The sequence below is a fragment of the Scyliorhinus canicula genome, chromosome 9 (genome assembly GCF_902713615.1).
Source record: "Scyliorhinus canicula chromosome 9, sScyCan1.1, whole genome shotgun sequence".
Taxonomy (NCBI): domain Eukaryota; kingdom Metazoa; phylum Chordata; class Chondrichthyes; order Carcharhiniformes; family Scyliorhinidae; genus Scyliorhinus; species Scyliorhinus canicula.
Genome location: NC_052154.1, coordinates 194,797,564 through 194,869,652, shown reverse-complemented (window position 1 = coordinate 194,869,652; position 72,089 = coordinate 194,797,564). Strand labels below are relative to the sequence as shown.

The window sequence follows — 72,089 nt, the reverse complement described above, 5'->3', positions numbered from 1 at the left end:
GGGCTGTTTAGCATACTGGGCTAAATCACTGGCTTTGAAAGCAGATCAAGCATGCCAGCAGCAAGTATCGATTCCCGTAACAGCCTCCCCGAACAGGCGCTGGAATGTGGCGACTAGGGGCTTTTCACAGTAACTTCATTGAAGATTACTCGTGACAATAAGCGATTTTCATTTTCATTTTTCATTTCATCTGTTCTTTGAACAAGTTCCACATTTCAATTGTGTCCTTCCCTGACAGCCTATGTTTCCAACATATGCACTCCAGTTCTTGTCGGACAGCATCGTATTTGCCCTTCCCCCAATTGTAAACCTTGCCCTGTTGCACACACCTATCCCTCTCCATTACTAAAGTGAAAGTCACAGAATTGTGGTCACTATCTCCAAAATGCTCCCCCAAAATGTTCTCTTGGGAGGCGGGGGAGGGGTTAGGGAGCCACTCCGGATGGTCTGGCACCATCCTATAATAATAATCTTTATTGTCACAAGTAGGTTTGCATTAACACTGCAATGAAGTTACTGTGAAAAGCCCCTAGTCGCCACATTCCAGCACCTGTTCAGGTACACAGATTGAGAATTCAGAATGTCCAAATCGCCTAACGCCATGGCCAGGATTCTCTGCCGGAGTTCTGCTGGCTCCCGGGGGGTTTCCCGACAGCGTGGGGCTGCCCCATAATGTGAAACCCCATTGACCGGCTGGCATAATGCAGAATTCCACCGGCCAGTAGGGCAGAAAAGTGGCGTGGCGGGGCAGAGAAACCCGCCCCACGTTTTTTGGGACTTGTGGGAGGAAACAGGAGCACCCGGAGGAAACCCACGCAGACATGGTGAGAATGTGCAGACTTCACACAGATCCAAGGTGGGAATCGAACCTGGGACCCTGGTGCTGTGAAGCCATAGACCTAACCACTATGCTACAGTCCTGCCACTCTGCTACCATCCTGATCCTATGGTGATACTGAAGGAAAATGGACATGTGGGCCGGGATTCTCCCCTACCCGGCGGGGCGGGGGGTCGCGGCGTAGCAGAGTGGCGCCAAACACTACAGCGTCAGGCCTCCCCAAAGGTGCGGAGGGGCTGGGCCCGCGCCGGAGTGGTTTCCGCTCTGCCGGCTGGCGCCAAAACCGGCGCCAACGGCCTTTGGTGCCTGCCGCCCGGCGTCGGGGCTGGCCGAAAGACCTTCACCGGTCCGCGCATGCGCCGGTGAATCAGCGGCCGCTGACGTCACCACCGGCGCATGCGCGGTAGGGGGGTCTCTTCCGCCTCCGCCATGGTGGAGGCTGTGGCGGCGGTGGAAGAAAAAAGTGCCCCCACAGCACTGGCCCGCCCGCCGATCGGTGGGCTAAGATCGCGGGCCGTGCCACCGTGGGGGCATCCCCCAGGGTCCGATCGCCCCGCGCCCCCCCCCAGGACCCCGGGGGCCCGCTCGCGCCGCCAACCCCGCCGGCACCAGAGGAGCTCCAATTCACGTCGGCGGGAGAGGCCTGTCAGCGGCGGGAATTCGGCCCATCGTGGGCCGGAGGATCGCCACGGGGGGCCCGCCGATCGGCAGGGCGTGATTCCCGCTCCCGCCAATTCCCGGGTGGCGGAGTATTCCGGCCACGGCGGGGGCGGGATTTATGCCGGCCCCGGGCGATTCCCTGACCCCTGCGGGGGGTCAGGGAATTCCGCCCGTGATCAGTGAGAGGTGAGGATTATTATGTCTGACGTAAATAAGTCACTTGCGATAGGTCATCTAAGTGCGAGATGGCGAATCCTCACCTCCAGGGCGCAGGCAGACTTTGCTGTCAGTGACTGCTCTCTCCTCAGTCACCCCTGCCATCCCCAGGGCCCATTCCTCATCGCGGGTGAAGACTGATGTCCAGCAGCCTGCCACCCACCTGGGCCATTTCCCGCCTGTTGTACGCCAGCTGGGCTTGGGTGGGTTGCGCTGGTGGGTGCCTGGGTGTACTAGGGTGCAGGTGTGGCATTAGGCTGGGGTGGGGAGGAGTCATGTAAGGTGCCAGCCGCCGGCTCATTGAGGAGGCGGGTGGGGAGTCCAGGGTTGTCATGCGGGTCTGGCGCCAGGGGGCCGATGGCAACTCAACCGTGCGGCTCATTGGAGGCTGTTGAGCTTCTTACGGCACTAGACTATGGTCCTCCTGGTGACCCTCCGCGAGCGGACGGGCGCTGCCACTGCCTCCCAGGCGGCACTGGCTGACCTTTGGCTAACATTCCGACGCCCTCGGGGGAACAGGATGACCCGTCTGGACTCCACCGTGTCCAACCGTGAGGCCAGTTCGGCATTTCCGAAACGTTGAGCCGGTGGCATAGCTGAGTGCTGCCTGGTGTTTGATCACAGGGAACGCTTTAGGAGCTGCTCCCCCTCGTCAGCGAGGAGCTGCCTGGCACAGCCCAGGCGAATCAGCCATTGCCACCATGAAACCTGTGGGGGGTCATTACCGACCCTAATTGACGTTGATATCGGTCGCAGTCTCGCCAAGTCGGCCTGTCGATTCGCTACCACGCTTCTCCCGTTAGATTGCGCCTCCTGCCTCCGATATACTAGTGATCAACTGGTCATTAAATACCCCAGTCGCCAGTGTTTCCCTTGGCATGAACTCTTCAACCAGGGACCCAGGGAATCAGTTATCTCACATAATTCAGCTCTCAGTTTGTTGTGGTCAATTTGCAGTTAGTCCATCTGCTTCTGGCAAAACACATCCTCCCAGATCCATGCCCTATTAAAGAACCGGGTCTTACTCTGATAATTAAAGCACCCAGGCGTAGCACACTCATCTCCTGGAACTTAGTCAAATTTCAGTGAGACACTGAACAGGACCTTAAATACTCCTCTGTAAGAAAATATCACAAATTTTACATATTATGGGGCATTATTGCACAATGACAGTGTTCTGATAAACTGCTCGAGAATTGCAGCCTCATGATTCACGACATAACCACCAGCTAAAAATATAAAGGAAAATCGGGAATAAACATACAATTTTAAAATACTGCCCTTTGGATTGATAGCACTTGCGGTGCAGCACTGAATTCTATTTTGGTGGATCCTGCCTGCAGCCCCGGCAATCTGATGGGCGGCACGGTGGCACAGTGGTTAGCGCTGCTGCCTCACACCTTCAGGGTCCTGGGTTCAATTCCGGCCTTGGGTCACTGTCTGTGCAGAGACTGCATTTTCTCCCCGTGTGTGCGTGGGTTTCCTCCGGGTGCTCCGGTTTTCCCCACAGTCCAAAGATGTGCAGGTTAGGTGGATTGGCCATAATAAATTGTCCATTAGTGTCCAGTCGAAAAAGGTGGGGTTACTGGTTTGTGGGGAATGGTGGAGGCACGGGCTTAAGTCAGGTGCTCTTTCCAAGGGCCGGTGGATACTCTTTTTTTAAATTTAGAGTACTCCATTAATTTTTTCCAATTAAGGGGCAATTTAGCATGGCCAGTCCACCTACCCTGTTGTGGGGGTGAAACCCACGCAGACACGGGGAGAATGTGCACACTCCACACAGACAGTGACCCAGAGCTGGGATCGAACCTGGGACTTCAGCACCGTGCGGCACCAGTGCTAACCACTGTGCCACTGTGCTGCCCTGGGCCGATGGATACTTGATGGGCTAAATGGCCTCCTTCTGCTCTCCAAATTCTATGATTGTCTGATAATATTTAAGTTGCCTGTCATTTATGAGAGGGTTTTACAGGTTGGAAGGGGTGACCTAATTGTCACGTTTCAAATAGTTACGGATTTGACAGTGTAGAAATAGATAAAATATATTGACAGTGGGAGAATCCCATACTACGTGCGCAATTTAACGGAAACATTTTAAAGTGTCATTTTAGATTAGATTGGCAGGGAGTTTCTGGATGGCCGCATTGGTGAAATGCCGCACGGTTCCTCGCTCGAGCCCTGGAATGAACTGGCTGAATTAAACCTCAGGACTGCGGAGACTCGCACGGGCAATGGGAGCGAGTATTCTCTCCGCTATGGGAGGGCCAAGTCCCGTGGACATGACACAGGTGCTGCATTGTCTCATTGTTGAATTGGAGTCTCCTGCAGCACATGCTGTCCGCCATCTTATCAAAAAACCAACAACGCCTGTACACCATGTGTCATCACTGGTGTCCCCCTTTGGGTTCCTCCTCGGCCCGGTGGGTGGCCGGGCCTTCAAGGTGTGTGGAGGCCCCCTGCACATCGGGCCGCTTCCAGACTACATCATTGCTGTTGCCTTCCCCGGCCTCTGGCTCCCTGGGCTTCCAGTAACAAACGCGATAGCAGCCACTGCAGGACCAACACCATCATCTATTTTGGTATCTGTAAGGAATTGGAGAAGAAGATAGATCAACAATCAGGATGTCTATCCCTTATGTGTCCTTCCTTCTCTCAGAGTGCCATCCAGTGGGCCAGTTGTGTCGGAAAACCTTGCTCTGCCCACTCACCCCGCCCACATCAGGAGCTCCCTGACTCCAAACCCCAGACTTCTACCAGGAATATTGCGGAGAGCGTGCTCAGCTGTCCTCCCCTCATCCACACACTCACCCTTTGGTCGCACGGATATCTCCAATGCTGAAGCTCAAATCTTTAGTGTCTGATTATTGGCTGCTGCCTCTAAGGTGATGATGCTCCGAGAGTTCAGGCAAACTGTTCAGTCATCAAAGTTTGATTGGAATGGTCTGCACTAATTACCCTCAGAGACATGGCAACTGGTCCCTGGAGAAGGCACTTGAGAGATGAGAATATTTTGCTTATTAAACGGTCAACGGTAACAAAGATTTGAAAATCAACTACATAACATTCCACGTGTCACACTAACCATTAAACAACAAGGAAACATCACCGTTCCATATTGGTACCAATGCAAAGCTAATTCAGCTCACTTCTACACCCACAGGTTCCTCAACAGAAATAGAGGATAAGCCTGAGAATGTGTTATCATGTCCAGAACTTGGTCTTGAAATGGTCTGTCCATCAATGTGTTACTTGTTCCAGCCATCAGTGTCATTCTCCAGGAGCCGCAGCTGTGCAGGACCCTCCCACGTGGCCCAATCTCACCGGGATCAAATCCTGGCGTTCACATATTCCACTGGCCCTCAAGGTGCAGTTAAACATCCTTGACTTCCAGCGTGTTTAACCCGCGGTGATGTGCCAGTTACACGCAGCACTCACCATACCAGCAACAAAAGCAGCAGCAATCAGAGAAAGAATTTCTTCAGCAGCCTTATCAGGTGGCCCATTTGGATCAATATCGCGCACCAGGTCCCGCAGCGTCTTCTTGCTTCAAACCGGATTGCCTTCTGGACTCATACATCCCACTGAGCCCGGCGTTCCAGGGCTCAGAAACAAATTGTCCCTCTTTCCAGCTACAGAAAAGGAGAGAAACAGCAATAGCAGCCTCCAGGCATCAGCAGCCACCAACAGGAGCAAGCAGCAAACACAACCTGTCGCTGTGAAGTGCTCTCGCAACTAACAAGGCTAATTTGTCACTTTCAATAACCTTCAGCTGTGAAGCTGGAGGCTGCTCACAGTCCAAGGGAGTGAGATTAGCTTCCAGCACAGAACCAAGCGCAGGGCTCTGTCTGGAAGTGTTTGGTGGGACAAACAGGCGGCAGCTGTGGCTGCCCTGTTATGGGTCTCCGCAATATTTAAACGTGGCTTGAATGCCTCACAGAAGCAAAGATCCCCCACCTCACCCCTGTCCCAGGGGTGACCCCCGGCCAGGAACATCCCCCCCCCCCCCCCCCAGCACTAGGCCAGCAGCTAAGTGCCCTTGATCCTGCATGCCGGAAAATGGAAATGGCTGCTCACCCCCTCAGACCCCCTCAGCAGCCATTGCACCAGCTTCATGTTTTTAAAAAGGAGTAATAAACAAACACCCGCGTGATTTCTGACTGGGGAGCTGGTTCATTCTCGGGAGGCCGCCGAATTCAACTTCAATCTCGCTAATGAGATTGAAACAAGATCAAATAAGGGTTAATGATATGCTCGGCAATTTTGGGCGAGCTGCTGACTGTTATAGGCTATTAGTATTCCACCCCTCAATAACTTCCCAGTCCAACCTATTCTCCTTCATTACTCACAATATCGCATTGAGAAACCGGAATATGACTGGGACCTCAAAAGCTGCTGATTGATTTTGAAGAGATGCTCCGAGCGAACACAGATTCACCTTCACAGCAGATTAATAAATTGCAGAATACCTTCCTTATCGGCAATCTATTCTCCAACTCAAGCAATTGCCATGGGAAACCCATTGATCTATTATAAAGAATCCAGTGTACAAAAGGTTACGTGTTCCGTGGCATCATTTCGTTCATACACTTTTATGATCTCCCCATCCTTCAAAAAAAATGAAATTACATTAATGTTATTCAGTTTTATAGTTGGTAATGTTTGAGTTACATGCATTTCATTCCTGTTGTCAAACACAAATCCATTTATTGCTATGGGAGAGAGGGGCCAAGTGAAAGAAACCATTGTTTTCTACAATTGCTATATTATAAAACAGACACTCAGTTAAATGGTGCCAGACCCTCGATTGTAGGAATATTGATGTCGGACGACTGGCATCTAAATAACACCAAATGGGATGCGACAGATTCATTAAACAAGTTTTCTCAAAATACAAGCTTTAAGTGACTGTAAAGCTTAGTTTGTTAAAGACCAAAGTCCTTCTAGATATAGAACAGTTTAAATTAACTGGATATATTTTAACCAACTGTGGATAGCATACAACAATGCATTATAGTAATTCTTCTGTCATGAATTTAAGTTCCAGTCAGTAAATGGTTTGTCAAAGTCCTCTGATAGAGAAAATTACATGTATTTTGAGTCCGTTAAATTAAAGAGCCCTTCAATGGTACCCCTCAGGGAATTCGTTACAAAGCTTTTAAAGATACATTTTGCACACTAACTGCCTTAGGAGGGGGAAACATTTAACCTCATTCTGAGAGTATACTGCACTCCGTAAATAATGAGTATCTGCTTCATATTGTATCTCAGAATAGCTGGAGCTGAACCTTCACTCAGAACATGTCCAGCCCGCTCGGCAGATGCACAATGACGTTCCTTCCAGAATATCTTCAATGCTGAAGGAATTTGTACGAGGAAACGGCCGGGCAGCCCCCCTTCCTTTGTCTGGAAATTCTTCGCAGCAGGCAATCAAAGCCATCACATCGAGGCACAGCTTCGGGCAGCACGGTAGCACAGTGGTTAGCACTGTGGCTTCACAGCTCCAGGATCCCAGGTTCAATTCCCCGCTCCGGTTCCCTCCCACAGTCCAGGTGGATTGGCCATGATAAATTTCTCTTAGTGACTAAAAAGGTTAGGAGAGGTTACTGGGTTACAGGGATAGTGTGGAAGTGCGGGCTTAAGTGTGTTGGTGCAGACTCGATGGGTCGAATGGCCTCCTTCTGCACTGTATGTTCTAAGCTTTCAGCTTTCCCCCAAATCCTGCCCCATCTCACCCCGTCCCACCTCCCACAAGATGAAACACTTCAGCGTTGAGAGTTAATGGAAGTTTGTGAACATTTCCTCTCAGGCTAAAACAGACTTCATTAAGTTTGGAAATAAATCATTTCATTTACACATTAATTCAAGCTGCTTTTTAAATGTAACCTTGAAAATTAATTTGGAACAGGATTTGACGACCAAATCTCTGGATTTATATGTTTTTTTCCCTAAGTTTAACTTGCGTACACAGCTGTTTGTCGACCGCAATATTTCATTCTTTTTTGAAAAGAAATGAAACATCAAAAATCAGAAAATTCTTCGATCCACTGCAGAATAATTTACGATTGTCTCGCCGTCACTGGAAGGAATTGTAGCTGGTCAGTTCTCATCTGGTGAATTTTGCGGTGAAAAACATTGGAAATAAACGTCCACACGCTCACTGAGATCTTATGAGTGTGTTGTCTGTTTGCTCAAATTTGCCTGTAGTCAGTTGTTTGTCTATTTTACTGGAGAGCTGTAAGGTAAATAGATCAGGCAGCACAGTGATTAGCACTGTTGCTTCACAGCTCCAGTGTCCCAGGTTCAATTCCCAGCTTGGGTCACTGTCTGTGTGGAGTCTGCACGTTCTCCCCGTGTCTGCGTGGGTTTCCTCCGCGTGCTCTTGTTTTCTCCCACAGTCCAAAGATGTGTGGGTTAGGTGGATTGACCGTGCTAAATTGCCCTTAGTGTCCAAAAAAGGTTGAGTGGAGGTTACGGGGATTGGGTAGATATGTGGGCTTGAGTAGGGTGCTCTTTGTAAGGGCCGTGCAGACTCAATGGGCCAAATGGCCTCCTTCTGCATTGTAATTCTATGACTATGACTCTATATCTGATGGTGGGGTGGTGGGGTGGTGGGGGGGGGGGTAATGAAAAACTAGAATCAAGGTCAGTGGGGGTAATTTCAACCAAAATCCCCAACTACAAAGTCAGGATCAGGTGGACTGCTGAGTTTACACTCCTCTCATTATTGCTTGTTGATTTCAATGGAGACAGGCCAGGTGTGAAATCAACATTGCTCCAAATTCCACCAGCTTCCTGATTGATGGGATCATTTACATTTTCCCCCATTGGTTGGGGTTTAAAATCAGTGTTCCTGATCCAGTGGGGTTCCCACCCAGTGAGTTAGATTTAAATTGTTACCAGTGTATCCAATTTGAACTCAGCCATACCCTCCTATCATGCCCAGGCTCCATTTTCTCCCCAGGAGTCAAGTACTGACTCCACCGACCCCTCTTTGTGAGCATGTTCAACTGAACATTTACCCCTCCCCCCCCCCCCCCCAACTTTAAGATGTGCACATTTCCCTCACCCCTGGTGGCCCATCAGTACCCCCTTGCTGCCTTCCATACCACAGCACGAGGATCCCATCCTCTGTGGCAAAGTCCCTGAAAGAAGTTCTATCCCACATCACATGGCAAAGTCCCTGGATGATAGTCCAAGGCCTTAGTGAAGTCCCTGTTGGATGGAGACTGTGGTGAATGTATTACGGCAACCATTCACCACTGTATTACATTACATTACATTGCACTATGTTGATGCCCTTGTCGGCTCCACCTATGGACCACTGTATTACATTACACCGCATTGTATCATGTTGGTGCCCTTGTGGGCTCCGCCCCTGGCTCCACCCCCTCGGGAGAGGTATATAGATCTGCTGCCCTGTAGGTGGCTCTCAGTGCAGAGCAGTCGCAGGTAGGCACAGTTCTAGCTGATTAAAACCACTGTTCACTTCAACTCTCCGTCTCGTGTGAATTGATGGTCGCATCAGAGACTTCCCACCTTCTGACAGCCATGTGGATGATGTTCTACCCATCATGCGATACGCGCGTTCCTCCAGAATCCAATTGCTCTAGGCTTCCATCATCTTCTTCTTGTCAAATGTCCGCCAGCTGACCCAGGCCCGAAAAATAAGACCTGACAGGGCAGCACGGTGACACAGTGCTTAACACTGCTGCCTCACGGCACTGAAGTCCCAGTTCGATCCTGGTTCTGGATCACTGTCCGTGTGGAGTTTGCACATTCTTCCCGTGTTTCCGTGGGTTTCGTCCCCACAACCCAAAGATGTGCAGGGTAGGTGGATTGAACACGCTAAATTGCCTCTTAATTGGAAACATTGAATTGGGTACTCTAAATTTATAAAAAAACAAATAAATAAATAAATAAGGCCTGACCTTTGCATGGCCTGCTGGTCCAGATGTGGTCCAGAGTGATGTGCTTTCCCACTGGCCTCACAGAAAACAGGGCACAGGAGGAAGATTCAGGTCAGGCCTTTGTCTGCAACCTATTAACGGGATGCAGGTCAGTTTGCAGCCAGCCTCTGGCTGGATTCCCAATCTACCATGGTGGACAGCATCGGAAGATCCTGCTGTCATTTCACACCACCATCAAACCTCCAGCTGAACTCAACCCCCTCCCACCTCGCCATTGGTGGGCGGCACAATAGCACAGTGGTTAGAATGTTGCTTTGCAGCTCCAGGGTCCCAGGTTCGATTCCCGGCTGGGGTCACTGTCTGTGCGGAGTCTGCACGTTCTCCCCGTGTCTGCGTGGGTTTCCTCCGGGTGCTCCGGTTTCCTCCCACAAGTCCCGAAAGACGTGCTGTTAGGTGAATTGGTCATTCTGAATTCTCCCTCTGTGTACCCGAACAGATGCCGGAATGTGGCGACTAATGGTTTTTCACAGTAACTCCATTGCAGCGTGAATGTAAGCCTACTTGTGACAATAATAAAGATAATGTTTGTGATATCCCCAGTGGTGGCATGGGAGGATGCCACTCATCGTACCTACTGAGATAAAGGTTATTGAAAGTCAACAAAAAATGTTTTTTTTAACTTGTTGAAAAATATCATTGGCATTTAATGCTGAGGAAAATACAACTTTAGCATCCAGGGCATTGGGAGAATTAAATCCACAACTTCAATGGCTCAATTTGCCTCTGTGAACAAGAAGCATACTCCACCTTCCCCATTGCTGGTCTGTTTGCCTGATGGCTGATAGGTACCAGGCACTCCATGGCCTCCCACTTTCCCAAAGCATTTTATGGGCCACACCACAACTCAGTACTTCCCTGGGCCTGATAAGATTCAGCCCAATGATATGAAGAATCAATGATGGTTAACAGGAGGTGGCAATGGGGAAGGATCAGAGAAGGTTTTGCAGATTGTATCAATGTGCTGAGTCGTGTTTCAGAGGGGCCTGTATTGGAGCTGTGCATATTTATAATGCGCATAAATCATCTGGATTTACAAATCAAAAAAATAATGACTTGCGGTTGACACCAGCCTCAGGTGGGGTGGGGGGGGGGGGGGGGGGGGGGATGGAAGGGAAGGTGGCAGAGCAGGAAATTGTGAGTATGATTATTGGGCTAAACTTTACGCCCATTGTGCACGTGCACTGCGCAGACGTGAAACACACTTCCAGCCCCAATCAACCCTGGAGATTGGATTGGAATTTGGATTTGTTTATTGTCACGTGTGTCGAGGTACAGTGAAAAGTATTTTTTTGCGTGCAGCGCAAACAGATCATTCCGTACATGAAAAGAAAATACACAATAGGGCAAACATAAAATACACAATGTAAATACATAGACACCGGCTTTGGGTGAAGCACACAGGAGTGTAGTATTACTCATTACAGAAGATGTGTGGAGAGATCAGTTCAGTCCATTGGAGGGCCGTTTAGGAGTCTGGTAACAGTGGGGAAGAAGCTGTTTTTGAATCTGTTCGTGCGTGTTCTCAGACTTTTGTATCTCCTGCCCGATGGAAGAAGTTGGGAGAGTGAGTAGGCCAGGTGGGTAGGATCTTTGATTATGCTGCCCGCTTTCCCCAGGCAGCGAGAGGTGTAGATGGAGTCAATGGATGGGAGGCAGGTTTATATGATGGACTTGTACCTTGCGGTCCTGGGCCGAGCAGTTGCCATACCAGGCTGTGATGCAGCCCGATAGGATGCTTTCTATGGTGCATCTGTAAAAGTTGGTAAGAGTTAATGTGGACATGCCAAATTTCCTTAGTTTCCTGAGGAAGTATAGACCCTGTTGTGCTTTCTTGGTGGTAGTGTCGACGTGGGTGGACCAGGACAGATTTTTGGTGATGTGTACCCCTAGGAATTTGAAACTGCTAACCATCTCCACCTTGGCCCCGTTGATGCTGACAGGGGTGTGTACAGTACTTTGCTTCCTAAAGTCAATGATCAGCTCTTTAGTTTTGCTGACATTGAGGGATAGATTGTTGTTGTTACACCACTCCACTAGGTTTGCTATCTCCCTCCTGTACTCTGACTCATCATTGTTCGAGATTTCACACTGACTGGCCAATTAATGGAGGGCTGCTGGGGGGGCAGGAAGCGGGCAGGTGCCATGAAAAGGAAGGGTTTGGGCTGGCGTTACCTCTGTGTTCCCACGGGAGGATGGCCGCTGTGGAACTGTCTCAGAGAGCTGTTGGCCCGTCAAAAAATACGTTACAATGTTCAACTTATCTAGCCACAATTGTCTAGACAGCACAATCACACACTGGCCTCAGTCCCCAGACACCTTTGTTGATTTTATTTGAGCCTTGACCTTTCATCCTGCCCTGGGCAATGATGCAGCTTAAACATAAAGGCCGCTTAGCCAATCGGCACGCTCATCAACCATGAAGTCAGATGATGGGCAGCAAAGAATCCCAGTCAATTGCTGTTAAATTAATTTAAACTGGCTTCTTGATTATCAGCGGACATGTTTCCGGCTGCTGCGTAGACCTGCCGACCTAAGTGTGGCCTGAGTGCGTGATGGCGATTTCACAGGTTTCTGGCCATGGAAGACTTCAGGAGAACATCATAGTCTGACAGAATGGCTAGATAAGTGTTAAATGCAGTTCAATATAGGAAAAGCTGAAGAAATATATTCTGAAAGTTTTAACATGGAATGAAAGCAACACCTTGTACAGCTTTGGAAGCCTGGTATCGGAATAATAGAAATGATGCAACGTAAATTCACTCAAACATTTATTCGGGCTGAGGATCTTTTGACATGAAGATACACTTATGTTTACGGGATGACCTGATACAAGTCTTCAAATTTTGTGAATTATAAGTCAAATAGCAATCCATTGTTTCCAGGGTCTGCCAGATAACAACATATTGAACACAATTATTGAAAAAGAGGAGGCTGGACAGAAGATTTCCACTACAGGTGTTAACCTGCTCCAAACTGTTCTTGAAGTAGAATTCATGATTTCTTTTAGTTGGTTGCCTGGAAAAGAGGAATATTAAAAGCTATGCCGAAAGAGTGAGAGTGATATTAGAATCGCTGATGTGAATAGACACCAATTAATATTTAATGAGTTGAATGGCTGGTAACTATGCTGGAAGTCGATATATCTGATCATTTTTGCACATGTATCAGAGTAGGAATTTCAACCAATCCACACACAAAGAAGAAAGGTTTTGAATAACAAAATACAACTTTGCTACTTTAATAACAGGACACTTGGACCTACCCAGTTTATGGAACTGGAACAGTCCGTAGCCTCCTATACCATGTCATGCAATGCTGTCTTTCCCTTCAGAGCCACACTAAATATGTACAGATAAAGTCCAGTTATGAAAACAGTCCTTTTATCAGTTTCTCCTGAAGCAAAGTTTCTGTCTAATGAAAACAATGGTTAAAATAGACCCTAGAGGAATGGTGACTAAACTGTGGAGTGGCTGCTGATTAGGTATCTTCCTACTGGACAGTCTGATCATTGGTAAATAGTTAGTGACTAACCCCGGCTTACGTTTGGGGATTTGCACTGTTGAGCCTTGAGCACATATTGAAGACATTAGGTATTAAGGCGACCACATTAAATGAACAGTCAACATATTGACATTTATGCCAGAAGAGGATGTGGATACAGATTACAACAATAATCACTAAGTATAACCTTAGCTTACAAGGACTTGATCAGGGCATCGTAGAAATATGTTGGGGCAAAGGTTGACCATTAGAGTACTACCCACTGCACTGAATCAGAATGTAGAGTTAATAGTGAAGCAACAAATTGAATTTGTTATTCAGTGAAAGCTAAGTGATTATTGTTTACAGTTTTTGACCTGTAACATGTTCTCTTAGCTGAAATCTGCTGTCAGTGTGAACTGTGATGAGCACACTCACTCCAGATTTATCAAGCCGCTCTCAAAAAACCTGCGTTGGCCCCTACTGCTCTCCAACAACCTAGGCTCACACTCCAGTGCATGTTGATGGAGTGCTGCATTGTCTGAGCTAAGCATGGGAATTCTCCCCAGTATTACGGCTATATTTATCCCCCAAACAACAAAGTAAAAGCAATGGCTATGTGGTCATCTCTGTTTGTGGGACCACGCCATGCACAAATTGGTTGTTGTGTCTCCTACAATGGACCAATCCCCACACTATTAAAGAACTTCATTAGATGCATAGTACTGTGGAACATCCTGAGAGCATAAACACTGCTATGGAAATGCAAATCTTTCCTTTGCTCTTTAAAAACCTGGAATGGGAGCTCTTTGGTTTCCAAAGCACTTGACAGTAATCATTTACAAATACTTGTTAATGCAGTCCGAAAACTCACTTGCACATACCTGTTGATTCAACTGTGCCATTGAAGCCAATATATATGCATTTATACAATCCCTTTAATACAATTTTTAAAAATACACCCAGCATTTTGCAGCTGTGACTAGGGGAGTTCGGGAAGGTTCCCAAAAACATTAATATAAAAGCAAAATAATGGAAATCTCAAAATAAAAATTGAAAATGTTGGGAAAAGGCAGCAGATCTGGCAGCATCTATGGAGGGAGTAACAGAGTTAACGTTTCGAGACCCTATCACTCTAATTCAGAGCTCTAAAGAAGAGGCATACAAACTCAAAATGTTAACTCACCACTGATACTGCCAGACTTGCTGAGGCTTTCCAGCAATCACAATGCAGGCAAAGTTTAATGTGAAAATAAAACCTATAACATGTGTTTATCATGAAGCTAACATTTTAACCCATTCTTAACACCCAAATACAGAAATACAAATTAAGCTGAAAGAGCCTAAGGTGGTAGAGCAGAAGTAAGTCAATCGGTCCAGTGAGTCTGCTCCGCCATTCAATGAGATCACGGCTGATCTGATATAATCCTTTTTCTTTTTAAATTTAGAATTACCAATTCATTTTTTCCAATTAAGCGGCAATTATTGTGGTCAGTTCACCTATCCTACACATCTTTGGATTGTGGGGGCGGAACCCACGCAAACACAGGGAGAATGTGCAAACTCCACACGGACAGTGACCCGGGGTCGGGATCGAACCTGGGATCTCGGCGCCGTGAGGCAGCAGGGCTAACCGACTGCGCAACCTTGCTGCCACAATCTGATATATAATCCTAAACTCAATTTTCGTGCCTTATGCCATAATCCTTGCTTCCCTTGTTGATTAAAAATCTGTCTATCTCAGCCTTGAACATACTTAATGACCCAACATCTACAATTCTCTGTGGTAAAGAATTCCACAGATTCACTACCCTCTGAGAAAATAAATTCCTCCTCATTTCTTTCTTAAATGGGTGACTCCTTACTCTAATATTATGCCCTCTGCTTCTCCACTCCCCCACAAGAGGGAACACTGTCTCAGCATCTACCCTGTCAAGCTGCCTGAGAAACTCAATAAGGTCACCTCTCATTCTTCGAAACTCCAATGAGCACAGGCCCAATAGACTCAACCGTTCCTCATAAGAAAATCCCTCCATATCCGGGATCAACCTAGTGAATCTTGTCTAGATTGTCTCTAATACCAGTATATTTTTCCTTGGATAAGGGGCCCAAAACAGTATTCCAGGTGTGCTCTAACTAGTGCCTTGTATAGTTTTAGCAGGGCTTCTCTATTTTTATACTCCATCCCCTTTGAAATAAAGGCCAACATTTAATTTGCTTTCACAATTAGTTGCTGAACTTGCATACTAGCTTTTTGTGATTTATGCAAAAACACCGCTGGATCCCTCTGTGCTGCAGCTTTCTGCAGTCTTTCTCCATTTATTCAGCTCCTTTATTCTTCCTACCAAAGTGCAGAACTTCATATTTTCCTGCCTTATATTCCGTCTGCCAGGTTTGTGCCCACTTACCTAACCTGTCCATACCCCTCTGTAGACTAGTCATGTCATCCTCACCACTTGCCTTTCCACCTATTTTTGTGTCATCTGCAAACTTGGCAATAGTGCATTCGCTTCCCTCGTCAAAGTTATTAATATATATTGCAAATATTTGAGTCTCAGAACGGATCCCTGTGGTACTCCACCAACTACAGGTTACCATCATGAAAATGCTCCTCAAATCCGAACTCTGTCTTCTATCAGTTAGCCAATCCTCTATCCATGTCCAAAAACAAAAGTATTATTGGTTCTGTCTGGGAGGACCATTAAGCTAGGGGATGGGGTTCCTTCTTTGGGACACGCACTCACTTGTTGATGCCACTACAGTGGACAGGATCCAGGTCAGTTACAAAGGAGAGACACCTCAGTGCCAAGGAAGCAACTGAAAGTCAATCATTTCATTCAGTGCTCTTAAAGGGTCAAGCCGAACACAAGAACCTCACATCAAAGTCTCAGCATCATTAAGAGTATAAGGTAGGAACACAGCCTTGGGGAGGGAAGGCAATACTGAAGGAGCATATCGACAGCTTGACAGTTAAATAGTCTCACCTCCTCTTTTTTTCTGCAGAAAGAGAAGGGAAATTAAATTAAACAATCCAGACAGCTGGCTGTGCGTAAGCTGTCAATCACAGCCTAACAAAACCAATTCCTATTGGTGTGAAAGAAAGCCTTGCAGATCAAAGGTCTGAGGGGTTTAAACCCAGCTGATGTGGTTTTGTTTTCCAGGAATTTACAGGTGCTGCTTCCTCTGCCTGAGCCAGCAGGTACATTGCACAGGTGAGTTTTAAAGCAGTGATTTTTTTCACTGTCTCTGTCTGGACTGCTCTCTAGCTCGCAGGCAGGGGTCTCTCTTCTGGAGGAGAGGTCTCTGGTGGGGGTCTCCCTTATGGGGAGGGTATCTGGCTGGGGTCTCTGTATTGGAGTGGTTTCTGGTGGGGGTCTCCCTTATTGAGGAGGTCTCTAATGGGCGTCTCTGGAATGAGGGTTCTCAATCGGCGGGGGGGGGGGGGGGGGTCTTGGTGGGGATGAACAGCAGGGTGAGGAGGGTAGACCCAGTCAGTGGAAGAGAGTCATCACACCTCAAAGAGTATCCCACTGATAAATAAGTGAAAGGCAGTGCCAGGCATGCCTGTGATTGTCCCCAGATCTCCTACATCACATATGCCACACTCATTATGAAGATCTGATGCCACGTGGGGTTGGAGGTTCCCCCACCGGTGGCTTTGAAGGTGATGACAGATCTCAATTTCTTTCCCTCTGGTCTTTCCAGGGATCAACAGGGGACCTGTGTGGCATCTCTCCGTCTGCAATACATCGATGCAAAAAAGAGGTGACCAATGCCCTTTACAGGAAGACCCATCATTTTGTCAAGTTTGCTCTGGACGTGGATAGCCAGGCTGTGAGCTTCACCAGCTTCAAAGCCATCTCAGGCTTCTCAGGAGTGCTGGATGCAACGGATTGCACCCATGTGGCTATCCAGGCTCCATGGCAACAGCCCCGAATGTTTATAAACTGCAACGGTTACCATTCCATCAATGTACAACTTGTGTGTGATCATAAGAAGCACATACTACACATGAATGCACGGTACCCTGGGAGTTGCAATGCCTCCTACATCCTGAGTCACTCCCAGGTGCCTGAGATTTTCAAGGAGCCAGACCATCTACAGGGATGGGTGCTCGGGGAAGCACTGGCTGATTATTCCGGTGCGTTGCCCTCAAACCTGTGCCAAGCAGAGGTACAACACTGCTCACTCACAGGCTCTCTTATAGGACAGACAATAGGATGTGTTTGAGATGCCCAGACTGTTCAGCTGGCTCATTGCAATACACACCGGAGATGGCTTCCTGCATGATCGCAGTAAGCAGAGAGGTGATTCCTTGCCAGAGGGTGAAGTGGAGAAGAGCGAGAGCTCATCAGAAGATAAAGATAAAGAGGTCCAGGAAACTCAAGAGGCTGTTGAGCGGCACAATGAGCATGCTGATGCCACGGAGGGAGGAAGACGTGGGAGATGTGCCCACAATACTTTAATAGCTGGCAGGTTTCAGGAAGAGTAAGGTTACTGAGTTCATATGGCCACATCTCCCCTTGCCCTCAAAGCCATCCCCTGCCATCTCATGGGACAGCCAACCATCAATGAGAGAAAGAGTCCTGAATTCACACTTGCGTGATCTGACCCAATGACTCCCGAGGCCATGTCAGGGTGACCAGCTAATGCACTCAGTCTGTGAACTTCAATTCCACTGAGAAACGACAGTGATGTGAGTGAGACAAAGTTTGACATTTTGACACCATCTAATGATACAAACACTGCCATGAGATGCAGACCAGCCCAACGTTCTCATCCTAAAGTGTATATCTTGGGTTCTGGCGCTGACAATGAGGAGACCCAAATGCCGAGAGTATCATTGCTAATGAGCTGCCCTCAGCCACTGCTGTCCCTGGAGAAATCAGCATTCAGAGCTTTCCCAACATACACTTCTAATAAAGATTGAAACACATCTCCCTGACAACACACAACGCTCCAGAGACTAGTTACAACTGAGTCTGACATCATAGGAATGTATATCTCAGAGTGGGACGTGATCACTGAGTGGGAGCATAATTAAACCTCGAGATAAAAACATTTCAATGTACAAAACCACAAGGCCTTCGTTTGACCAGAACATTCACACACCCATCCAGTCAGTTTCAATACATGCAATTTATTTACCGTGAGAGCGTGCCCATGAACCAGAAGTGACATCAACAGGCGTGATTTTCCCAAGACGCTGCGTTTGGCGCGGATCTGGATGCACCGGATGAAGCGCGGGAAAGGTCAAAATCGAGATTCCCGCAGACGTGAACCAGTTTGTGATTCACTCGGCCCTCTCCCGATAGCAAGTTCCGGATCTCACCTAAAATGGGCGGAGATATCATTAACCCTCATTTGCATTAATTTCAATCTCATTAGCAAGATTGAAGTCGAATGCAGCGGTCCCCTGGAAATTACCCGACTCCCCGTCGGTAGTCACGAGGGCTTCCTTGAGTGCTCCTCTTCAAATAGAGGAGGTGAGTCGCCATTTCCACTTTCTGGCAGGCAGCTCAAGGGCACCAGAGATTCTGCCCCAGTGCTGGGGGTGGGGGGGGGGGGGGGGGGGGGTGGGGGGGGGGGGGTTGTTCAAGATGCGGGGAGGGGTGCACCTTGGAGGGTTGCAGTTGGACCGGGGGTTGGAGGGGTCCAGGTCAGGGGTTGCTGCTGGGCTGGGGGGGGGGGGGGGGGGGGGGGGGGGCTGTTGGTGGGGGTGAGGGGCTTTATGTCTGTGAGGCCTTCAAGCCATCTTTAAATATTCTGGAGACCCATAACAGGGGTAAACACAGCTGCCGCCTGTCTGTCCCACCAATCTGACCAGGGCAGAGCCCCACTGCGGCTTCTATCCTGAAATTCAAGTTCACTCCCTTTGACCGTGAGCAGAGTCTGCGTGGATTTCCTCCGGGTGCTCCGGTTTCCTCCTACAAGTCCCAAAAGATGTGCTGTTGGGTGAATTGGTCATTCTGAATTCTCCCTATGTGCACCCGAACAGGCGCTGGACTGGGACAACTAGGGGCTTTTCACAGTAACTTAATTGCAGTGGTTAATGTAAGCTTACTTGTGACAATAAAGATTATTATTATTATCAAGTGCATGTCAGGACCATGAACGTCCCAAATGCCGTCCCCTGCCTGTGCTGATTAATCGGTTTGAACTGAACAGCGGCAACTTTGCAAAACTTTATCTCACACAGTGCCTTTTTTAAAAGATATGGTGAGCAAAATTGCACCCTGTTTGTCCATCACTTGTTGCCCTGTGAAGGGACAGTGATGGGCCCTCACAGTCTTTTTGGAGATTGTCCTCCCAGTATGGTGTTCGGCAGCCATAAAGGAACGGCAGGTGACGTTGAACAACGTGTATCTTGTATAAAAACGTGGCGGTGAAATATTCCTACAATATTACTGCCCTTGGCCCTTGTCCTTCATTATGGGTGAGGTCTTATAGGGGGACATGTTATTGAAGCTTGTTAATTCACTGCAATGCATTCTGTGCATGATATATACTGAGACCACAATGTATCACTGATGGAGGAAGTGGATATTGAGTCCATTGGCAGGGACACAGATCGAAAGAACAGCAGTTAGATAGATAGATAGAGAAATACAGCACAGAACAGGCCCTTCGGCCCACGATGTTGTGCCAAACTATTGTCCGAGGTTAATCATAGAATTTTGGACACAAAGGGCAATTTATCATGGCCAATCTACCCAACCTGCACATCTTTTTTTAAGGGCAGCACGGTAGCATGGTGGTTAGCATAAATGCTTCACAGCTCCAGGGTCCCAGGTTCAGTTCCCGGCTGGGTCAATGTCTGTGCGGAGTCTGCACGTCCTCCCCGTGTGTGCGTGGGTTTTCTCCGGGTGCTCCGGTTTCCTCCCACAGTCCAAAGATGTGCGGGTTAGGTAGATTGGCCATGCTAAATTGCCCGTAGTGTCCTCAAAAGTAAGGTTAATGGGGATGGGGTTGTTGGGTTACGGGTAGAGGGTCGATACGTGGGTTTGAGTAGGGTGATCATTGCTCGGCACAACATCAAGGGCCGAAGGGCCTGTTCTGTGCTGTACTGTTCTATGTTCTATGTTCTATCTTTGGACTGTGGGAGGAAACCGGAGTACCCGGAGGAAACCCACGCACACACGGGGAGGACGTGCAGACTCCACACAGACAGTGACCCAAGTAGAAATCGAACTTGGGACCCTGGAGCCGTGAAGCAATTGTGCTATCCACAATGCTACCATGCTGCCCTTAAGAAGAATTTAATCTACACTCCATTATTCTACCCTAATCCATGTACCTATCCAATAGCCGCATGAAGGTCCCTAATGTTTCCAACTCAACTACTTCCACAGGCAGTGCATTCCATGCCCCCACTACTCTCTGGGTAAAGAACCTACCTCTGACATCCCCCCTATATCTTCCACCATTTACCTTAAATTTATGTCCCCTTGTAATGGTTTGTTCCACTCGGGGAAAAAGTCTCTGACTGTCTACTCTATCTATTGCCTGATCACCTTATAAACCTCTATCAACTCGCCCCTCATCCTTCTTCGTTCTAATGAGGAAAGGCCTAGCACCCTCAACCTTTCCTCATAAGACCTACTCTCCATTCCAGGCAACATCCTGGTAAATCTTCTTTGCACCTTTTCCAAAGCTTCCACATCCTTCCTAAAATGAGGTGACCAGAACTGTACACAGTACTCCAAATGTGGCCTGACCAAGGTTTTGTACAGCTGCATCATCACTTCACGGCTCTTAAATTCAATCCCTCTGCTAATGAACGCTAGCACACCATAGGCCTTCTTCACAGCTCTATCCACTTGAGTGGCAACTTTCAAAGATCTATGAACATAGACCCCAAGATCTCTCTGCTCCTCTACATTGCCAAGAACCCTACCGTTAACCCTGTATTCCGCATTCATATTTGCCCTTCCAAAATGGACAACCTCACACTTGTCAGGGTTAAACTCCATCTGCCACTTCTCAGCCCAGCTCTGCATCCTATCTATGTCTCTTTGAAGCCGACAACAGCCCTCCTCACTATCCACAACTCCACCAATCTTCGTATCATCTGCAAATTTACTGACCCACCCTTCAACTCCCTCATCCAAGTTGTTAATGATAATCACAAACAGCAGAGGACCCAGAACTGATCCCTGCGGTACGCCACTGGTAACTGGGCTCCAGGCTGAATATTTGCCATCCACCACCACTCTCTGTCTTCTATCGGTTAGCCAGTTCGTTATCCAACTGGCCAAATTTCCCACTATCCCATGCCTCCTTACTTTCTGCATAAGCCTACCATGGGGAACCTTATCAAATGCCTTACTAAAATCTATGTACACTACATCCACTGCTTTACCTTTATCCACATGCTTGGTCACCTCCTCAAAGAAATCATTAAGACTTGTAATGCAAGACCTACCCCTCACAAATCCGTGCTGACTATCCCTAATCACGCAGTGTCTTTCCAGATGCTCAGAAATCCTATCCCTCTGTACCCTTTCCATTACTTTGCCTACCACCAAAGTAAGACTAACTGGCCTGTAATTCCCAGGGTTATCCCTATTCCCTTTTTTGAACAGGGGCACGACATTCGCCACGCTCCAATCCTCTGGTACCACCCCTGTTGACAGCGAGGACGAAAAGATCATTGCCAACGGCTCTGCAATTTAATTTCTTGCTTCCCATAGAATCCTTGGATATATCCCGTCAGGCCCGGGGGACTTGTCTATCCTCAAGTTTTTCAAAATGCCCAACACATCTTCCTTCCTAACAAGTATCTCCTCGAGCTTACCAGTCTGTTTCACACTGTCCTCTCCAAAAATATGGCCCCTCTCATTTGTAAATACTGAAGAAAAATACTTGTTCAAGACCTCTCCTATCTCTTCAGACTCAATACACAATCTCCCGCTACTGTCCTTGATCGGACCTACCCTCGCTCTAGTCATTCTCATATTTCTCACATATGTGTAAAAGGCCTTGGGGTTTTCCTTGATCCTACCCGCCAAAGATTTTTCATGCCCTCTCTTAGCTCTCCTAATCCTTTTCTTCAGTTCCCTCCTGGCTGTCTTGTATCCCTCCAGCGCACTGTCTGAACCTTGTTTCCTGAGCCTTACATAAGTCTCCTTCTGCCTCTTAACAAGACATTCAACCTCTCTTGTCAACCATGGTTCCCTCACTCGACCATCTCTTCCCTGCCTGACAGGGACATACATATCAAAAACATGCAGTACCTGTTCCTTGAACAAGTTCCACATTTCACTTGTGTCCTTCCCTGACAGCCTATGTTCCCAACTTCTGCACTTCAATTCTTGTCTGACAGCATTGTATTTACCCTTCCCCCAATTGTAAACCTTGCCCTGTTTCACGCACCTATCCCTCTCCATTACTGAAGTGAAAGTCACAGAATTGTGGTCACTACCTCCAAAATGCTCCCCTACTAACAAATCTATCACCTGCCCTGGTTCATTATCAAGTACCAAATCCAATATGGCCTCCCCTCTGGTCGGACAATCTACATACTGTGTTAGAAAAGCTTCCTGGGCACACTGCACAAACACTACCCCATCCAAACTATTTGATCTAAAGAGTTTCCACTCAATGTTTGGGAATTTGAAGTCACCCATGACTACTACCCTGTGACTTCTCAACCTTTCCAAAATCTGTTTCCCAATCTGTTCCTCCACATTTCTGCTGCTATTGGGGGGGCCTATAGAAAACTCTCAACAGTTCTGCAGGATGTCAAACTTCTTGAGCATTGTTGCAATCATCGTGTGATTTTGAGGAGCTTTGTTGATGCTAATTCTCCAATGACATCTACTGGAAAGACTGGAGTGGGTGTTCAGTGAAGACAGGTTTGATTTTGAGCCCCATGATCAAATAACTTCACCCATTTACTGTCAGGGTTACAGATAAATGATTACCACAAAGGTACCACGGGAAAACTAACACCCATAAAAGATTACCACGGCAAAACTGAAAGGAAACAAATCACAAGGGAGATATCAGATTATTGTGTGATAGTTCGGAATCTTTTAAACCAATGTGGCAGGGGGATGGGAACCAGATTAGGAAGTTAGAGGTCAGTAAAGAGGCAGCAACTAAAGCCAGTAAGGTACTAGATAATAAACTCAATGTGACTAAGGGGAAGGGTAGACAGGAAAGAGGTGATGATCGCAAAGGTCGCATTTGTTTTAATGCAAGAAGTGTAGAAGGTAAGGCAGATGAATTTAGGGCTTGAATTAGTACCTGGGAATATGATGTTATTGGCATTACTGAGACTTGGTTGCAGGATGGGCAAGACTGGCAACTAAATATCCCTGGGTATAGATGCTGCAGGAGGGATAGAGAGGGAGGTAAAAGGGGTGGAGGAGTTGCATTACTGGTCAGAGATGATATCACCGCTGTGATTAAGGAGGGCATGATGGAGGATTCGAGCACTGAGGCAATATGGATAGAGCTAAGAAATAGGAAGGGTGCAGTAACATTGTTGGGACTTTATTACAGGCCTCCCAAAAGTGAGCGTGAAGTAGAGGTACAAATATGTAGACAGATTATAGAACAAAGTAGGAGGAACAGCGTGGTTGTGATGGGAGATTTTAACTTCCCTAACATTGAATGGGACTCATGTAGTGTTGGAGGCGTAGATGGAGCAGAATTTGTAAGGAGCATCCAGGAGAGTTTTTTAGAGCAGTATGTAAATAGTCCAACTTGGGAAGGAGCCATACTGGACCTGGTATTGGGGAATGATCCCGGCCAGGTGGTTGAAGATTCAGTCAGTGATTACTTTGGGAATAGCGATCACAATTCCGTAAATTTTAGAATACTCATGGACAAAGACGAGAGTGGTCCTAAAGGAAGAGTGCTAAATTGGGGAAAGGCCAAGTATAACAAAATTCGGCAGTAGCTAGGGAATGTGGACTGGGAGCAGCTGTTTAAGGGTAAATCCACATTTGAAATGTGGGCGTCTTTTAAGGAAAGGTTGATTAGAGTGCAGGACAGACATGTCCCTGTGAAAATGAGAGATAGAAATGGTAAGATTAGGGAACCATGGATGACGGGTGGAATTGTGAGACTAGCTAAGATGAAAAAGGAAGCAAACATAAGATCGAGGCGACTCAAAACTGATGAAGCTTTGGAGGGATATCTGGAAAGTAGGACAAATCTCAAACGCGCAATAAAGAGGGCTAAAAGGGGTCATGAAATATCTTTGGCTAACAGGGTTAAGGAAAACCCAAAGCCTTTTATTCGTATATAAGGAGCAAGAGGGTAACTAGAGAAAGGATTGGCCCACTCAAAGACAAAAGAGGGAATTTATGCGTGGAGTCAGAGGAAATGAGTGAGATTCTTAATGAGTACTTTGCATCGGTATTCACCAAGGAGAGGGACATGATGGATGTTGAGGCTAGGGATGGATGTTTAAATACTCTAGGTCATGTCACCATAAGGAAGGGGGAGGTTTTGGGTATTCTAAAAGGAATTAAGGTGGACAAGTCCCCAGGACCGGATGGGATCTATCCCAGGTTACTGAGGGAAGCGAGGAATGAAATAGCTGGGGCCTTAACAGATATCTTTGGAGCATCCTTGAGCACAGGTGAGGTCCCAGAGGACTGGAGAATTGCTAATGTTGTCCCCTTGTTTAGAAGGGTAGCAGGGATAATCCAGGGAAGTATAGACCTGTGAGCTTGACGTCAGTGGTAGGCAAACTGTTGGAGAAGATACTGAGGGATAGGATCTATTCACATTTGGAAGAAAATAGACTTATCAGTGATAAGCAGCATGGTTTTGTGCAGGGAAGGTCATGTCTTACAAACCAAATAGAATTATTTGAGGAAGTGAAAAAGTTAATTGATGAGGGAAGGGCTGTAGATGTCATATACATGGACTTCAGTGAAGCATTTGATAAAGTTTCCCATGGCAAGTTAATGGAAAAAGTGAAGTCGTATGGGGTTCAGGGTGTACTAGCTAGATGGATAAAGAACTGGCTGGGCAACAGGAGACAGAGAGTAGTGGTGGAAGGGAGTGTCTCAAAATGGAGAAAGGTGACTAGTGGTGTTCCACAGGGATCCCTATTCGGACCACTGTTGTTTGTGATACACATAAATGATCTGGACGAAGGTATAAGTGGTCTGATGAGCAAGTTTGCAGATGATACTAAGATTGGTGGAGTTGCAGAAAGCGAGGAGGACTGTCAGAGAATACAGCAAAATATAGATAGATTAGAGAGTTGGGCAGAGAAATGGCAGATAGAGTTCAATCCAGGCAAATGCGAGGTGATTCATTTTGGAAGATCTAACTCAAGAGCAGACTATATGGCCAATGGAAGAGTCCTGGGGAAAATTGATGTACAGAGAGATCTGGTAGTTCAGGTCCATTGTACCCTGAAGGTGGCAACGCAGGTCGATAGAGTGGTCAAGAAGGCATACAGCATGCTTACCTTCATCGGACGGGGTATTGAGTACAAGAGTCGGCAGGTCATGTTACAGTTGTATAGGATTTTGGTTAGGCCACATTTGGAATACTGCGTGCAGTTCTGGTCGCCACATTACGAGAAGGATGGGGATGCTTTAGAGAGGGTGCAGAGGAGGTTCACCAGGAAGTTGCCTGGTATGGAGGGTGCCAGCTATGAAGAAAGGTTGAGTAGATTAGGATTGTTTTCATTGGAAAGGCGGAGGTTGAGGGGCGACCTGATTGAGGTCTACAAAATTATGAGAGGTATGGACAGGGTGGATAGCAACAAGCTTTTTCCAAGAGTGGGCGTGTCAATTACAAGGTGTCATGATTTCAAGGTGAGAGGGGGAAAGTTTAAGGGAGGTGTGCGTGGAACATTTTTTACGCAGTGGGTGGTGGGTGCCTGGTACGCTTTGCCAGCGGAGGTGGTAGAGGCGGGCACGATAGCATCATTTAAGATGCATTTGGACAGATATATGAACGGGTGGGGAACAGAGAGAAGTAGATCCTCGGAAAATGGGCAACAGGTCTAGATAAACGATCTGGATCGGCGTAGGCAGGGAGGGCCGAACGACCTGTTCCTGTGCTGTAATTTTCTTTATTCTTTGTTCTAGTCCGTTATTTCAATAATTACAACTTTTCAGATTTTCAGATCAACGTACAATATTCATGTGGGTGGCACAGTAGCACAGTGGTTAGCACCGTTGCTTCACAGCACCAGGATCCCAGGTTCGATTCCCGGTTTGGGTCACTGTCCGTGCGGAGTCTGCACGTTCTCCCCGTGTCTGCGTGGGTTTCCTACGGGTGCTCCGCTTTCCTCCCACAAGTCATGAAAGATGTGCTGTTAGGTGAATTGGACATTCTGAATTCTCCCTCTGTGTACCCGAACAGTTGCCGAAATGTGGCGACCAGGGGATTTTCACCGTAACTTCATTGCAGTGTTAATGTAAGCCCACTTGTGACAATAAAGACTATTATTATTATAATAAGTTAGCCGTATATATTTTCCATTATTGGATCAGAATAACATTTGCTAAAGGAATCAAGGGACAAGGGAGGAAGGCAGGATCAGGGTACTGAACTTGTTGATCAGTCATGATCATAATGAATGGTGGAGCAGGCTCGAAGGGCCGAATGGCCTCCTCCTACTTCTATTCCCTATGTATGTTTCTTTGTATTGCCCATAAGTGTGTTTCAGTCTTCCTCATTCAAACACAACTCCACATGGAATTTTGTTTTTAATTAATTCAAGAGATGTGGGCATCACTGGCTAGGCCAGCATTTATTGCCAATCACTAATTGTCCTTGAGAAAGTGGTTGTGAGCTGTCTCCTTAAACCGTTGCAGTCCGTGTGTTGCAGGTACACCCTTAGTACTGTTAGAAATGGTATTCCAGGATTTTGACCCAGTGACAGTGAAGGAACGGTGATATATTTCCAAGTTTGGATGGTGAGTGACCTGGAGGAGAGGTTGCAGGTTTTTGTGTCCTCATTGCCTGGATGGTGTCGAGCGTCTTGAGTGTTGTTGGCCCTGCAATCAGCCAGGCAAGTGGAGAGTATTCCATTACACTCCTGACTTGTGTCTTGTATATGATGGATGGGCTTTGGGGGTCAGGAGGTCTGTTACTTGCAACAGGATTCCTAGCCTCTGACCTGTTTTTATAACCACAGTATTTATATGTCTGGTCCAATTGAGTTTTAGGTCAATGGTAACCCCCAGGATGTTGACAGTGGCTGACTCAGCTGTGATAATGCCATTGAATGTCCAAGGGCAATGGTTAGATTCTCTCTGGTTGGACTTGTGTGGCACGAATGTAACTTGCCACTTGTCAGCCAAACCTGGATATCGTTCATGTCTTGCTGCATTTGGACACGGACTGCTTCATTATCTGAGGAGTCGCGAATGGTGCTGAACATTGTGCAGGTTCTATGAACATCCCACATCTGACCTCTCAAAGGGAGTCTCCAGGGAGTCCCCCTAGTCAAACAACAAAGTGCATTAGCCCAGGCTTTTTACTCTGGTCAATTTTACCTCTGGCTCCTAAAAGCTTTGCAAAACAAGATTTGTTTTAAAAACGTGGCTACTGCAGTCAAACGCACTAACTCAGGCTTTTAACCCATAAATTGCCAAATGTTTTTATTCCAATATATCTAGAATCTTGAATTTGTCAGAACAGGGACTGCAGTTCAAGGAGGCAGCTCACACCCACGTTCTCAAGGCACTTAGAGATGGGTAATAAATGCTTGCCTAGCCAGCGAAGCCCACATCCCGTAAAAAAATGAATTTTCAACAAAATATTCAAACTGAGATCTGACCAAATAAGGAGAAAATAGTGTTGTTGCTGAATCATGTGGCAAAGAAACTTGCAAGTACGTCACCTCAGACCTCACTGTTGCTTCACGCCAGGGACCTGGGTTCGATTCTCGGCTTGGGTCACTGTCTGTGCAGAGTTTGCATGTTCTCCCGTGTCTGCGTGGGTTTCCTCCGGGTGCTCCGGTTGCCTCCCACAAGTCCCGAAAGACGTGCTGTTAGGTAATTTGGACATTCTGAATTCTCCCTCTGTGTTCCCGAACAGGCGTCAGAATGTGGCGACTAGGCGATTTTTCACAGTAACTTTGTTGCAGTGTTAATGTCAGCCTACTTGTGACAATAAAGATTATTAATATTATTTAACTAATTAGCGTTGGACTGGCTCAGAACTGCTTGGGATGTTGGGTGTGTGTTAATTGTCCCACAGTCCCAGGTGACCACAGGCTGCTTCCCCCTTTGAGGGGGGGAGCTGACTGGTGGTGCTTTAACCTGAGGATCACCACACCTCAGGCGAGGGGGAAGGTTGAGAAGGTGGAGCCTTCATGAATAACCTCAGCCGGTACGGGAATTGAACCCACGCTGCCGGCCTCACTCTGTGTGAGGATCCAGCTGTCCAGCCCATTGAGCTAAACCAGCCTCCAGTTTTCACATTTTGTAATTTTATATTTTATATATTTTATTATACTTTGTAATAAATTTGTATAATATTTTATATTATATTTTAGATTTTGTAATATAGGAAGCCTGGCGACCAATGTTTACACTGTAAACCCAGACAAACAGCAATGTGAAAATGACCAGATATTCTGTTTCTGAGATGCTACAAAGAAATATATTGATCAGACTCTGGGGATAACTCCACTTTTCTTCTTCAAAGTAGTGTTATGGGCTCTGTTGCATTCACTTGAAGGCCTAGGTTTCATACCTGATTTGAGAAACAGCACCTCCAGCAGTGCAGCACTCCCTGGGTACTGCACAAGTCCTGGATAGGAGCTTGAACCTGCAAGTTTTGGAGTCAGATATGAGAACTGAGCTATGGCTGGCACAGACGCCCTTGGTCATCTCGTGGAAGTAAAATTTTGTAAGTATTTTTGGTTATTGCACATCAGATGTCTTGAGCCTGGGGTAGCAGGAACTGCAATACTTATTGCAAATTGCAGCTTCATAATGGCACGTATCTTTCCAAAACATTATTGGGTAAATTTCGAAAGGCCCTTGCCACCAACAGAACCCTCACATACAACCAAGGTCATCGGAATGTCCTGGATGTGTAGCTAGCGACTTTCCATCCAGTTACTTTTTGCTCTGGAGGAAGGTATGGGAGGTCCTTCCAGAGCCTCCCAATATTTACCGGATTGTTTATCCGGTTTTGCAGCTGATAAGCAAATTCCAGTTCATCCGGATTCATTGTGATCATGGCTGACATTCATTCACCGTACATCAGTCAGCCTGAATCCATTTTTGAAAGGAAGTGTATATTCAACAATGTTTGTTAGGATTTTCTACCAGCTTACTCTCGCTCTACTCGCATCTACTTTTGAACTAGGACACGTGATTGGCGCAGGCTTGGAGGGCCGAAGGGCCTGTTCCTGTGCTGTATTGTTCTTTGTTCTTCCTTGTGCAGCTGGAAGCACCAATATTGCCTCATTTACTTTGCAACAGTATGTGGTCTCTTTTATTTTTCCATGATGCCCATGTGTCCTGCTTAATCTAGTTTAGATCACTTCACACTCTGCAGACTCTGATTGAATTATCAAGCTTTGAGGCAATGTGAAACATGAAATGTTACCCAGATGTCTTGCCTTAAATGTAATGTTCAACACGACTCCTTCATTCTTTATTGTTGCAAGGGCTATTGAAACTGTTTCAAACTATCTCCACTGATGCTAAATCTTTTTTCGTGAAGAACCTTCAACCAAACACTTGGGAGGTATTTCTAGGAGGTGGGATTGGGACTGTCGATCATACATAGAAACATACATAGAAACATACATACGAAATAGAAGCAGGTGCAGGGCATTCAGCCCTACTCTGCCATTCATTATGATTATGGCTGATCATCACATTTAATACCCTGGTTCCACTTTCCCCCCCATATCCCTTGATCCTTTTAGCCCCAAGAGCTATATATAACTCCTTCTTGAAAACACACAATGTTTTGGCCTCAATTACTTTCTGTGGTAGCGAATTTCACAGTTTCACCACTCTTTGGGTGAAGACGTTTCTCGTCACCTCAGTCCAAAATTTTTTGCCCCTTATCCTCAAACTATGACCCCTATTTCTGGACTCCCCCCACTGGTATTCGTATCTCAGGCTTCCTCATATCTTTGGGCGTCCTTGAAGAATTGTGTCCTTTCAATCAGAAGGTTCCTCCAAGTAGGTCTTTTCTGAGCAAGGGTCTCCCAGGCATTGATGTCTATGTTGCAGTTCTTGAGGTAAGCCTTCAGGGTGTCTTTAAAGTGCTTCCTTTGTCCTCCTCTTGTTCGGAAGTCTTCCTTGAGTTGGGCAAAGAAGGTTTGCTTTGGCAGTTGGGACTCTGACATCCTGAGCACATGGCCGGCCCAGCGGATTTCGGTGATCATGGCTTGGATGCTGATGTTCTTTGCTCCGTCAAGGACACTGTTGTCAGTATGCCTGTTAGTATGCAATACTGTTATTTTAGCCCCAAGAGTATTAACCAGAAGTTGATTATTATAATGAACCTAATTATAGAAGTACTTCAACAAAGTACACACAATGTTTATATTTTATTTTCTGTTTATTTTATTTTCCATTCCGATACCATATTGGGACTTTCTTTTGCCTTTCAGGTCACAGTAAGCAGATGCCCAATTTAAAGTTATTCTTTATATTCCTCAGTTTGAAAACACCATTTTGCTCTTCTTCCCACACAGTTGCAAAGAATTTGTTGCTAAATAATCTTGGATTTGTTTTAATGTTATTTACTTACAAATTATTGCCTTTGTTTTGTAATTAGGGAGTAAGATTTTCAGTAAACAAGCAAAGCTCGTTGAGCCCCACCAGCCTGCCAGTTTTTGCAGAGATACAAACTGACTGACCCTTGGTCACAGCTCTTCGGTGTTGCATAGAAAAAGCTCACAACAGAGTTGTTGACGTCATTAGAGTTCTGATGTGCCTTATGGAGAAGAAAGCTTAAAATTGGTTTCTCTATTGGCTGGGTGACATGAACATTGATCATTTGGAATAGTGAACCTTTGTACATTAAATTGCATAACAATAGTTTTTGTTTGGATTCCACCAAAACAAGGAAGCTGTCTCATGAAGTTGATTGAACTGTTTGACTGGAAAGCAGGGAGCAGTCATTTGACAGTCCAGAACTTGCGTATTGTTGCGAAAAGAACATTTTACAGCAAGCTTTGCCGAAAGATGTATTTTTTTTCACAGATAGTACTAATGGGCAAGTGATATAATATTGTAGCTCCCTTTGGTTAATAACAGGGAACCTATTCTCTGTTTCCACTGAGACCAGCTACCCAAACAACTGGAGATCAGAAAGAAGTCTTAGGTTTTTTGGGAATCACTAGTTTTCGGAGTATAGTTCCTTCATCAGGTGAGTCAGATGAAGGAGCAGTGCTCCGAAAGCTAGTGATTCCAAAAGAAGCTGTTGGACTTTAACCTGGTGTTGTAAGACTTTTTACTGTGCTCACCCCAGTCCAATGCTGGCATCTCCACATCATAGAAATCAATGGCCATTCACAACATCGGCAGCACGGTGGCATTCCTGCCTCACATCCCCAGGGACCTGGATACAATTCCAGTCTCAGGTGACATTCTGTACGGAGTCTGCACGTCCCCCCGTGTCTGCGTGGGTTTCCTCCGGGTGCTACGGTTTCCTCTCACAGTCCAAAGATGTGCGGGTTAGGTGGATTGGCCATGCTGAAGTGCCCCTTAGTGTCCAAAAGGTTAGACTGGGTTACGGGGATAGGGTGGAGGGGTGGATTAAGTGGGGAGCTCTTTCCAAGGGCCGGTGCAGACTCGATTGGCTGAATAGCTTCCTTCTACATTGTAAATTCTATGATCCTATGGGTGGCAACAAGTATTTCACAACTGCACAAGAGTCGCTGGAACATTAATCAATCCTCCATAGTTTGTCTAAGTATCTGCTTTCTCCAGCCTGGATAGAACATAGAACACTACAGCGCAGTACGGGCCCTTCGGCCCTCGATGTTGCGCCGACCTATGAAACCATCTGAAGCCTATCTGACCTACACTATTCCATTTTCATCCAGATGTCTATCCAGTGACCACTTAAATACCCTTAAGGTTGGCGAGTATACTACTGTTGCAGGCAGGGCGTTCCACACTCCTACTACTCTCTGCCTCTGACATCTGTCCTATATCTATCACCCCTCAATTTAAAGCTATGTCCCCTCATGTTGGTCATCACCATCCGAGGAAAAAGACTCTCACTGTCCACCCTATCTAACCCTCTGACTATCTTATATGTCTCTATTAAGTCACCTCTCAGCCTTCTCCTCTCTAACGAAAACAACCTCAATTCCCTGAGCCTTTCCTCATAAGACCTTCCCTCCATACCAGGCAACATCCTAGTAAATCTCCTCTGAACCCTTTCCAAAGCTTCCACATCCTTCCTATAATGTGGTGACCAGAACTGCACGCAGTACTCCAGGTGCGGCCGCACCAGAGTTATGTACAGCTGCAGCATGACCTTGTGGTTCCGAAACTCAATCCCCCTGCTTATAAAGGCTAGCACACCATATGCCTTCTTAACAGCCCTATTAACCTGGGTGGCAACTTTCAGGGATTTATGTACCTGGATGCCGAGATCTCTCTGTTCATCTACACTACCAAGAATCTTGCCATTAGCCCAGTACTCTGCATTCCTGTTACTCCTTCCAAAGTGAACCACCTCACACTTTTCCGCATTAAACTCCATCTGCCACCTCTCAGCCCAGCTCTGCAGCTTATCTATGTCCCTCTGTATCCTATAACATCCTTCAGCATTATCCACAACTCCACCGACCTTCGTGTCATCTGCAAATTTACTAACCCATCCTTCTACACCCTCTTCCAGGTCATTTATAAACATGACAAACAGCAGTGGCCCCAAAACAGATCCTTGCGGTACACCACTAGTAACTGAACTCCAGGATGAACATTTGCCATCAACCACCACCCTCTGTCTTCTTTCAGCTAGCCAATTACTGATCCAAACCGCTAAATCACCTTCAATTCCATACTTCCTTATTTTCTGCAATAGCCTACCGTGGGGAACCTTATCAAACGCCTTGCTGAAATCCATATACACCACATCAACAGCTTTACCCTGATCCACCTGTTTGGTCACCTTCTCAAAAAACTCAATAAGGTTTGTGAGACATGACCTACCCTTCACAAAACCGTGTTGAGTATCGCTAATCAACTTGTTCTTTTCAAGATGATTATAAACCCTATCACTTATAACCTTTTCCAACATTTTACCCACAACCGAAGTAAGGCTCACAGGTCTATAATTACCAGGGTTGTCTCTACTCCCCTTCTTGAACAAGGGGACAACATTTGCTATCCTCCAGTCTTCCGGCACTATTCCTGTCGACAAAGACGACATAAAGATCAAGGACAAAGGCTCTGCAATCTCCTCCCTGGCTTCCCAGAGAATCCTAGGATAAATCCCATCTGGCCCAGGGGACTTATCTATTTTGACATTTTCTAAAATTGCTAACACCTCCTCCTTTTGAACCTCAATTCCATCTAGCCTGGTCGACTGAACCTGAGTGTTCTCCTCGACAACATTGTCTTTCTCCAGTGTAAACACTGACGAAAAATATCCATTTAACGCTTCCCCTCCAGGGGATCAACCAGGGACAATTTGATTTTGAATAGTGAAGGAAGCCATGTCTCTTCTTGATGGACAAAAATGAATAAGAACATTCTTCAGTTTAATGGAATTACTGTGATCAATGGAATGCCAATGGATCAGACATAGTGCCTCTGCTCTTTATATTTATAAATAATCCTGATGAGAGTGCTGAAATTGGAATGTCTAAAATGACTAAATTATAGCAGGTTAAGCAGGAATTGTGAAAAGGATATTTACAAGGGGCTAATGAAGTATATAAGTTAGCAGAGTTTTAAAGTGTGGGGAGATAAATGGCAGTGTTTAACGCTGACAGATGCAAAGTAATGTGCACTGTTCCTAAAATAGGAAAGATGGCCAGAACCCAAAGAATATGCTGTGAAAAAAAATTATTTTGGTGTAGCAGTTGAGCAACTAATGGAAATATCATAGCACATGGTAATGGTTAAATGGCAAACGGAATGCTCTGCTGTATAAATTGAATCTTTCAATGCATGTCTAATGTTGTAAGACATAGTGTTATGCCCAGTTGTGGTCACTGTACTCTTGAAAATTATAGAGATAGTGAAAGGATTCAGAAAATTGCAGCATGGATGGTTTCAATTTTAAATCAGTTAACTACAAAAAGACATGAAGGAAACAAAATCTACTCTCATTGAAAAAAAAATAATTAAGGGAGAAGAGGGCATAATCCCGTTTTTTCAATAATGAATAGAAGCATTCGGATAGACCCGGAGAGATATTTTGTGCAGAACTAAAGCAAATAAATTCTGGAGTGGGTGAGTGGGTGGGGGAGTGGGGGGTTGGTGAGTGGGGGGTGGAGCGGTTATTCAAAGCTGAAGGAACATAAACCAATACAGCTTAAGGAATAGAGGTAACCATAACTTGCAGCACCCCATGCATGGTATATTAGAGCTTAACCCATTATATTTCTGAGTATACTCTATGTTTATCCTTATTCCTATTACTTTCAATCGCTTTAATAGCAGATTTATTTTGACAGTCTCATTGCAGAAGTTATTTCGCTCTGGTATATCAGTGTGTTAGAAATGCACTATACAGTACTATGAAGGTAGCTTCTGCTATATAGTATCACTTCTTTGCTGCTACAAATTTGGTCTTCAATAGGTACTTACTTGGTTTCAGTGATGTCTGTTTCTTTCATGAATGGTCTGGCCATCATAATTTTATGGGAGTTGGGCTGACACTGTTGTGTGTCTGTTTATACAAAAACATCATTTGGGAGTGTAGCAATAATCACCCCTTTTGACCTGAATCAGATGCTGGTGTCTTTTGCACATGCACTTCTTCAAACTCTTAAGGACAATTAAGCAGACATTTGATGATATAAGGTCATTTGAAAATTATTATAGCCATGACCATATGGTAACATGGACATCTGAAACAATCATTATGATCGGACTCACTTAATTCATAACATATTTTTGCATATTAACACAAAGTAAAGAAAACATCATGCCAAGCCAGCATCACCAGATTTTCTTTTATTATTTCATTGGATGTGGGCGTCGCTGGCATTTGTTGGCCATCCCTAATTTTCCTTGAACTGAGTGGTTTCCTAGGCTATGCAGAGGGCAGTTAAGAGTCAACCACGTTTGCTTAGAGTCTGGAGTCACATGTCGGTCAGACCAGGTGAAATTGGCAGATTTCTCTGTTGATGAATCAGATGGGTTTTACTGCAATGATAGTTGCATTCAGATGTCAATGCTACTATGACATCTTATTTGATTTAACAATGCTGGGTTCTAATTATCCTCCAACATTTCCAGGTGATTTGACACATTGTCAGCCTTCACATATTTCCTTTATCCTGCAAGACGTTCCTGCTTTCCGAAGTATTTTTCCACCTATTCCTGACTGGTTGTTCAGACACAGATGGGAATCAAAGGACCTTCTGTCACAATGGGTTTGAAGTATTCTTTGATTCCCTGGACTAGGAAATCGATTGCTTCTTGCTCAGACTAAGGAGAAAACCGTCTCTAACTTTCATCTATGTACCTTTTAGAAATATGAGCGAATAAATGTTTTGCTCAATAAACATTAAAAGTAACTTTTTTCAAACCCTTTCTGTGGAAAACCAATTCAAAGGCTCTGAAAGATGATAATTGCCAATTAATTGTGTTTTCTTGTCTTATGATCACATTTGAATCAAAACTGTCTGTTACAAATGTGCAGTCTGTGAAAATATTGAGATTGCGCCCCACCTACATTTTTTTTTATCTCTGAGAAGGGATGGAATGCTGTAATAAATGCAGGGATTATCTATGTTCCTCTTCAAAGACCATCTCCAATTAACTAATATTGCTTTGAAAATAAAGATATTAGAGTTGTCCCTACTGGTTCAGCATTAGAGACGTTGCCTAATCTAACACAGGATCAAAATAGCTTCTTTTGACTTGTCATCAATTGAAGGCAAGATTGGTCCAGGCCCCGCGCCTGCGACCAAATTAAGGAGAACCGATTCCAAAGATATTTATAGACATCACTTATCTGCTGCTAAGTAAATAGTGTGGCCTTCAATATGGTCAATGCAAAGGAGGAATTAGGCCAGCTTTAAATTGCTGGTGTTGTATCAATGTGTCCATTAGGCTTTGTCAGCCTTGCAGTTGCATTGGCAAGTCAGTGGCAATCACGAGGTGGAGAGGCACCAAGTATCTCCTCAGTCCTATCTGTCTGTCTGAGGTAAGAGACACCCAATGAGGAGGCAATGTGTCTGTAACACTTGGCCAGCTTGATATTGAGGGCAGCACGGTAGCACAGTGGGCAGCACTGTTGCTTCACAATGCCAGGAACCCGGGTTCGATTCCCGGCTTGGGTCACAATCTGCGCGGAGTCTGCACGTTCTCCCCGTGTCTGCGTGGGTTTCCTCCGGGTGCTCCGGTTTCCTCCTACAAGTCTCAAAACATGTGTTTGTCAAGTGAATTGGGCATTCTGAATTCTCCCTCTGTGCACCTGAACATGCATCAGAGTGTGGTGACTAGGGGATTTTCACAGTAACTTCATAGCAGTGTTAATGTCAGCCTACTTGTGCAATAAAGATTATTATTATTATTATAATTGATATCTGGGTCCTGTAAATGAGTCCTGTATTGAGTATATATGCAGAGTTTTGCTTTGACCATCAGGGCAATAATAATCTGTATTAATGTCACAAGTCGGCTTACATTAACACTGCAATGAAGTTACTGTGAAAAGTCCCTCGTCACCATACTCCTGCGCCTGTTCAGGTACACTGAGGGAGAATTCAGAATGTCCAATTCATCTAACAGCACGTCTTTCGGGATTCGTGGAAGGAAGCCAGAGCACCCAGAGGAAACCAGGTACTGTCCCAGTCTCTACCCAGTACCAGTGCAACTTCGACATGATAACGTGGCCAAGCCGGAGACTGTTTGACAATTTAGTTTTGGATATTTCCGATGGATTCTCTGCTATCAGACCACTTCATCCAATGGGATTTGAAGCAGATCTGCCTATGGTAGTTTTTTTCCTCTCTGATCACTCCACAACCTGATGATAGTATTACAGGGTGTCACAAAGATAACAGTGTTGCAAAGTATAGGGTATTCTAATACCTTCTGAAAAGTAGTTGAAACCTGAAGTCTGAAGTAAAAGAAAGCTGAAAGTATAAGGAAGCCTCTCCAATTTCAGCTGAGAGGAGCTGTCTATTCATAAAGTATTTTGAAACCCGCTCTCTAATCACCCGGCACATTGATACATAACTCGGATCACAAAGGTACAAATGGACATGAGATCATACTTTAGCTAGGGGTGTGGTGGGGGGCGGGGGGGGGGGGGGGGTCCGTGCACATTTTCACATTGGCCAAAGTGATCTATTTTAACTTTCTGAACTTGAATCCCAAAAATTGTATTTCCATCTGGTCTGAATTTGACCCCAGGTGCCAGTTGAACACAATGGGTTGCAGCAAATTGGTCAGTAAAACACGGTTGCACATCAGATGCAAAGGTTTTCCTTTCTCTGCCCGGCCGCTAGTGCCGTATGGGAATGAATTTGTTTGCTCTGTGCTTTTGACTGTACTCTGTTCTTTTTGGTGTGTGCGTTCTTGACGGGCAGGTGAGATCAAAGAGCAGAGGACAAAGAGGGCTCCGCGGTGATTTGTCAGGGCCACTGATGTCTGAGACAGTGACGGGAGCTGAGACCGGGCCTTCAACTCCGCAATGAAGTGAAGAGACTGTAGCAGGAGGAAAAGTGCAGCAGAAAAGGTTCAAAGATCGGTTTGATTGGGTCAGCATCGTTGTGGGTCTCTTCCTGAATTGCAGAGAGTGGGGAGGGGGGGGGGGGGGGGGGGGGGGGGGGGGTAAGAAGGCATTCATACTCTCATCTCGTACTTTCTATTGTCTGGCAGTGTTTAACTGGTCATTAAAAGCTATTGCAGAACAAACCTTTCATCCCAGATATAAATAAGATCCCGAGGCAATACAGAAATTTTAAAAATAAATGAGTGAGGCTATCTTACATTTCGGCTTATTGCCAAAACAATATTATGCGGTTGTGCAAAAAACTGAAAATAGTTTGTCATTTAATCGTGTATCAGCTATTTTTCTAGGTGGATGATGGGTTGTTTATTTAATTCCGCTCTACATGGGTGGAATTTGTGCTAAGTTCATACCCTAGATGTAGCCTGTGTCTTTCATGTACAATCAATAATTGATGGTTTGTCAGCCAGTGGTTGTGAATTGTACCATATCGGACAATGAGTGGCATATTTGTTTTCAATACATATTTCAAATAGTTACTGTCTGTGACGTTCGGTTGTGACTATCGTGTAGCCAGTGCTAGTAAGTTGGACTTGCAAATTATGCAATCACTGCAGAGCAGATGGAGGCCATTCGGTCCATCGAGTCTGCATCAAACCTTTTCTTCCACCCTATTCCTCATAACCCCACCTAACCTCTTGGACACTCAGGGCAATTTATCATGGCCAAAGCACATCTTTGGACTGTGGGACGCAACCGGAGCACCCGGAGGAAACCCAAACAGACACATGTGGAACCTGTAAACTCGGCACAGACAGTGGCCCAAGCCCGGAATCGAACCCGGGCCATAACCTATTATATGTCAGATAGTCTGAACCAGCGATTGTTTGGTGCATATGGAAAATTCAGAGAGAAAGTGGAAAAGAAAATAATGGGGAAAATAGAGATTATAAGAGATTGGCAGGTAAAATAAACGGGACTGCTGCAAGAAAAAAAGCCTCCCTTAGGCTTTATACTCCTAAAATGATAGTAAATGGGTCTGTTTGGGAATCAACAGTGGGATCTGAACATACAGGACAGCGATAGCAGAGGTACTAAATTAATATCTCACCTCTGCATTTAGTGAGGAGAAGCTGTTGTCAAAGTCATGGTGAAAAAACAGTTAATTCAGATATGCGATGGGCAGAAAAGAAGGGATGAAGAGGAGGCACTATAAAGGCTGGCTGTCATTACAGTCGATAAGTCACTAGGACTGGATGGTATATATCCAAAGATAATGAGTGAAATTGCAGCCCTACTAACTATAATGTTCCGGTCCTCCTTCCGGGTGCTGCCAGGGGGCTGGAGAATTGCAAATGCTTCATCCTGTCCAAAAACGCTTTGAGGGTGAGCAGAGCCAGGAAGTCCAGTCAATTTAACCTTGCTGTGAGAAAGCTTTCAGAGCAAAACGTCAAATGGGACAAAAACAAAAGTACAATTGTGGATTAATTAAGGAAATTCAGCCCAGATGTGTTAAATGTTTGGTTCAGTTTATTGATGAGGTAACAGAGAGGGTTGATGAGGGTAATGTGGTTGATGGGGTGTATTAGGACTCCAAAAGGCATTTGGTAAAGTCCCACATAGTAGGCTTGACAGTAAAGTTGAAGCCCACAGAAGTAAAAGCGTCAGAGGGAGAGCTGGAGGTGAACATTGTTTTTCAGAATGGGTGAAAGTGTACAGTGGGGTTCCATAGGGGCCGGTACTAAGACCACTGCTTTTCTTGATACATTAATACCTGAGACTAGGATGTACAAAGCACAACGACACAACTTGTAGAAGACACAAAACTTGGAGGTTTGGTAAATTGCAAGGATGATGATGATACATTCAAGGGGCAATAGACGAGCTAGTGGGGTGGGCAAGCACATCACGGATACAGTTTAATACAGAGAAGTGTAAAGTGATACATTTTGGTAGGAAGAATGAAAAGAGGCAATATAAGCTCAGGATATAATGCTCAAATGATTGGGGGAATAGAGGAACCTGGGGGTTTATGTAGACGGATTGTTGACGGCAGCTTAAAAGGACATATTGCACAATGAGCTTTGTAAATAGAGGCACAGAGTACAAAAGAAAGGAAGTTATGATGAACATTTGTAAAACACTAATTTGGCCTCAACTAGAGTATTGTGTCAAATTCCTGGGAACTGCGCTTCAGGTAAGATGCGCAGGCTTTAGAGGGGGTACAAATAAGATTTGCAAGAATGGTTCCGGGGATACGCGCTTTAGTTGTCTGGACAGATTGAGACTCTGGGTCTATTCTCTCATTGGAGCAGGTTGAAAGGAGATTAGATTGAGGTGTTCAAAATCATGGCTGTTCCAGACAGAGGGGGGATCTGTTCCCATTGGCAGATAGGTTGAGAATCAAAGAATAGTGATTTAAAGTGAGTGGCCCCAAAGACCCAAACCTGAGGACAATCTTTTTGGCATGAGTGACTACGGTCTGGAATGTGTTGCCTCATTATGGTGGCATCTGATTCAATTGGGGCTTTGAAAAGGGAATTGTGTAAGTGTGCGGGGGACTGGGGGCGGGGTACAACGCTCTGGGGAAGGTAACCAGAGGGCCGGGTTTGACTGAACGGACCAAATAGCCCATCCCTGTTTTAACCCTTCTATATTTCAGATTAGTATGTGCTAGAGATTGTGCGGGGCGGCATCTTATTGGTTACATTGAAATCATCTTTAAGTTTTTTTAAATGAAAGTCAATCGTTTTGATTTTGTAATATCAATTTCATGTCTACGGAGCCCAGAAAAGATTGTAAATAAATCCCTATAGTGTTACAATCATCAATGTTCAGTTCCAGTGATGTTTTGGGTACAGGAGGACTGGGAGTGTGTGTGCAGGCAGAAACGTGTTGAGTATTAAATCGCTGACAGGGTACAATGACATCTCTTTAAACCATGAACATATTGGGGGAATAACTTGGGAAAGGTTGAGTCCTTAATGTCAGCCATAAGATTATTTCAGCTGAGATAACACACTGGAGTGGCACAGCGCAGATGGTGACGGCGTGCGTTTTCAGTCAAGTTACATAGAAACCAATAAAAAAAACAGCCACTCCCGTCGGCAACCAATCACAATTTTCCTTCAAACAGAAAATTTGTCATTTGTCATTAATCTACCCGCGAACTCTTAAAATCTCGCAATCCCGCAGACACTTGACATTGAAAAATGTATGTGAGTTATAAATGTAACGCACAGAGCTTCCTGAACAGTTTCCATATATTTGTGGCATAATCTTGAAGTACGCAGTTTCTCTGAAATGTTAAGACCTCATGGGTATTAAGAGGATAATCTGGCTTCTTTTTTTCAGGAATAAGTACTTACCGCTGGTTGTACTAACAAAACTGACCGGCCTTTGAATATTGCGTTCTTTGGGGCCAGAGAAGGCATTGTGTTTGAACAAGTAATGACTTTTTAATTGGCGAGGGACGGGGTTTCTCCTTGATCACCACTCCCAACCGTGTATGTATTGCGGTTACAAATTGCAACTCCCAGTTTTTTTTCCATCAGGCATCCATTTAAAACACTAAATCATTGACGTGCTCAGAGACAGAGAGAGTTGTTAGCAACAGGATGCTCTGCCTACGAGAAGCGGGGAATGCCGAAGTATATTTTACACCCTCGCTTTTTTATGATTGAACATACCGAGCTTCCTGAGAAGCTTCGCTTTCCGCCCTGGCTGCGTTTCCCCTCCCTCCCTTTTTAGAACATTAATATTTCAAAACTCCTAATTATCACAGAGGAGCACCCACAATCTGTGAGCTGGGAAGAGGAGGCAGGGCATGTGTAAGAGTCTATTAACTTATTAAATTGTGTGCGGTCAATCTGGGGGTGTTTATCAGCTAATCTCAACTTCCTGGTCGGAAGTATGTCTTTAAAATTGCTGTTTCATTCATTCATTCATAAAACTGTTCGCCAGGAATGGCTGCGAACTCTGGCGGGCGCGCATCCATGTGAAGGATGGAAATATTTGGTATGGATGCAGATGTTTTTTTTCTGTAATGTGCGGTTTGCAATGAGGCAAAGATTGGTCCGGATTTTTTAACTAGAGGAACTGGTTCTGTGTGGATCAGCCAGACCGCCACAGATGGATTTGAGCGACACGCGTGTATGTAGCGAGCCTGAGTTACTCCTCCGCGACTTAATTGGTACCCAAATGGCCACCACTGTTACTCTGGTGAGGAAAAAACATTTCCCCTTCCCTCCCACAGGATGCCAAATGCACTTGAAGACGTTTTGCCAACGCACGTGGCTACAGTTACTCTGCTGTGACTGATAGACATGGGTAAGGCTGTGGGAGAGTAAGTACCCCAGCCCTTAATCCTTAACCCAACTCAACCGGTCAGAACATTGTGTTTGTGCTGTGAATAGAAACGAGTTCCTCGTTCAAGGGAGAGAAAGAGAGAGAGAGGAAAAGCGATTCACAAACTGCTAAGATATTGTTGCTCTCTGAGCGCAGAGTATTTTCTGGGAGGTTAAGGGCTAATTAAAACTGCTTCCAGAAACAGACAGCAAACCACATCTAAAATGCTACCCTCAGTCACAACCAGACCACATCAAAAGCGGACTTTAAAAAAAAGACCGAAATGGTCACCAGACAACTTATAATGTACGTCAGCGATCTTCCATTTGGCCATGTTGCTGTCTGACTGGGGAGTGAGGGAGAGCCACTTGATCTTCTCAATGTCCATGGGGAGCTTTCCAAACGGGGGGGGGGGGGGGGGGGGGTGTTGGCTGGGGCATTGCTGGCGATCTGTCAGCCTGCTGTCCCCGGTGATTGTCACCCCCACCCCCACCCCCACCCCCACCCCCACCAAAGGGGGCAGCGGGTTTGGGACCTCCTACCCAACGTGAATGTGGAAACCATGGTGTAGCCGGGATGGAAGCAATTTGGACACGGGTCATGTGCGCGCTGCTGTCCCGCCCATTGGACAGCAGCTGATTAACAGTGAGCATTAAAAAAGGGATTAGTTCAGAAACGTACTTCTTTATTGCGACATTAAACACCGATTGGGGTTTGCTGTTGTGCAGTCTGATTGAAGACATGTGATATTATTGGAAACAGATGTTTAACTAGAATGGTTTTAAATTAATCACATGCTGCTTCAGTGCCGATACCTTCATTCCCCTTAAACATATTTAAACTGATATTTTGTTGAATTCTATTTAAGGTGTAAAATGGATTGTACAAGAGAGGAGGGGGATTTAAAAATCAAATATTGCTCTTTTCGATTGGTGGGAGTCTGTGATCAGTTCGCTTTTACAGTTTACCTTTAAGAGAAGCTCAAGTGGTATCTGTGAAGACACATCAGAAGGAGCAGGGGTCAGCATCGCGCGGGCGGGGAGGGAGGGAGAGGGTTGGAATAGTGTTGGAAATTGGCTTTCACCGAATGTGTCGTGTTGTCTTTAACCTTCACCTCTCCGACAGAGGGTTTGGGGAATGCGCCGGTTTAAGAGTCCACACGCTGCTTAATCGATTGTCCGGAAATCGAGATGTATTTCGTGAATATCCTGTAGGCCAAACCACAAGGTTTGGACAGAACCCAGCGATGGTTTTGCAGAGAACTCCCCCACGCGTAATTCTGAGTCACATCAGCAGCGTGGGGTGGTTACATTTCAGACAAATCAAGTACTTGGGGAGTTTATCCGTCCAGCCCAGTCCTCTGTGATCCTCATGAGGATTTAGAAACATGAACAGTCTACATTAAGTGCAAAAAACAATGCTCAGTGCACTCCAGCGCAGTTAGTAAATTAAAGAGCAGGGAGTACTCTGCAATAGTTTCCTGTGATTGCGGGTAGTTTTTGATTGAATTCGGGGGGGGGGGGGGGGGGGGTGGTAAACAGACATACCCAATATCAGAGGGCGAGGATTGGGTGCATTGAGTGGGTGAGACTCAACTGGTAATGTTCTGTACACGCCAGCATATCAGAAAGCTGGAAAAAGTTGTCAATTTGCCTTTTTTGTTGAAATAGGTGTCGAAATTGGTCCAGGCGGTATTGCGGAAGAAATGCTTTATCTTCCACACGCACACACACATACACACACTGCAGCGTTGGCAATTCCCTTTCGTATGCAGCTTGCTGTGGGCATCTTTTTAAAGAGACTTTTTCTCTCTCTAAATTGTTTCATTTTAGCATCACTCACCCAAGTTGTCATGTATTGTTAGTCTGCATTGATGGTAACTGCGAGTTGTGCTGTGCACAGGGGAACAGCAGCTCCAACCCCTTCAGTGTCTGTTTTTTTTTCATATGTATAATTGGTCTCTTGGACCTTTTTTTAAGAAGGGGTTCTGAAGGAAGCTCTGCTTTCTTTGTGATGCGGTTTTGCGCAATAAGCCACAGGTTTGTGTCATCTTGTAATCTTACCCCTGCCGCACCCGGGCAGTTCACACAAGCCTGTGATACCTTGCCTGCCTCTCCTTTGTATCAACTGGTCGGAGTTCAGCTATTGTTCCCCAGGAAAGTCCTTTTATTCCTTTGCGCCGTCGATCACCGGGGTTGCCACGAAATCTCACGATAGTGTCTTAAGTGAAATTGAGTGGTGTTTTTTTCCGCCGCAGTCTGCCCTGCGCTATTTGGAGAGGAGGAAGGACTGGGGGGGGAGCTGGCACCGGCTGTTTGGGGGGATTCTGATGGCGCACAGCACTGACTCTTGAAGCAACAGGATCAAGACAGATGTTTGGACGGGTGGACCGCCGCCCCCCGCGACCTGTGGGCCCGCCTGTGACACGGTTTTAATGGGACCCCTGCACCCAATTAATCCAGACCCTGATTGGCAGCGGATTGTCCCGGCGGGAGTTTCGGCCATGCCACAATGTTTATAACTCTCTGCTTGTTGCTGAGTCTTCTGGCTTTGAGTCTACAGCAGCCGCTGACGCCCAGTGTGACCCCGGAGGAGCCGTGCGGCCCGTCCGCGGCCTGCCAGCCCAGACTGCGGAGGGATGCCGGCGGGCGCGGCGGGGTGTACGAGCATCTCGGGGGCGCGCCGCGCCGGAGGAGGCTCTACTGTGCCACCAAGTACCACCTGCAGATCCATCTCAGCGGCAAGATCGACGGCACGCTGGACAAGAACAGCATCTTCAGTGAGTATCAGCCCGTTTCTCTGTGCAGACCATCACAGGCAGGAGGGGGTTCCACTCCGGCTCTGGGCTCTGAGCCTTCCAACCCTCTTCCTTCTTCACCTTCACTGCATTCTGCCGCAGCTCGGGCACACTTGGGCGGGTGAGGGAGATGGGAATTTCTCAGGCAATGATTCTTGTGATTTCAACGCAAAATTCCGGATAAGAAAGATAATAAATCCTATCCTGCCGAGTAATTGCAATCTTAATTTTACCAGAAGCCATAATGCCGTATTGTGCAGAAAGGTAGTTTAACTGTTAGAACAACACATTTCGAGAGGTTATTTATCATAATGTCCTTTCATTGTGGTATTTTTGCCAGATTTTTCCTGCAGGGATGAATTGATTTTGCTGAGGTTCCACTCTCACGCCTTTTATCACAGATACATTTTCAATGTAGGACTCCTGGCTCCAGACAGCGCCATGACCATTAGATTATCGAACTGCTCAGATGGGGGAAGGACAACTCCATGGACTGTCCTCTGCATTTTATAGGAGGCTCCCTTATTCGGCAGCTTACAGGCATTCGGTGCATTTCTACCTTTATTCAACTTTTTACAAACTCCTTTGCCCTGTTCTGTCAAGTAGCGCCTGTTATCCCATCCTGAGAAGCGTGGTGATGGCTGGGTGGCATTGCTCCAGCCTAACAAGTAATGGAGGATCGACCTGATCTCCAAGTTAGGGACCTATTTCCCTGCCCCAGTACACTGCCCCAATGCACTGCGTTAAATATTACCCCAGTACACTGCTTTAAGCGAGTACAGTACTTTCAGTATTGCCCGAGTACACTGCATGTGTACACTGCTTTAAGTATTTTAAGAAGTCTAACAACACCAGGTGAAAATCCAACGGGTTTATTTGGAATCACTAGCTTTCGGAGCGTAGTTCCTTCATCAGGTATTGCCTTTAAGTATTGTCCGGGTACACTGCCCGACTACACTGCTTTAAGTCCTGCCCGAGTACATTGCTTTAAGTCCTGCCCGAGTACACTGCTTTAAGTCCTGCCCGAGTACACTGCTTTAAGTCCTGCCCGAGTACACTGCTTTAAGTCCTGCCCGAGTACACTGCTTTAAGTCCTGCCCGAGTACACTGCTTTAAGTCCTGCCCGAGTACACTGCTTTAAGTCCTGCCCGAGTACACTGCTTTAAGTCCTGCCCGAGTACACTGCTTTAAGTCCTGCCCGAGTACACTGCTTTAAGTCCTGCCCGAGTACACTGCTTTAAGTCCTGCCCGAGTACACTGCTTTAAGTCCTGCCCGAGTACACTGCTTTAAGTCCTGCCCGAGTACACTGCTTTAAGTCCTGCCCGAGTACACTGCTTTAAGTCCTGCCCGAGTACACTGCTTTAAGTCCTGCCCGAGTACACTGCTTTGGCGATCAGTCGCATGGATAAAGTGGTTGATTCCCCCGGACAATGGCTAACTGCAGCGAGCTGTCACTTTGTTTAACCATCCCTGGATGAGACAGCAGCTTTGCTACATTTCCAGGGATGTATCCGAACACGCATCATTTCCCCTAATAACTGCCTGACAAACTGCTTTGATTTAATCCTAATTCGTTGCGCCATCCCAGGAGCTGCACTCAAATGTGTTTTCTTAAGGCCACAAAGCGGTTTAACTTGTTACTTTTCTCCCAGCCTTTATGCTGTGTGCATCCCTGGCACCCATTAGAGGAGTGGACTGGTGTAATGGGCTGGTGTAATGGACTGCAGAGGAGTGGACTAGTGTAATGGACTGGGGGAATGGACTGGGGTAGTGGACTGTGGAGGAATGGACTGGTGTAATGGACTAGTGTAATGGACTGGTTTAATGGGCTGGTGTAATGGACTGCAGAGGAGCGGACTAGTTAATGGACTGGGGTAATGGACTGCAGAGGAGTGGACTAGTGTAATGGACTAGTTAATGGACTGGTGTAATGGACTGTAGAGAAATGAACTGGTGTAATGGACTGTAGAGGAATGGACTGGTGTAATGGTCTGTAGAGGAATGGACTGGTGTAATGGACTGTAGAGGAATGGACTGGTGTAATGGACTGTATAGGAATGGACTGGTGTAATGGACTGTAGAGGAATGGACTGGTGTAATGGACTGTAGAGGAATGGACTAGTGTAATGGACTGTAGAGGAATGGACTGGTGTAATGGACTGTAGAGGAATGGACTAGTGTAATGGACTGTAGAGGAATGGACTGTATAGGAATGGACTGGTGTAATGGGCTGTAGAGGAATGGACTGGTATAATGGTCTGTAGAGGAATGGACTGGTGTAATGGACTGTAGAGGAATGGACTGGTGTAATGGACTGTCGAGGAATGGACTGGTGTAACGGACTGTAGAGGAATGGACTGTATAGGAATGGACTGGTGTAATGGACTGTAGAGGAATGGACTGGTGTAATGGACTGTAGAGGAATGGACTGGTGTAATGGACTGTAGAGGAATGGACTAGTGTAATGGACTGTAGAGGAATGGACTGGTGTAATGGACTGTCGAGGAATGGACTGGTGTAACGGACTGTAGAGGAATGGACTGTATAGGAATGGACTGGTGTAATGGACTGTAGAGGAATGGACTGGTGTAATGGACTGTCGAGGAATGGACTGGTGTAACGGACTGTATAGTAATGGACTGCGGTAATGGACTGTACAGGAGTTGAATGGACTAGAGGAATGGACTGGTGGAATGGACTGGTGGTGGAATGGACTGGTGGTGGAATGGACTGGTGGTGGAATGGACTGGTGGTGGGATGGACTGGTGGTGGGATGGACTTGTGGTGGAATGGACTGTAGAGGAATGGACTGTAGAGGAATGGACTGGTGTAATGGACTGTAGAGGAATGGACTGGTGTAATGGACTGTAGAGGAATGGACTGGTGTAATGGACTGTATAGGAATGGACTGGTGTAATGGACTGTAGAGGAATGGACTGGTGTAATGGACTGTAGAGGAATGGACTGGTGTAATGGTCTCAACTGGGATCAATTGGAATTAGTCGGTGAATAGACAATATGCGACTGTTGGATTTAAGATCATTACGGCGCACACGGGTGGGGGGAGGTGGGGGGTTTGGGGGAGGCTGGGGGAGGAGGCTAGGGGAAGGGGGTGAGGGCGGAGGTGGGGGGAAGGCGGGGTGAGAAGAAAGAGAATGTTGAGGGGAGGGGGCGGGGGTGGAGGGCAGGATGGGTGGTGAGGGGGCGGTGGAGGGTAGGATGGGCCTAGGGGGTGAGGGGAGATAGATGGCAGGGTGGGCAGAGGTTGGCATAGAAGACTATTTTTGCAATAATGCGGGGTTCACCAGGTTTACACTATGCCGAAAATGACTGATGTTCCAGAAGCTTGAAATAAGAGCGTCTTTAAAGCACCTGCATTATCTGTGATTGCTGCAGTGGCTTTAATTATCACACATGAAAGAGATAAGAAGGTTCATAGATGTGGAAACTGGAGAACAGCATATCAAACTCAATAACTCTTTGGCAGCTGTTGGAAACATTTTGATGTCGGACGAACTAAAATCGCAATGAGTTTGAGTCAAACAGCCAGGTATCCAGGCAACCGCTTTACGGCACACAAAGTGGGCTTTAGACTGTTGTTGGATGAAGTGTGCAGCATAGTTCAATTTCAACCCGCTTCCCCTGGGTTGTTGGTGCAGCCTCAATCGCCCTCAACTACACCAGTGCAACCTTTTTATGTCATCCTCTATGGGCAAGAATTGTTATAATTTGGGTGGGGTTTGTTTGAATGTCTTCTGATCCTTGCTTATACCAATTCAATCTGTATTCACTCCAGAATGTTCCTCTATTGAGGTTTTTCTCAGCTCTGTGCGCTCCTCCTCCATTTCCTTCCTGTTTCTTTTTGCAGGTATACTGGAAATAACTGCAGTTGATGTGGGAGTTGTGGCGATTAAAGGTTTATTCTCGGGGAGATATTTGGCTATGAACAAGAGAGGACGCTTGTATGCGTCGGTAAGTTGTCTTTTCCACACAATAAAAAAACTTGATAGCTTGAGACGTATTTTAATGTTGTGAATGTCCCCGAAATGCCAAATTCAAATCTTAAAATAGATTCCTTGTCAGAATGAGGGACCCGCATTAGTTTCATCAAAGACTCTGGCAACAATATGAACAAATGTATCAGGTGCTGATTGTATTCTACACAAAATGCACCTGTTACCTTTATTAAGTCCAATGTGTATATTAATAATAAGTAAATGCCTGCCGCCAGGTAACAAGGTTCCGGAATAACGAGGAACAGCAGCTAAACCCAATGTTGGGACTGGCTATGTGAGTTTCAGCTGGGTGCCTGCCCACTAGACTTGCCTTTTAGGTTCCCACTTGACTGCAGAGTGAAGTCCCGAGAAGTTTTGCAAACAGTCGCGCTGTTTAGTTTATTGGATGATTCCACAGGCCTTCTGTGATGTTATCTGATCGTAGAAGGAAGCGACCCCCACGGGTGGCCAATTTAAAGTATGCGCTGGGACGGTAGAAGCGATGTGAATCCCTCATGATGGCTTTTTGTAGGAGCATTAACCAACGGCACAGAGCAGACAAGAGATGTAGTGAAAGATTGAGAAGAATCATCTTTCCATGTAAGATGTCGGCGTGGGAATGGCGCCCATGTGTCTGTCAGTCTCTGGGTCTTTTGAAATGAAATGAAAATGAAAATCGCTTATTGTCACGAGTAGGCTTCAATGAAGTTACTGTGAAAAGCCCCTAGTCGCCACATTCCGGCGCCTGTTCGGGGAGGCTGGTACGGGGAATCGAACCGTGCTGCTGGCCTGCCTTGGTCTGCTTTCAAAGCTAACGATTTAGCCCAGTGAGCTAAACCAACCCTCTTTTGCCCTCTATCAATACTTTTCGTTATAATTTGGGCAAAATAACTATCCGTTGTCTTATTGCACAGCACTGAGCAGCAAAGTTCAATATTTATGCCAACTGTCAAGGTTTCCATTAATCTTTTCAATACCCCAAACCAACAAAAAAGCAAACGTTCCTGAAAATCCACACTTGAGCCATCAATCGTTATACTGTATTGATAATAAACATGGAAACAGTTGATGACAACTAAACACTTCTCGCCCCCACAAGTGGGCCCTCACCTCCCCCCCGGCACAGATCACAGATTCATGGGACCCCACACTCTCAAACCACAGGCCGCACAAGTGGCAACTCAGTTTGAAACGTGTGGATAGGCGATCATCGTGGCCCCTCTACATTTTACCCAGAAGTTTCCGATTCGTTAATTCTCCGTCAGTTAGTTCTGCACAGTTTGCAAACCATGGCTACCGAGGGTTTAATACAGCACCAATTAATCAGAGAAGAGCTAATGTGCTGTTATTAAATGCCTTTCAGACTTGATTCAAGCGGAGTCACACTATGTGCAACCTTGTGAGAAATGAATTATGTTCATTTTGTTGAAGGCATTCGTTTAAAACACACTCCTGGTCGCATCATATTGACACCAGCGCTCTGTTTGAAGTATACCTTGAAGATAGCTACCTGGTTGGCGCTTTATACAATAACGTGCATGCCCTTCCAGTGAATGCTATTTCTCCAAATGTAGATTCAGTGAACTGTGCCAGCAGGATTTAGTAATGCCCCTTTTTTTTAAAGCGTGGACGCACTTAATCTGTTAGGTCCTTTATTCTCCTGTATGTCCCATTCAGATAAAACATCGTTTGATATCACGGAGTTTCCAATCTCTCTATCTGTTCAAAGTGCAGAGAAAAGCTTCTCATACTGCAACCCTTATCTCCGATCAGGCTGCTACCGTCTCAGTAGCAGCTTGTTCAATATGCCCCAGTGTTTGATTCAATGTAATTTTATCCTTGATCGGCTGATAGCCGCTGCCAGACATATCTCTCCCAGGAAAGCGGTAGTTCCGATCACAGATTGATTATCTGCCGACAGTTTATGATGTGTTTCAGATTTTCTTGTGGGGAAAGCGATTATTAAACGTTACTTCCGACTAATTTTGTAACTTTTACTTGATAAGTGCTTTGGAAAAGCGAACTTTTATTCAATGTGTAATTATTGCGAACAGGAAAGGGGTGGTTGTTAAGGTCGAGGATATTAACTTTGATTTAAAAAGAAGAAAAACCGCGTCCTTCCACCTCCATAATTAGCACAGCTTCTCAGCATGTTAATGCTGGAGCTTTGTAGAAATCGCCCAACATGTGTGTTTCATTGGTCCGAAGCAGTATTAGAATTGGTTTGAAATTGATGGAAAGTACCCTGTAAAACTGGGATTTGCTTCAGGGACACTCCTTGATTCACCAGGCAGGCAAATAAAAAGGAAAACCTTTTCATGTACCTTTCACCGGGTTTGATTAAGTTGATCTGATAATAGGATTTGGACTCCCCTGACTTCCAAATGCACGAACTATTTAAGCAACTTGTCCCATGGCTCCCTGAGCAGACTATCATTGTCTGTAGGCAGACTACCTCATGGCCAGAACTTTCAAACCAGCACCGAGATTATTTTACACAGAGAGTAGTGGGTGCCTGGAACTCGCTGCCGGAGGAGGTGGTGGAAGCAGGGACGATAGTGACATTTAAGGGGCATCTTGACAAATACATGAATAGGATGGGAATAGAGGGATACGGACCCCGGAAGTGTAAAAGATTTTAGTTTAGACGGGCAGCATGGGCTTGGAGGGCTGAAGGGCCTGTTCCTGTGCTGTTTTCTTTTCTTTGAGGCATAACTTGGTGGGTGCTAAGGCCAATCAGATGCTTCATGTAGACTGGCATTCTCAATGCCGCTGCAAGGTGACTGCAGTTGCGAAGAGATTGACAGCCACTTCCTCCTCGATTGCACCTTTGCAAAGGTGTGGAAAGGGATGCGGTGCTATTTGTTTGTCCAGGCTCCTTCTGACCATCTCTGCCCTGCAGGCTGTTCCCAGGGACTCCACACCAAGACAAGCATCGAGTCCTGCTGGAGGATCATCAACTCGGTCAAAGACACTCTTGGGTACGCCAGTGCTAAGAGTTGTCCGCGACTGATGGTGGCAGACAGGCACATTCCCAGGCCCGGGATCATAGGTTGAGGGAAACAATAACGTCTGGAGCAGCTGCGGCAAAGGCTGGCGAGGGGAGGTCACACCTAGTCGAAAGTCTGACTTCCATAGTATAGCGAGGGGCTGGAAACTGGAGATTCCCTTGGGCTGTGTACTTGACATGGACTGTACATGGTAAATATCACATATGTCGCAATTGAACCAAGGCAGCTGTGTGTGCAACAGAATATGGAGAAAAGTTACATTTCATTGCAGTTTCGGTAATGTCCATTTTGGAAATTCATGTTTTTGGAAAATAATATTTAACTCTAATTTGGCAGATGCTTCATAGCAAATTATGGGCTGTCTTTCACCTCCCCCCTCCCCCTCACAGCTTTTTAAAGCCCAAATCAATGTAAAAACAAAGAATTGAAAATGAGTCAGCAGGTCTGGCAGAACCTGTGGAGAGAGGAACTGGATTAACATTTCAGCTCAATGAGTTTTGGTCAGAACCTTCTATTTCTGACCCGGATTTCCAGCCGGACCTCTGCTTTTGATTCCATGACTAAAGTTGCTCCCGTTTCTGCCAAATGCAGGATCAATATAATGCCCTAGCTTCCAAATATGTGGTTAAAAGAATTTGGGGATATTGGGTTGCGATAGCAGTAACGTCTTCTCCACACTGGAGATGCCACATTCTAATTGATTGTTTGGATTTTTCTTTTTTGCATTATGCATAATAGTTGGAATCATTTCTGCTCCAATGGTAAATGTGATAATATTATGTAATCCTGACCTGCAGCAGGAAATAACATTGATAAACACTCCAAACCAGGGGGTCAGGGAAGATGACAATCAGAGCAGGACCAGCCACAACAGTCCAATTATGTGGAGATGCCAGCGTTAGATTGGGGTGGGCACAGTAAGAAGTCTTCCAACACCAGATTACACAAATACAGCATATAATGACAAATCATCATTGGCTTTGTCTATATATGCTGTGTTTGTGTAACCTACCTCTTCATTCACCTGAGGAAGGAGCTGCGCTCCGAAAGCTAGTGATTCCAAATCAACCTGTTGGACTTTAATCTGGTGTAAGACTTCTTCCTGGTCAGTCCAGTGATAGGGAAAGCACTTTGGTTAGATAAATGACCCAAATGTTTTAGAATAAAGATGCTGTCCGCCTATGACTTAGAAAACCGAGGACTTTTGATGTTAATCTCATATCTTTCTCTACCGTGTGCAGGAAGTGTACAACCAGGAATGCGAGTTTGTGGAACGCATTCATGAACTGGGATACAACACGTACGCGTCCAGGACCTACAGGACCATGGCGAACCCAGCGGGCGCAAGGCGCAGAAACAACTCGGAGAGACTTTGGTATGTGTCCATCAATGGCAAAGGTCGACCGCGGAGGGGCTTCAAAACCCGGAGAACTCAAAAATCCTCCCTTTTCCTGCCGAGGGTGCTGGACGGCAAAGACCACGGAATGGTGCGGGTGTTCCACACCAACTCCAAATATCGGGAGAACCTGCTGAAGAGTTCAATCAAGGACCAGAAAACGAGACCCGCCCACTAGTGCAACACTGCTGCCATAACTTAAGACTGTTGAGCAAGAGATTTTATAAAGTTGGACTTGCGTTTCAAATAGGACAAAATTTATTTGTAGAATGATATACTTAGCATTGCAGGGTTGAAACTATCTGTGATATAATAATTAATGTAAATATGTAAATTAGTTTTTATTTCGAGTTTGTCCTTGTCTTTAAAGGACTTTTCATGTATATCATCTCCGATGGCTTATTCGAACTATGTAGGGACTTGCTGTAGTCAATGATATTTTAAACAGGTTCTATTTTTGTATGTCTTTTTTTCCATCACCAGAAAATACAACGGATTAGTATAGTACCTCTCTGATTTCTTCACTCGATTGAATTGGGCGTCTGGCTTGCGCCTTGTTTGCTGTGATATCATGAAGCAGAATCTATCAAAAGGGGGGTGGGGGATCCCGGTTACAAGATGACATCTGGAATGTGCTTCTTGTGTGGAAGAAGGTGTACTCGGATTATGCAGCATCTTTCAAATGGTTATTGGGTACGTCCTTCAAGGGGAAGGAATAACAGAGGTATGGGAAACAGAGTGTTACCGCGTGTTTCCCAGGGCTGGCAGAGGCATCATTGACCCGACCGTCTGTCCAAACGAACATACAAAATAGGAGCCATTCGGCCCATCGAGCCTGCTCCGCCATTCCGGCGGATCGTGGGTGATCTGTCTGTGTTGAGTTCCACATTCCCCTCAACCCCCGATAACCTTCGAACCCCTTGCCTAACAGGAGTCCATCCACCTCCGCCTTACACTCGGAGACCCCACCTTCCGAGGCAGGGAGAGTTCCAAACTGGCACAAGCCTCTGAGGAAATCAACGCGTCTCCTCACCCTGCCCTAGCAGGGCGACCCCTTACTCTCAAAACACTGCCCCCGAGTTCTGGACTCGCTCACATGTCTACCTTGTCACCAGCATTCAGCATCGTATACAATGTACGGTATTATTCTGTGATTCTAAATTAACTAAATCGTGTAAAGGGGTTCAGAAGCCGTACTGAACTACGCACACAAGTGCAAGTCTATTTAAAATTCATCTACACAGAATGGTTCATCGTGTAGTTCCCTCGGACAAACCTCTCCATCAACAGTGTCAGGATTAACCCAACCACCACAATGGTGAATATGGTCTGAATCCACAGAACTAAAGTAATAGTCATCGCGTTCAGTTTTTAGCTGGAATAAACCAGATCTGTGATACCTGCAAACAGAGATATCGATATAGTGTCTGCAATCAAATATTATTAGAAACATGTCCTTTTGATGATCCAGGAGGCGATTCCTCAAATTACAGGCACACGATGTAATTAGTACAATAGATGGGCTTTGAACAAATGCCAGAGTGAGGTCGTTTGCAATTGCGTTTAATTGGTTATAAATACACCTGTATTCTCGGTCGCTCATTGGTCCCCATTGCTCTCTCTTACACACCCAGTTAAATTCTGTTGACAATTCCTCTTTCAGCCTCAAAGCGTTTGATAAGGTTCCCCACGGTAGGCTATTGCAGAAAATACAGAGGCATGGGATTCAGGGTGATTTAGCAGTTTGGATCAGAAATTGGCTAGCTGATAGAAGGCAAAGGGTGGTGGTTGATGGGAAATGTTCAGACTGGTGTCCAGTTACTAGTGTAACTGGACACTAGGATCTGTTTTGGGGCCGCTGCTGTTTGTCATTTTTATAAATGACCTGGAGGAGGGCGTAGAAGGATGGGTGAGTAAATTTGCAGATGACACTAAAGTCGGTGGAGTTGTGGACAGTGCAGAAGGATGTTCCAAGTTACAGAGGGACATAGATAAGCTGCAGAGCTGGGCTGAGAGGTGGCAAATGGAGTTTAATGCAGAAAAGTGTGAGGTGATTCATTTTGGAAGGAATAACAGGAAGACAGAGTACTGGGCAAATAGTAAGATTCTTGGTAGTGTGGACGAGCAGAGAGATCCCGGTGTCCATAGATCCCTGAAAGTTGCCACCCAGGTTGAGAGGGTTGTTAAGAAGGCGTACGCTGTGTTAGCTTTTATTGGTAGAGGAATTGAGTTTCGGAGCCATGAGGTCATGCTGCAGTTGTACAAAACTCTGGTGCGGCTGCATTTGGAGTATTCGTGCAGTTCTGGTCGCCACATTATAGGAAGGATGTGGAAGTATTGGAAAGGGTACAGAGGAGATTTACAAGGATGTTTCTTGGTATGGAGGGAAGATCTTATGAGGAAAGGCTGAACGACGAGGCTGTTTTCGTTAAGAGAGAAGAAGGTTAAGAGGTGACTTAATTGAGGCATACAAGATGATCAGAGGATTAGATAGGGTGGACTTTGAGAGCCTTTTTCCTCGGATGGTGATGTCTAGCACGAGGGGACATAGCTTTAAATTGAGGGGAGATAGATATAGGACAGATGTCAGAGGTAGGTTCTTTACTCAGAGAATAGTAAGGGCGTGGAATGCCCTGCCTGCAACAGTAGTGGACTCGCCAACACTAAACGCATTCAAATGGTCATTGGATAGGCATGTGGATGATAAGGGAATAGTGTAGAGGGACTTTAGAGAGATTTCACAGGACGGCGCAACATTGAGGGCCGAAGGGCCTGTACTGCGCTGTAATGTTCTATGTTCAACAAAAATCAAGTTTCCTGAGAGTTGATGCGGTGGAGTGTTCCAGGAAAAGTTTCCTATTCATGTTGTACCTTTCTGTCCTTCTTTTAAATGACTTTAACATTCTGTATGAAATCACACAAAGGATATCTAGTTTTCTTTTTCAAATGTGTAAGGAGAAAGGCATATCTGATGTTTGAACATAGTCCATTGTGATTCGATGGACAATATAATTCTGTTCAGGTACGAATATAAGTATGTACATTTCACAACATGTGCATTCCACATGACACCTATTGTACCAACTACTGGCCAAGACAATGCCAACACCCCCCAAGGAACTTGAGGAAGCTCTCAGAAAGTGTGCAAGATTTGACATTACCATGGGTAGTTTCTTGAGGGGGGGGGGGGGAAGAGAACATGTCTTGTCGCAGATAATCAGTTGTGAACTTCCAAATAGTATTTGATGATCTTGCAATATTTGTGGAATGTAGTTTGAGGTGAGTTTCAAAGGAAATTTTGATGAAAGTTGATGTCGTTTAGCATTTTCTCCACGAACAGCTCAACATCCAGACATATTTTCCCCGGGGTCCACTTTCCCTTCGAGTTACCTGCCCCTAATTCGCGTCTTTAATTATTTGCCACCACCTAATTTGCCAAAGTAAATAATAGTTATTAGAGCCGGCCACTTTCCCCTGTGCCGTTATGCACTGCAGTTACAGAGTTGTCCAGGTGGGTTGTGGAACTTGGTGATGAAATAATTAATTCCATTCCAGAATATTCTGTCTCAGATAATCGCTGAAAATTGGGCTCTGTCAGATTTTAACGCAATGTGAAAGATTTGGAACTCTGAATACATGAGGGAAGTTCCAGCAGCCAACCTATGTCCTTCCCCAGCTCGCTGCTTGCTTCATTTGGTTACATGCACATGCTTGAAACATCACTGTGATTTGTTCTGAGAACAGTCCGGACGCTAATAAATTACAGTTCAGTTCCATGTACAGACACACTGAAGACGGTCCGTTTGAATGTTGAACATTCGCTGCTCATGTTTAATTTGCAATGCATGTTGTCACTGACCGTCCTTTCTACACGGGCAATAATTGATATCTGTTATATATTCACACACACACACACTCATCCCAGACTCCTGGAGGCCTCAAAGATAACAACTAACACATAATATGCTTGTCATGCCCAAATTTGGGTGGTGAATGGAAGAATGTGCTATTGGGTCTCAGTAATGACCGGATACTCAAGCAGAAAAATTTAAGATCTTACTTGTCGTTAAAACTCACAACCTTCTGGTATCTAAATATCAAGCAGCAAAGATTCTGAGATCCATCCACCAGGGGTATGGGAGATACCAAGAGGTGCACACCGATTCCCCTTGATCTGAATTTCCGGATGAAACACCAATTATCTTATGGACATCGAGATTTATCAAGTATACATTTTGAAAAGGGGCCTCGCATTTTTTTTTTTAAATCCTGGCAAGATCATCACAAAAATATAATACAAACAGATTTGCAATAGTGTATGATGGAGCAAAGTGACCAATGGCACATGGTCTGTGCAAAGCAAAGCAACAGGAAAACAGGAAGATGAAGCAATCCGTTGTTGCAAATGATCCTTTCATGTAGATTAAAGATTTGCTGCGTTTTATTTTGTTTAACTATATTGAGTGCGTTTGTAATGGATTGTGAATTGATATTACCAGAGCGACCAACCAAAGGCAATGCTCCTGAAATGTAACTGGCCAGCTTTCCTTGCAGGAACTCACTCCAACTTCTACAAGCGAGAATTGACCTCAGGGGGATAGAATAGGATATTCTGTAAAAGGTGAAAATCCCGAAAGAGTGGAGGTCCAAAGAGAGATGGGAATCCAGCTGCGCAGATCATTAAAATGTAAAAATACAGAAAAAAAGAAAGACGACTGCAATGTTGACTTTTACAGTTAGAATACAAGGGAGTGGAAATCAGGTTTCAGCTAAACACAATCTGGATTAGATTGCAATTCGGATACTGAGAGCCGTGCTGAGAATCACATCGCCTTGGTCTGGGAGAGAGTGTACATACATTTACTGGATCTTTAGAATTCTATCATGCGGTGTGGGCATCACAGGCTGTGCCAGCATTTATTGTCCATCCCTAATTTCCCTTAAAGGGGCAGTTAAGAGTCAACCACATTGCTGTGGGTCTGGAGTCACATGTAAGCCAGACCAGGTAAGGATGACAGATTTCCTTCCCTAACGGACATCAGTGAACCAAATGGGGTTTATGAAAATCGACAATGGTTTCATGGTCATCTTTAGACTTTTAATTCCAGATTTTTATTCAAATTTCAGCACCTGCCGTGGTGGGATCTGGGTCCCCAGAACATTTCCCAGAATGATACCCGCAGGTGATGGATGAAATTGCAAGGAGAGATTCCACAAACCAGGGTGGTCATCCCAGGTGTTGAGAAGGCTAAGAGGTGATGTGATCAACATTTTACAGATATCGAGGGAAGCAGATGGGGTTGATTGAGAGAAGCGCTTTCAGCTGCTTGGAGTGTCTAAGAGTGTCTGAAACTCATCTGGAGTGCAATGTGACAGCTCCCACCTCACCCCCCCCCCCACTAATCCCCATTCAACCCCACCCCCCGCCCTACTCATCCCCCCTCCCGCCCCAATCACCAGCCCCCCAACTCCCCCCACTCATCCCCCAACCCGGCCCACTCATCCACCCCCCAACTCCCCCCCCCACTCACCACCACCCAACTCCCCCCCACTCACCACCACCCCCCCTCCTCACCCCCCCTCCTCACCCCCCCACCCCCCCTCCTCACCCCCCCTCCTCACCCCCCCTCCTCACCCCCCCCACTCAACCCCCCACTCACCACCACCCCCCACTCACCCCCCTCCTCACCCCCCTACCCCCCTCACCCCCCTCTCACCCCCCTCACTCACCATCACTCCCCCACTCACCACCACCCCCCCACTCACCACCACTCCCCCCACTCACCATCACACCCCCCACTCACCACCACTCCCCCACTCACCACCACCCCCCCCACTCACCACCACCCCCCCCACTCACCACCACCCCCCCCCACTCACCACCACCCCCCCCCCACTCACCACCACCCCCCCCCACTCACCACCACCCCCCCACTCACCACCCCCCCCACTCACCACCATCCCCCCCACTCACCACCCCCCCACTCACCCCCCTCCTCACCCCCCTACCCCCCTCACCCCCCTCTCACCCCCCCCACTCACCACCACCCCCCCACTCACCACCACCCCCCCACTCACCACCACACCCCCCACTCACCACCACTCCCCCACTCACCACCACCACCCCCACTCACCACCACCCCCCCCACTCACCACCACCCCCCCCACTCACCACCACCCCCCCCCACTCACCACCACCCCCCCCCACTCACCACCACCCCCCCACTCACCACCCCCCCCACTCACCACCCCCCCCACTCACCACCATCCCCCCCACTCACCACCCCCCCACTCACCACCACCCCCCCACTCACCACCACCTCCCACTCACCACCACCCCCCCACTCACCACCACCTCCACTCACCACCACCTCCCACTCACCACCACCCCCCGCCACTCACCACCACACCCCCCACCACCCCCCCACTCACCACCACCCCCCCACCCATCCCACCCCCCCACCCCCACCCCCCCCCCCCACTCACCACCCCACCCCCCCCCACTCACCACCCCACCCCCCCCCCACTCACCACCACCCCACCCCCCCACTCACCACCACCCCACCCCCCCACTCACCACCACCCCACCCCCCCCACTCACCACCACCCCACCCCCCCCCACTCACCACCACCCTACCCCCCCCACTCACCACCACCCCCCCCCCACTCACCACCACCCCACCCCCCCCACTCACCACCACCCCACCCCCCCCCCCCACTCACCACCCCCCCCCACACTCACCACCACCCCCCACACACACACCACCACCCCCCACCACCACCCCCCACCACCACCCCCCACCACCACCCCCCATAAAAATATCAAACCTGAATATAAACTCAGCAGGTTCAGGCAGCATCTACGGAGAGAAACCGAGTTAACGTTTCAGGCCAATAACCTTTCAGGAGTTAAATGAGGAAACACACTCCTACACAAAAAGGGTAGATGAATTTCGTCTGCAAATACCAATTAACGCCTGGCTCAATTGTTAACTTTACAGCAGGAATCATAGATTTGTGTTGACCAGAAGTATTCAAGAATCTATGACAATGGCACAGGTATGTCGTTATATTTGCCATTGAATTACTGAACAGGCTTGGGGGGTTCAATGGCCGCATTTTGTTTTCAAGTCCTCATAACGGCAAAATATGCCGAAAGCACCATGGCTGAAAAATGTCACTCCCTGAATATGTTTCCACATTTTGATTTTTGCACAGACAAAGAATCTCTACAACCTGAAATACTCTTACAGGAGTGAGGAAAGTTACAAACAGTCCTGTTATCCTTTCATTTGACGCCTCTGTCATATTCTTTAAGTAGTTTACCCAGTAAAGAAACACATCCGTCCGCTGAGGTGCAAGAACGATGAGGTATCAACAATATGTACAGCCAGATGTTTGATCACCCCCTGAATCAGGTGCTGCTAGTGGCAAAATGACTTCGCAATGACCAGGATTTAGGATTCCGCTGGGGTCTGAGCCTCTTCCGCGTCCAAAGTTGCGAGTTGGATACAAGTTTTGCAGTCGATGACCGTCTGGTACATTTATTCCCTGTCGCTTTGTAAAAGTGGCCAATCCGCTCCGCCATGGGTTTAGGACCCTCCTCTCAACAGTTGAAGGCGTGTGCTTATTTTGAATACATGCCCACTCCTGCAAGTAAGCAGTGGATTAAAATGAAGCTCGCCTCCCACCCCACCCCAAAAAAAAACTATCACCAGTGAGGGAATAAACAATTTCAAGTGAAATGAAAGTAGGGGACATGCTCTTACCGGGATGGAATGTTGATCAATGACTTGATTGCACAAAATCCGAAACCAAACATTGCAACATCTTCATTTTAAAGTGTTAAACTGATGAAAGATATTTAACGCATTGCGCCTTTGCAGAATGTAGTGTCAGTGTTTAATGTTGCAACTAACAGACCCACCGTCCTCGCTGACAAAAGTCAAAACAGCAACACTTTTGTAACCAATGTGGCTGAATTATTTTCTCATTGAAAGCATGTTCCTTCAAGCGCATAAAGGTGCCTCTGACACATGCCATTTCTCTCTCTCGTTAACCGGTGGCTACTTTTAATTGAGCCGGTGGGTATGAGGTTTAAATAGATAGATAAAAGTGTTCAGCAAAGCAAAATGCATTGGGATTTTACCAGTCTAGACTAAAACACGTTATTTTCCGCATAATGGAAGGATCACAATTAAAGAAAAAGGTTGGCTGAACTCAAATTTTTGTTTTCAAAGAAGCCAAGGTAGCCTTGTTGAAAAGAGGCAGTCATGGGGGAGATTAATGAGTCTACCTTGTTTTCAATGGAAGTCTGTGGCCCTAAGGCTGGGGAAGAAAGACCCCCTCGAGTCACGGTGGAACTGGGATTGTATACCATGGGGGGACGGTGATTGTATGGTTCCTCATGTGGTGACCCTTGTGAAAAGGCTCGCTAATCAGAATCGCCAGACTGGGGCGTTCCATGGCCACCCCCGCGTTAGCTGGCCCCTGATTTGCTCAGCAAGTCCTGTCCTGTCGGAGAGCGAGTGTCCGGGCTGCTGGGGGAAATGGGGGGTGGGCCTCCTAATACTCACCTCGCTACTTTCTAACCACGGGTTTGGTGAGCCTCCTTAATTCCTGAGAATTGGGTTAACTCCATTAATTCCCTCTATGGTCAGGTGTCGCAGTACAGAAGTGATTCTTCACTCGCATCCCTGGCAAGGAATGACTTGAGCTATCACAATATTCCAGTCCACTTCACCAGCTGTCTACGATTATAATGGGGAGCGGCGTCACATCATGAAGTGAACACAACACAGAATGATACACGAGTTATCATCTAGCTCGCTGCTGATCAAGTGTCAAATGATTATATCGTACTCTCTTTTCATTCTCCCCACTGTCGGTGCCTACCTCTCTCTCACCTTATTATCTATCTGTTTTGATTGTTCCCTCGCATTACTCTTCTCAATGTCTCCCTTCTTCATTCACCCGAGGAAGGAGCAGTACTCCGAAAGCTAGTGTTTGAAACACACTTCTTACTGTGCTCACCCTAGCCCAACGCCGGCATCTCCCCATCATCAACGTCTATTTCCACGTTCTTCTCCCTGTTTCATACTGTATGCCGCAGTGAGCATGTTTATTCCCTCACACTGTGGGTATATTGCACTTTTGGGTTTTTTTTTGTGCTGAGTCCAGTGCGGTCTGGGAGTTTCCCGTTCTAGAGTTGGAAAGCAATGGTTTAGTCACGCTGTCCGTACTAAACCTCTGGCGATTGTATTTGTCCACTTTAAAGACATACATTGGAGAAAGGTTACACGTGTTCGTACCGAAATGACATTCAACTGGTGCATTCTGAGTCTTGCAGTGTGCGGGTACTTCATTAGATTCCCAATATTCAGCTGGCTACCTTACATTATTGAGCAGGGAGGGTGGTGAAAGCTACAGGAATACAGCAGAACCTTGGAGGACGGCTAGGCTTCACAGAAGAAACTTTGCAGTGAGTCCTAATGGCAATTATTCCTGTGATTTTTGCCTTTGACATTGCTTTTTCTGTGGTGTTTTATTTTTAGTCCAATTGCCCCTTTAGCTCCAGAGAATTAGTGTGTGAATTGAGAGCACTTGCAAAAAAAATAAAAATGTTTTTGCTGACTGTACTTATCCTTCTTGCTTGCTGCCATTGATTGCTTAATGGCCCTTCATCCAGAACTTTCCTACCCAATTCGAAATCTTGGGACCAATCAGCATTAGTTGGTCAACAGCAATTTGCTGCTTTCCTCCAAAAGTACTGCTCAGCTGTAAAACTTCAGGCTACCCCGAGGAAATGAAAACCATTATTATAAATGCAAGTTCCTGTTGATATTTGTGCAAGTTAGGATTACAAGTGCGATGAACATTTTATATCTACAGCTGCAAGTGGAAACATCCTCTCCATGTCTAACATATCAAAACCATCAATCCCACCATCAACCATCCCTTAGTCTTCTCTTTTCGAAGAAAAGAACTCCAAGCATGTTCTAGCTTTCCTGATGAATGGGTCGCTCATTTAAAAGAGATGAGGAGGAATTTCTTCTCTCAGAGGATAGTGAATCTGTGGAATTCTTTACCGCAGAGAGCTGTAAAGGTGGGAAAGTGAAGTCAGGATCAAATCAGAGCAGCCATGGTGTCATTGAATGGTGGAGCAGACTCAATGGGCCGAGTGGTTTATTTCTCCTTCTATGTCTCATGGTCTTATGATACAGTAAGAAGTCTTACAACACTAGGTTAAAGTCCAACAGGTTTATTTGGAATCACTAGCTTTCGGAGCGCAGTGCCTTCATCAGCGAAGTGTAAGTCAGGATTACACTCACCTGATGAAGGCACTGCGCTCCGAAAGCTAGTGACTCCAAACAAATCTGTTGGACTTTAACCTGGTGTTATAAGACTTCTTACTGTGCCCACCCCAGTCCAATGCCGGCATCTCCACATCATGGTGTTATGGTAGACATAACCTCTTGGTTGTAGGTGTGTAGCTCCGTTATTTAAGAATGACATCTGGGCAGTAATGAGGGATCACATTGGTGCTATGGAGGATAAGGTTGAATCCATTTGGGTGGAAATCAGGAATAGTAAGGCGAAAAAGTTACTGATAGGAGATGTCTATAGGCCACCAAATAGTAACATTATGGTGGGGCAGGCAATAAACAAAGAAATAACTGTCGCAAGTAGAAATGGTAGAGTAGTTATCATGGGGGATTTTAATCTACATGTCCATTGGTTTAACCAGGTCGGTCAAGGCAGCCTTGAGGAGGAGTTTATAGAATGTATCCACGATAGTTTCCTGGAGCAGTGTGTAATGGAACCTACAAGGAAACAAACGGTCCTAGATCTTGTCCTGTGTAATGAAACGGGATTGATTAATGATCTCATAGTTAGGGATCCTCTCGTGAGGAGCGATCACAGTATGATGGAATTTCAAATACAGATGGAGGGTGAGAAGATAAAATCAAACACTAGGGTTTGTGCTTAAACAAAGGAGATTAAAATGGGATGAGGGAAGAGCTGGCTAAAGTAGACTGGGAGCAAAGACTTTAAGGTGAAATAGTTGAGGAACAGTGGAGAACCTTGCAAGCAACTTTTCACAGTTCTCAGCAAAAGTTGATACCAACAAAAAGGAAGGACGGTAGAAAGAGGGAAAATTGATCGTGGATATCTAAGGAAATAAGGGAGAGTATCAAGTTGAAGGAAAACTCATACAAATGGCAAAGATTAGTAGGAGACGAGAGGATTGGAAAATCTTTAGGGGGCAAAAGAAAGCTATAAAGAAGAGTAAAATAGATTATGAGAGTAAACTTGTTCAGAATATAAAAACAGATAGTAAAAGTTTCTGCAAATATATAAAACAAAAAAGAGTGACTAAGGTAAATATTGGTTCTTTAGAGGATGAGAAGGGAGATTTAATAATGGGAGATGAGGAAAAGGCTGAGGAACGGAATATGTTTTTTGGGTTGGTCTTCGCAGTGGAAGACACAAATAACATGCCAGTGGCTGATGGAAATGAGGTTATGACAGGTGAGGACCTTGAGACGATTGTTATGAAATGAAAATCGCTTATTGTCACGAGTAGGCTTCAATGAAGTTACTGTGAAAAGCCCCTAGTCGCCATCACTAAGGAGGTAGTGATGGGCAAGCTAATGGGGCTGAAGGTAGACAAGTCTTCTGACCCTGATGGAATGCATCCCAGAGTGCTAAAAGAGATGGCTAGGGAAATTGCAAATGCACTAGTTATAATTTGTCAAAATTCACTAGACTCTGGGGTGTTCCCAGAGGATTGGAACTTAGCAAATGTGACACCACTGTTTAAAAAAACAAGTTAGTCAGAAAGCGAGTAATTATAGGCCCGTGAGCTTAACTTCGGCAGTAGGGAAGATGCTGGAATCTATCATCAAGGAAAAAATAGCGAGGCATCTGGATGGAAATTGTCCCATTGGACAGACGCAGCATGGGTTCATTAAGGGCAGGTTGTCCCCAGCTAATTTAGTGGAATTTTTTGAGGACATTACCAGTGCAGTAGACAATGGGGAGCCAATGGATGTGGTATATCCAGAAAACTTTTGACAAGGTGCCACACAAAAGGTTGCTGCATCAGATAAAGATGCATGGAATTAAGGGTAAAGTAGTAGCATGGATAGAGAATTGGTTAATTAACAGAAAGCAAAGAGTGTGAATTAATGGGTGTCTCTTTGGTTGGCAATCAGTAGCTAGTGGTGTCCCTCAGGGATCAGTGTTGGGCCCACAATTGTTCACAATTTACAGAGATGATTTTGAGTTGGGGACCAAATGCAATGTGTCCAAGTTTGCAGATGACACTAAAATGACTGGTAAAGCAAAAGTGCAGAGGATACTGGAAGTCTGCAGAGGGATTTGGATAGGTTAAGTGAATGGGCTAGTGTCTGGCAGATAGAATACAATGTTGACAAATGTGAGGTTATCTATTTTGGTAGGAATAACAGCAAAAAGGGATTATTATTTAATCTGGAAGGTGTACAGAGGAGATTCACTTGGTTAATCCCAGAGTTGAGGGGGTTGGATTACGAGGAGAGGTTGAGTAGACTGGGACTGTACTCGTTGGAATTTAGAAGGATGAGGGGGGTCTTATGGAAACATATAAAATTATGAAGGGAATAGATAGGATAGATGCGGGCAGGTTGTTTCCACTGGCGGGTGAAAGCAGAACTAGGGGACATAGCCTCAAAATAAGGGGAAGTAGATTTAGGACTGAGTTTAGGAGGAACTTCTTCACCCAAAGGGTTGTGAATCTATGGAATTCCCTGCCCACTGAAGCAGTTGAGGCTCCTTCATTAAATGTTTTCAAGATAAAGATCAATATTTTTTTGAGAATAAAGGAATAAAGGGTTATGGTGTTTGGGCCGGAAAGTGGAGCTGAGTCCACAAAAAATCAGCCATGATTTCATTGAATGGCGGGGCAGGATCGAGGGGCCCAATGGCCTACTCCTGCTCCTAATTCTTATGTTGTTATGTTGTTGTATTATTCTTGTGAATTGTTCTTCCTCTGTCTCCAGTGAGTTTGTAGTATTGTATAGTGGAGACCAGAACTGTTCTGCAGGGCTCATATGATGCCTACCAGGGTTTTAAACAAGTGTAACAAAATTACTCTGCTTTTCACTGAACCCCAAATGCTTAAATTGTAATTTCTATGGCCTTATTAACCTGGATGCTGCTACTTTTAATGACTTTTGTATCTCTATATCCAAAAACCAATATCCAAACATACAAATTAAGAGGAAGAGTGACCACTCGGCCCCTCGAGCCTGCTCAGCCATTCAATCAGATCGTGGCTGATCTGATAATGGTCTCAAACCTACCCCAAATAGGAACATATGAATGAGGAGCAGGTGCATGCCATTCTGCCCCTCAGACCTGTCCCCACCATTCAATAAACTGCAGCTGTTCCTCTGTCGCATTTGGACACATGTGTCACAAATAAATATATGTCCTCCTTATTGTTCCTACCAAACGATACCAGCACATTCAATTTGCTGTGTTTTATCATAGAATTTACAGTGCAGAAGGAGGCCATTCAGCCCAGCAAATTTTTATGGTGAACTGTTGGCTGCAACTTTTGGATTTAGTGCAAATGCAGATTAAGGCAGAAATACTTAAGTTGCAGTCTATCACTAACTACAGTCTGTGGTGTTGACTCCCCCAGTCTCCCCAGGGCCAGCAGTCACTGAAATCAGCATTAGAAACCCATTGGAAGGTACACCTTATTCAATCAGGTGTAACTAACTTTTTATGGGGAGACAGTGCTGTAATGGTAAAGTCAATGGACTAATAAACTACAGGGCAAGCTACTGCTCTGAGGACAAGGGTTCAAATTCCACCACAGCAGCTGATGGAAGTTAATATTTAAGAAGGAAATTGCTAGAATTCTAGACTCTAAAGGTGTTAAGGTATATGGGGAGAGCAATCGGATAGAGGCTCGTCCATGATCCAGCAGGGGGCAGCAGAGCAGAGCTTCTGATTGGCTGTTCCGGGGAGATTTGCATACGTGCAGTGCGGTCAGCGTAAGTTGAAGGTGTACCTGCACAAGTGACCCGAGGAGTTCGACGGAAGGCAAGCATCCAGCAGAGGGCAGCAGAGCAGAGCTTCTGATTGGCTGTTCCGGAGAGATTTGCATACGTGCAGTGCGGTCAGCGTAAGTTGAAGGTGCACCTGCACAAGTGACCCGAGGAGTTCGACGGAAGGCAAGCATCCAGCAGAGGGCAGCAGAGCAGAGCTTCTGATTGGCTGTTCCGGAGAGATTTGCATACGTGCAGTGCGGTCAGCGTAAGTTGAAGGTGTACCTGCACAAGTGACCCGAGGAGTTCGACGGAAGGCAAGCATCCAGCAGAGGGCAGCAGAGCAGAGCTTCTGATTGGCTGTTCCAGAGAGATTTGCATACGTGCAGTGCGGTCAGCGTAAGTTGAAGGTGTACCTGCACAAGTGACCCGAGGAGTTCGACGGAAGGCAAGCATCCAGCAGGGGGCAGCAGAGCAGCTTCTGATTGGCTGTTCCGGGGAGATTTGCATACGTGCAGAGCGGTCAGCGTAAGTTGAAGATGGTTTGTGAAGGGGCTGTTCTCGAGTGACAGCTTTATCTGAAACACTACTTACGTAGTGTCTCCCACCCATCCTCCTCCTCTAACCAAAAAAAAAAAGTTCTGTCCGTCGGATTGCTAAACTAATAAGTTTTTAAAAAGTTTTCAGTAGTTGGGAAGTTAGTTCAGTGGGAATGGAGGCTAGGGTAGTTGAATGTTCCTCCTGCAGAATGTGGGAGGAAAGGGTCATCTCTAGTGTCCCTGCTGACTACATCTGCGGGAAGTGTACCCAACTCCAGCTCCTCGAGAACCGCTTTAGGGACCTGGAGCTGGAGCTGGATGAACTTCGGATCATTCGGGAGGCAGAGGTGGTTATTGAGAGGAGTTATAGGGAGGTAGTCACACCTCAGGTAAAAGAAGAAGGTAGATGGGTTACCGTCAGGGGAGGGAGAGGGAACCGGCAGGCAGTGCAGGGATCCCCTGCGGTTGTTCCCCTCTATAACAAGTATACCGTTTTGGATACTATTGCGGGGGACGACTTACCAGGGGTAAGCAATGGGGCACAGGTCTCTGGCACAGAGTCTGTCCCTGTTGCTCAGAAGGGAAGGGAGAAGAGTAACAGAGCACTTGTCATTGGGGACTCCATAGTTAGAGGAACAGACAGGAGGTTCTGTGGGAACGAAAGAGACTCACGGTTGGTGTGTTGCCTCCCAGGTGCCAGGGTTCGTGATGTCTCTGATCATGTTTTTGGGATCCTTAAGGGGACGGGGAGCAGCCCCAAGTCGTGGTCCACATAGGTACCAACGACATAGGTAGGAAGAGGGATGGGGATTTGAGACAGAAATTCAGGGAGCTAGGGTGGAAGCTGAGAGCTAGAACAAACAGAGTTGTTATCTCTGGGTTGTTACCCGTGCCACGTGCTAGCAAAGTGAGAAATAAGGAGAGAGAGGAGTTGAACACGTGGCTACAGGGATGGTGCAGGAGGGAGGGTTTTGGTTTCCTGGATAATTGGGGCTCATTCTGGGGTAGGTGGGACCTCTACAAACAGGATGGTCTTCACCTGAACCAGAGGGGTACCAATATCCTGGGGGGGGAGATTTGCTAGTGCTCTTCTTAGTTTAAACTAATTCAGCAGGGGGATGGGAACCTAAATTGTAGTCCTAGTGTACAGGATGTTGAGAGTAGTGAGGTCAGGGATAGGGTTAAAAGTTTGAAAGAGGGCACTGGCAAGCAAGACGCTGGTTTGAAGTGTGTCTACTTCAACGCCAAGAGCATCCGGAATAAGGTGGGTGAGCTTGCAGCATGGGTTGGTACCTGGGATCTCGATGTTGTGGCGATTTCGGAGACATGGGTAGAGCAGGGACAGGAATGGTTGTTGCAGGTTCCAGGATTTAGATGTTTCTGTAAGAACAGAGAAGATGGTAAAAGAGGGGGGGGGGGGTGTGGCATTGTTAATCAAGGAAAGTATTACAGCGGTAGAAAGGACGTTTGAGGACTCGTCTACTGAGGTAGTATGGGCCGAGGTTAGGAACAGGAGAGGAGAGGTCACCCTGTTGGGAGTTGTCTATAGACCTCCGAATAGTTCCAGAGATGTAGAGGAAAGGATTGCAAAGATGATTCTCGACAGGAGCGAGAGTAACAGGGTAGTTGTTATGGGGGACTTTAACTTTCCAAATATTGACTGGAAATACTATAGTGCGAGTACTATAGATGGGTCAGTTTTTGTGCAGTGTGTGCAGGAGGGTTTTCTGACACAGTATGTAGACAGGCCAACAAGGGGCGAGGCCACATTGGATTTGGTACTGGGTAATGAACCTGGCCAGGTGTTAGATTTAGATGTAGGTGAACACTTTGGTGATAGTGATCACAACTCGGTTATGTTTACTTTAGCAATGGGCAGGGATAGGTATATACCGCAAGGCAAGAATTATAGCTGGGGGAAAGGCAATTATGATGCTATTCGGCAAGATTTAGGATGTATAGGATGGGGAAGGAAACTGCAGGAGATGGGTACAATCGAAATGTGGAGCTTTTTCAAGGAACAGCTGCTGCGTGTCCTTGATAAGTATGTACCTGTCAGGCAGGGAGGAAGTTGTCGAGCAAGGGAACCGTGGTTTACTAAGGAAGTTGAAGCACCTGTCAAGAGGAAGAAGAAGGCTTTGTTAGGATGAGACATGAAGGCTCAGTTAGGGCACTTGAGAGTTACAAGTTAGCCAGGAAGGACCTAAAGGGAGAGTTAAGAAGAGCGAGGAGAGGACACGAAAAGTTGTTGGCGGATAGGATCAAGGAAAACCCTAAGGCTTTCTATAGGTATATCAGGAACAAAAGAATGACTAGAGTAAGATTAGGGCCAATCAAGGATAGTAGTGGAAAGTTGTGTGTGGAATCAGAGGAGATAGGGGAAGCGTTAAATGGATATTTTTCATCAGTGTTTACACTGGAGAAAGACAATGTTGTCGAGGAGAATACTCAGGTTCAGTCGACCAGGCTAGATGGAATTGAGGTTAAAAAGGAGGAGGTGTTATCAATTTTGGAAAATGTCAAAATAGATAAGTCCCCTGGGCCAGATGGGATTTATCCTAGGATTCTCTGGGAAGCCAGGGAGGAGATTGCAGAGCCTTTGTCCTTGATCTTTATGTCGTCTTTGTCGACAGGAATAGTGCCGGAAGACTGGAGGATAGCAAATGTTGTCCCCTTGTTCAAGAAGGGGAGTAGAGACAACCCTGGTAATTATAGACCTGTGAGCCTCACTTCGGTTGTGGGTAAAATGTTGGAAAAGGTTATAAGAGATAGGGTTTATAATCATCTTGAAAAGAACAAGTTGATTAGCGATAGTCAACACGGTTTTGTGAAGGGTAGGTCATGCCTCACAAACCTTATTGAGTTTTTTGAGAAGGTGACCAAACAGGTGGATGAGGGTAAAGCGGTTGATGTGGTGTATATGGATTTCAGCAAGGCGTTTGATAAGGTTCCCCACGGTAGGCTATTGCAGAAAATAAGGAAGTATGGGATTGAAGGTGATTTAGCGGTTTGGATCAGTAATTGGCTAGCTGAAAGAAGACAGAGGGTGGTGGTTGATGGCAAATGTTCATCCTGGAGTTCAGTTACTAGTGGTGTACCGCAAGGATCTGTTTTGGGGCCACTGCTGTTTGTCATTTTTATAAACGACCTGGAAGAGGGTGTAGAAGGATGGGTTAGTAAATTAGCAGATGACACAAAGGTCGGTGGAGTTGTGGATAGTGCTGAAGGATGTTATAGGATACAGAGGGACATAGATAAGCTGCAGAGCTGGGCTGAGAGGTGGCAGATGGAGTTTAATGCGGAAAAGTGTGAGGTGGTTCACTTTGGAAGGAGTAACAGGAATGCAGAGTACTGGGCTAATGGCAAGATTCTTGGTAGTGTAGATGAACAGAGAGATCTCGGCATCCAGGTACATAAATCCCTGAAAGTTGCCACCCAGGTTAATAGGGCTGTTAAGAAGGCATATGGTGTGTTAGCCTTTATCAGCAGGGGGATTGAGTTTCGGAGCCACAAGGTCATGCTGCAGCTGTACATAACTCTGGTGCGGCCGCTCCTGGAGTACTGCGTGCAGTTCTGGTCACCATATTATAGGAAGGATGTGGAAGCTTTGGAAAGGGTTCAGAGGAGATTTACTAGGATGTTGCCTGGTATGGAGGGAAGGTCTTACGAGAAAAGGCTCAGGGACTTGAGGTTGTTTTCGTTAGAGAGGAGAAGGCTGAGAGGTGACTTAATAGAGACATATAAGATAGTCAGAGGGTTAGATAGGGTGGACAGTGAGAGTCTTTTTCCTCGGATGGTGATGACCAACACGAGGGGACATAGCTTTAAATTGAGGGGTGGTAGATATAGGACAGATGTCAGAGGCAGTTTCTTTACTCAGAGAGTAGTAGGGGTGTGGAACGCCCTGCCTGCAACAGTAGTAGACTCGCCAACATTAAGGGCATTTAAGTGGTCACTGGATAG

The 72,089-nt window shown here is 46.1% G+C and overlaps 1 protein-coding gene across 1 annotated transcript; it reads left to right on the top strand.

The window, feature by feature from the left end:
• The first annotated feature begins 44,453 nt into the window (after positions 1–44,453).
• Positions 44,454–53,999, top strand: fgf3 (fibroblast growth factor 3). Its single transcript, XM_038806143.1, has 3 exons — positions 44,454–45,124; positions 49,012–49,115; positions 53,391–53,999. Exons 1-3 carry the CDS (start codon positions 44,857–44,859, stop codon positions 53,721–53,723), a joined length of 705 nt encoding a protein of 234 aa, XP_038662071.1. The 5' UTR covers positions 44,454–44,856; the 3' UTR covers positions 53,724–53,999.
• The last annotated feature ends 18,090 nt before the right edge of the window (positions 54,000–72,089 follow it).

Coding starts and splice junctions, on each gene's coding strand:
- fgf3 (XM_038806143.1), top strand. CDS start 44,857: ATGTTTATAACTCTCTGCTTGTTGCTGAGTCTTCTGGCTTTGAGTCTA. Junction 45,125..49,011: donor GGACAAGAACAGCATCTTCA/GTGAGTATCAGC, acceptor TTCTTTTTGCAG/GTATACTGGAAATAACTGCA. Junction 49,116..53,390: donor GAGGACGCTTGTATGCGTCG/GTAAGTTGTCTT, acceptor TACCGTGTGCAG/GAAGTGTACAACCAGGAATG.